The 72,089-nt window shown below is 45.3% G+C and overlaps 2 protein-coding genes across 3 annotated transcripts in view; both read right to left on the bottom strand.

Annotated features, from left to right (window-relative positions):
• Positions 1 to 14,386: 14,386 nt before the first annotated feature.
• On the bottom strand, positions 14,387 to 54,708 carry nckap1l (NCK associated protein 1 like). The gene is made up of 31 exons (XM_079857219.1): positions 54,553 to 54,708; positions 48,413 to 48,523; positions 47,955 to 48,047; positions 47,298 to 47,354; positions 47,070 to 47,212; positions 44,876 to 44,966; positions 44,153 to 44,290; positions 43,951 to 43,999; positions 41,952 to 42,108; positions 33,915 to 33,971; positions 33,408 to 33,504; positions 32,158 to 32,267; positions 31,742 to 31,874; positions 30,520 to 30,601; positions 30,173 to 30,231; positions 29,195 to 29,340; positions 28,972 to 29,104; positions 27,835 to 27,954; positions 27,514 to 27,653; positions 27,289 to 27,420; positions 25,778 to 25,996; positions 23,076 to 23,206; positions 21,609 to 21,706; positions 21,427 to 21,520; positions 20,751 to 20,833; positions 20,537 to 20,617; positions 17,605 to 17,698; positions 17,406 to 17,522; positions 15,551 to 15,660; positions 15,371 to 15,460; positions 14,387 to 15,284 (listed from the first exon to the last, which is right to left on the bottom strand). The coding sequence occupies exons 1-31, from the start codon at positions 54,640 to 54,642 to the stop codon at positions 15,168 to 15,170; spliced, it is 3,372 nt and encodes a 1,123-aa protein (XP_079713345.1). The 5' UTR covers positions 54,643 to 54,708; the 3' UTR covers positions 14,387 to 15,167.
• Positions 54,709 to 70,599: 15,891 nt separating this feature from the next.
• The window catches only part of rpl29 (ribosomal protein L29), a 6,915-nt gene continuing 5,425 nt past the window's right edge, over positions 70,600 to 72,089 (bottom strand). For both annotated transcript variants that reach the window (XM_079858011.1, XM_079858012.1), the window contains exon 4: positions 70,600 to 70,767. In XM_079858011.1, the coding sequence (XP_079714137.1) occupies positions 70,666 to 70,767 (102 nt within the window). In that variant the 3' untranslated portion in view covers positions 70,600 to 70,665. The remainder of the gene's footprint in view (positions 70,768 to 72,089) is intronic.

The raw sequence follows: 72,089 nt of genomic DNA, 5'->3' as shown, positions 1-72,089 counted from the left end.
TCAGAATTGTGTGTTATAAAGTCAGAATTGCGAGATATAAAGTCGCAATTGTGAGATAAAAAGTTGCAATTATCTTTTAAAATGTTTTCTTCTGTGGCGGAAACAAGCTTCCATAGCCTGTGTGTATGCTTGGGCTGTTGGAGAAAATTACACAAATTATATAACAGTCTATAAGTAAACTATAACAGTCAAGTGGTGTGGTTAAATATCATACACTACTGAGTTATGTGGGTAAATTAAGCGTGAGCTGCGTGACGTCACAATCACTGTGCATTGTGGGATATGGATCTACCTGAAGTGAACATATGGACTACGCAGTCCACTTTTAGACACGCACTTGCAAACTTCCCTAAGCACTTCCCTGCCGCCATTTTGAAGAGCGTTCATATGTACACTTCAGGCACCTATATGTCCCACAATGCAGTACGATTGTGACTTCACCACATAGCTCGTCTAATCACCACCACAACAAACAACTCTACGATATATTCATTATAATTTTTTTCATTTAAAACAACCTAAACACACCTATATACATTTGGATGCTGCATTAAACAAATTCTTAAAGGGGGAAAAAATGTAAATAATAAATCAACTCCATAGTGGATTCTAAGTAATCAAGGGCGTAGCACGTTCCAGTTCAGCCCGCCGCAGTTTCCGCAAGTAGTGGGCACTCGTGCAACGTAAGCAATGACGTACATGCGAGTGAACGAGGCGGAGGGAAGTTAGCGAAGTGAACGAGGCAGAGGGAAGTTAGCGAAGTGAACGAGGCAGAGGGAAGTTAGCGAGTGAACGAGGCGGAGGGCAGTTAGCGAGTGAACGAGGCGGAGGGCAGTTAGCGAGTGAACGAGGCGGAGGGCAGTTAGCGAGTGAACGAGGCGGAGGGCAGTTAGCGAGTGAACGAGGCGGAGGGGAGTTAGCGAGTGAACGAGGCGGAGGAGAGTTAGCGAGTGAACGAGGCGGAGGAGAGTTAGCGAGTGAACGAGGCGGAGGGCAGTTAGCGAGTGAACGAGGCGGAGGGCAGTTAGCGAGTGAACGAGGCGGAGGGCAGTTAGCGAGTGAACGAGGCGGAGGGCAGTTAGCGATGTGAACGAGGCGGAGGGAAGTTAGCGAGTGAACGAGGCGGAGGGGAGTTAGCGAGTGAACGAGGCGGAGGGCAGTTAGCGAGTGAACGAGGCGGAGGGAAGTTAGCGAGTGAACGAGGCGGAGGGGAGTTAGCGAGTGAACGAGGCGGAGGAGAGTTAGCGAGTGAACGAGGCGGAGGAGAGTTAGCGAGTGAACGAGGCGGAGGGCAGTTAGCGAGTGAACGAGGCGGAGGGCAGTTAGCGAGTGAACGAGGCGGAGGGCAGTTAGCGAGTGAACGAGGCGGAGGGAAGTTAGCGAGTGAACGAGGCGGAGGGGAGTTAGCGAGTGAACGAGGCGGAGGAGAGTTAGCGAGTGAACGAGGCGGAGGAGAGTTAGCGAGTGAACGAGGCGGAGGAGAGTTAGCGAGTGAACGAGGCGGAGGAGAGTTAGCGAGTGAACGAGGCGGAGGGGAGTTAGCGAGTGAACGAGGCGGAGGGAAGTTAGCGAGTGAACGAGGCGGAGGGCAGTTAGCGAGTGAACGAGGCGGAGGGCAGTTAGCGAGTGAACGAGGCGGAGGGAAGTTAGCGAGTGAACGAGGCGGAGGGGAGTTAGCGAGTGAACGAGGCGGAGGAGAGTTAGCGAGTGAACGAGGCGGAGGAGAGTTAGCGAGTGAACGAGGCGGAGGAGAGTTAGCGAGTGAACGAGGCGGAGGAGAGTTAGCGAGTGAACGAGGCGGAGGGGAGTTAGCGAGTGAACGAGGCGGAGGGCAGTTAGCGAGTGAACGAGGCGGAGGGGAGTTAGCGAGTGAACGAGGCGGAGGAGAGTTAGCGAGTGAACGAGGCGGAGGGAAGTTAGCGAGTGAACGAGGCGGAGGAGAGTTAGCGAGTGAACGAGGCGGAGGGCAGTTAGCGAGTGAACGAGGCGGAGGGAGGGCAGTTAGCGAGTGAACGAGGCGGAGGGCAGTTAGCGAGTGAACGAGGCGGAGGGGAGTTAGCGAGTGAACGAGGCGGAGGGGAGTTAGCGAGTGAACGAGGCGGAGGGAAGTTAGCGAGTGAACGAGGCGGAGGGCAGTTAGCGAGTGAACGAGGCGGAGGAGAGTTAGCGAGTGAACGAGGCGGAGGGCAGTTAGCGAGTGAACGAGGCGGAGGAGAGTTAGCGAGTGAACGAGGCGGAGGAGAGTTAGCGAGTGAACGAGGCGGAGGGGAGTTAGCGAGTGAACGAGGCGGAGGGAAGTTAGCGAGTGAACGAGGCGGAGGGCAGTTAGCGAGTGAACGAGGCGGAGGGCAGTTAGCGAGTGAACGAGGCGGAGGGAAGTTAGCGAGTGAACGAGGCGGAGGGGAGTTAGCGAGTGAACGAGGCGGAGGAGAGTTAGCGAGTGAACGAGGCGGAGGAGAGTTAGCGAGTGAACGAGGCGGAGGAGAGTTAGCGAGTGAACGAGGCGGAGGAGAGTTAGCGAGTGAACGAGGCGGAGGGGAGTTAGCGATGTGAACGAGGCGGAGGGCAGTTAGCGAGTGAACGAGGCGGAGGGGAGTTAGCGAGTGAACGAGGCGGAGGAGAGTTAGCGAGTGAACGAGGCGGAGGGAAGTTAGCGAGTGAACGAGGCGGAGGAGAGTTAGCGAGTGAACGAGGCGGAGGGCAGTTAGCGAGTGAACGAGGCGGAGGGAGGGCAGTTAGCGAGTGAACGAGGCGGAGGGCAGTTAGCGAGTGAACGAGGCGGAGGGGAGTTAGCGAGTGAACGAGGCGGAGGGGAGTTAGCGAGTGAACGAGGCGGAGGGAAGTTAGCGAGTGAACGAGGCGGAGGGCAGTTAGCGAGTGAACGAGGCGGAGGAGAGTTAGCGAGTGAACGAGGCGGAGGGCAGTTAGCGAGTGAACGAGGCGGAGGGAGGGCAGTTAGCGAGTGAACGAGGCGGAGGGCAGTTAGCGAGTGAACGAGGCGGAGGGGAGTTAGCGAGTGAACGAGGCGGAGGGGAGTTAGCGAGTGAACGAGGCGGAGGGAAGTTAGCGAGTGAACGAGGCGGAGGGCAGTTAGCGAGTGAACGAGGCGGAGGGAAGTTAGCGAGTGAACGAGGCGGAGGGGAGTTAGCGAGTGAACGAGGCGGAGGGAAGTTAGCGAGTGAACGAGGCGGAGGGGAGTTAGCGAGTGAACGAGGCGGAGGAGAGTTAGCGAGTGAACGAGGCGGAGGGCAGTTAGCGAGCGAACGAGGCGGAGGAGAGTTAGCGAGCGAACGAGGCGGAGGAGAGTTAGCGAGCGAACGAGGCGGAGGGAAGTTAGCGAGTGGACGAGGCAGAGGGAAGTTAGCGAGCGAACGAGGCGGAGGGAAGTTAGCGAGTGGACGAGGCAGAGGGCAGTTAGCGAGTGAACGAGGGAAGTTAGCGAGTGAACGAGGCGGAGGGAAGTTAGCGAGCGAACGAGGCGGAGGGAAGTTAGCGAGCGAACGAGGCGGAGGGAAGTTAGCGAGCGAACGAGGCGGAGGGAAGTTAGCGAGCGAACGAGGCGGAGGGAAGTTAGCGAGCGAACGAGGCGGAGGGAAGTTAGCGAGCGGACGAGGCGGAGGGAAGTTAGCGAGTGAACGAGGCGGAGGAGAGTTAGCGAGTGAACGAGGCGGAGGAGAGTTAGCGAGTGAGTGAGGCGGAGGAGAGTTAGCGAGTGAACGAGGCGGAGGGAAGTTAGCGAGTGAACGAGGCGGAGGGCAGTTAGCGAGTGAACGAGGCGGAGGAGAGTTAGCGAGTGAACAAGGCGGAGGGTAGTTAGCGAGTGAACGAGGCGGAGGGCAGTTAGCGAGTGAACGAGGCGGAGGAGAGTTAGCGAGTGAACGAGGCGGAGGGCAGTTAGCGAGTGAACGAGGCGGAGGAGAGTTAGCGAGTGAACGAGGCGGAGGGAAGTTAGCGAGTGAACGAGGCGGAGGGCAGTTAGCGAGTGAACGAGGCGGAGGAGAGTTAGCGAGTGAACGAGGCAGAGGGAAGTTAGCGAGTGAACGAGGCGGAGGGCAGTTAGCGAGTGAACGAGGCGGAGGAGAGTTAGCGAGTGAACGAGGCAGAGGGCAGTTAGCGAGTGAACGAGGCGGAGGAGAGTTAGCGAGTGAACGAGGCGGAGGGAAGTTAGCGAGTGAACGAGGCGGAGGGCAGTTAGCGAGTGAACGAGGCGGAGGAGAGTTAGCGAGTGAACGAGGCGGAGGGCAGTTAGCGAGTGAACGAGGCGGAGGAGAGTTAGCGAGTGAACGAGGCGGAGGGAAGTTAGCGAGTGAACGAGGCGGAGGAGAGTTAGCGAGTGAACGAGGCGGAGGAGAGTTAGCGAGTGAACGAGGCGGAGGGAAGTTAGCGAGTGAACGAGGCGGAGGGCAGTTAGCGAGTGAATGAGGCGGAGGAGAGTTAGCGAGTGAACGAGGCGGAGGGCAGTTAGCGAGTGAACGAGGCGGAGGGCAGTTAGCGAGTGAACGAGGCGGAGGAGAGTTAGCGAGTGAACGAGGCGGAGGGAAGTTAGCGAGTGAACGAGGCGGAGGGCAGTTAGCGAGTGAATGAGGCGGAGGAGAGTTAGCGAGTGAACGAGGCGGAGGGCAGTTAGCGAGTGAACGAGGCGGAGGAGAGTTAGCGAGTGAACGAGGCGGAGGGCAGTTAGCGAGTGAACGAGGCGGAGGGCAGTTAGCGAGTGAACGAGGCGGAGGAGAGTTAGCGAGTGAACGAGGCGGAGGAGAGTTAGCGAGTGAACGAGGCAGAGGGAAGTTAGCGAGTGAACGAGGCGGAGGGCAGTTAGCGAGTGAACGAGGCGGAGGAGAGTTAGCGAGTGAACGAGGCGGAGGGCAGTTAGCGAGTGAACGAGGCGGAGGGCAGTTAGCGAGTGAACGAGGCGGAGGGCAGTTAGCGAGTGAACGAGGCGGAGGAGAGTTAGCGAGTGAACGAGGCGGAGGGTAGTTAGCGAGTGAACGAGGCGGAGGGCAGTTAGCGAGTGAACGAGGCGGAGGAGAGTTAGCGAGTGAACGAGGCGGAGGGAAGTTAGCGAGTGAACGAGGCGGAGGGCAGTTAGCGAGTGAACGAGGCGGAGGGCAGTTAGCGAGTGAACGAGGCGGAGGGAAGTTAGCGAGTGAACGAGGCGGAGGGGAGTTAGCGAGTGAACGAGGCGGAGGAGAGTTAGCGAGTGAACGAGGCGGAGGAGAGTTAGCGAGTGAACGAGGCGGAGGGCAGTTAGCGAGTGAACGAGGCGGAGGAGAGTTAGCGAGTGAACGAGGCGGAGGGCAGTTAGCGAGTGAACGAGGCGGAGGGCAGTTAGCGAGTGAACGAGGCGGAGGGAAGTTAGCGAGTGAACGAGGCGGAGGGGAGTTAGCGAGTGAACGAGGCGGAGGAGAGTTAGCGAGTGAACGAGGCGGAGGAGAGTTAGCGAGTGAACGAGGCGGAGGGGAGTTAGCGAGTGAACGAGGCGGAGGGCAGTTAGCGAGTGAACGAGGCGGAGGGGAGTTAGCGAGTGAACGAGGCGGAGGAGAGTTAGCGAGTGAACGAGGCGGAGGGCAGTTAGCGAGTGAACGAGGCGGAGGGAGGGCAGTTAGCGAGTGAACGAGGCGGAGGAGAGTTAGCGAGTGAACGAGGCGGAGGGCAGTTAGCGAGTGAACGAGGCGGAGGGAGGGCAGTTAGCGAGTGAACGAGGCGGAGGGCAGTTAGCGAGTGAACGAGGCGGAGGGGAGTTAGCGAGTGAACGAGGCGGAGGGGAGTTAGCGAGTGAACGAGGCGGAGGGAAGTTAGCGAGTGAACGAGGCGGAGGGCAGTTAGCGAGTGAACGAGGCGGAGGGAAGTTAGCGAGTGAACGAGGCGGAGGGGAGTTAGCGAGTGAACGAGGCGGAGGGAAGTTAGCGAGTGAACGAGGCGGAGGGGAGTTAGCGAGTGAACGAGGCGGAGGGGAGTTAGCGAGTGAACGAGGCGGAGGGCAGTTAGCGAGCGAACGAGGCGGAGGAGAGTTAGCGAGCGAACGAGGCGGAGGAGAGTTAGCGAGCGAACGAGGCGGAGGGAAGTTAGCGAGTGGACGAGGCAGAGGGAAGTTAGCGAGCGAACGAGGCGGAGGGAAGTTAGCGAGTGGACGAGGCAGAGGGCAGTTAGCGAGTGAACGAGGGAAGTTAGCGAGTGAACGAGGCGGAGGGAAGTTAGCGAGCGAACGAGGCGGAGGGAAGTTAGCGAGCGAACGAGGCGGAGGGAAGTTAGCGAGTGAACGAGGCGGAGGGAAGTTAGCGAGCGAACGAGGCGGAGGGAAGTTAGCGAGCGGACGAGGCGGAGGGAAGTTAGCGAGTGAACGAGGCGGAGGAGAGTTAGCGAGTGAACGAGGCGGAGGAGAGTTAGCGAGTGAGTGAGGCGGAGGAGAGTTAGCGAGTGAACGAGGCGGAGGGAAGTTAGCGAGTGAACGAGGCGGAGGGCAGTTAGCGAGTGAACGAGGCGGAGGAGAGTTAGCGAGTGAACAAGGCGGAGGGTAGTTAGCGAGTGAACGAGGCGGAGGGCAGTTAGCGAGTGAACGAGGCGGAGGAGAGTTAGCGAGTGAACGAGGCAGAGGGCAGTTAGCGAGTGAACGAGGCGGAGGAGAGTTAGCGAGTGAACGAGGCGGAGGGAAGTTAGCGAGTGAACGAGGCGGAGGGCAGTTAGCGAGTGAACGAGGCGGAGGAGAGTTAGCGAGTGAACGAGGCGGAGGGCAGTTAGCGAGTGAACGAGGCGGAGGAGAGTTAGCGAGTGAACGAGGCGGAGGGAAGTTAGCGAGTGAACGAGGCGGAGGAGAGTTAGCGAGTGAACGAGGCGGAGGAGAGTTAGCGAGTGAACGAGGCGGAGGGAAGTTAGCGAAGTGAACGAGGCGGAGGGCAGTTAGCGAGTGAATGAGGCGGAGGAGAGTTAGCGAGTGAACGAGGCGGAGGGCAGTTAGCGAGTGAACGAGGCGGAGGGCAGTTAGCGAGTGAACGAGGCGGAGGAGAGTTAGCGAGTGAACGAGGCGGAGGGAAGTTAGCGAGTGAACGAGGCGGAGGGCAGTTAGCGAGTGAATGAGGCGGAGGAGAGTTAGCGAGTGAACGAGGCGGAGGGCAGTTAGCGAGTGAACGAGGCGGAGGAGAGTTAGCGAGTGAACGAGGCGGAGGGCAGTTAGCGAGTGAACGAGGCGGAGGGCAGTTAGCGAGTGAACGAGGCGGAGGAGAGTTAGCGAGTGAACGAGGCGGAGGAGAGTTAGCGAGTGAACGAGGCAGAGGGAAGTTAGCGAGTGAACGAGGCGGAGGGCAGTTAGCGAGTGAACGAGGCGGAGGAGAGTTAGCGAGTGAACGAGGCGGAGGGCAGTTAGCGAGTGAACGAGGCGGAGGGCAGTTAGCGAGTGAACGAGGCGGAGGGCAGTTAGCGAGTGAACGAGGCGGAGGAGAGTTAGCGAGTGAACGAGGCGGAGGGTAGTTAGCGAGTGAACGAGGCGGAGGGCAGTTAGCGAGTGAACGAGGCGGAGGAGAGTTAGCGAGTGAACGAGGCGGAGGGAAGTTAGCGAGTGAACGAGGCGGAGGGCAGTTAGCGAGTGAACGAGGCGGAGGGCAGTTAGCGAGTGAACGAGGCGGAGGGAAGTTAGCGAGTGAACGAGGCGGAGGGGAGTTAGCGAGTGAACGAGGCGGAGGAGAGTTAGCGAGTGAACGAGGCGGAGGAGAGTTAGCGAGTGAACGAGGCGGAGGGCAGTTAGCGAGTGAACGAGGCGGAGGAGAGTTAGCGAGTGAACGAGGCGGAGGGCAGTTAGCGAGTGAACGAGGCGGAGGGCAGTTAGCGAGTGAACGAGGCGGAGGGAAGTTAGCGAGTGAACGAGGCGGAGGGGAGTTAGCGAGTGAACGAGGCGGAGGAGAGTTAGCGAGTGAACGAGGCGGAGGAGAGTTAGCGAGTGAACGAGGCGGAGGGGAGTTAGCGAGTGAACGAGGCGGAGGGCAGTTAGCGATGTGAACGAGGCGGAGGGGAGTTAGCGAGTGAACGAGGCGGAGGAGAGTTAGCGAGTGAACGAGGCGGAGGGCAGTTAGCGAGTGAACGAGGCGGAGGGAGGGCAGTTAGCGAGTGAACGAGGCGGAGGAGAGTTAGCGAGTGAACGAGGCGGAGGGCAGTTAGCGAGTGAACGAGGCGGAGGGAGGGCAGTTAGCGAGTGAACGAGGCGGAGGGCAGTTAGCGAGTGAACGAGGCGGAGGGGAGTTAGCGAGTGAACGAGGCGGAGGGGAGTTAGCGAGTGAACGAGGCGGAGGGAAGTTAGCGAGTGAACGAGGCGGAGGGCAGTTAGCGAGTGAACGAGGCGGAGGGAAGTTAGCGAGTGAACGAGGCGGAGGGGAGTTAGCGAGTGAACGAGGCGGAGGGAAGTTAGCGAGTGAACGAGGCGGAGGGGAGTTAGCGAGTGAACGAGGCGGAGGAGAGTTAGCGAGTGAACGAGGCGGAGGGCAGTTAGCGAGCGAACGAGGCGGAGGAGAGTTAGCGAGCGAACGAGGCGGAGGAGAGTTAGCGAGCGAACGAGGCGGAGGGAAGTTAGCGAGTGGACGAGGCAGAGGGAAGTTAGCGAGCGAACGAGGCGGAGGGAAGTTAGCGAGTGGACGAGGCAGAGGGCAGTTAGCGAGTGAACGAGGGAAGTTAGCGAGTGAACGAGGCGGAGGGAAGTTAGCGAGCGAACGAGGCGGAGGGAAGTTAGCGAGCGAACGAGGCGGAGGGAAGTTAGCGAGTGAACGAGGCGGAGGGAAGTTAGCGAGCGAACGAGGCGGAGGGAAGTTAGCGAGCGGACGAGGCGGAGGGAAGTTAGCGAGTGAACGAGGCGGAGGAGAGTTAGCGAGTGAACGAGGCGGAGGAGAGTTAGCGAGTGAGTGAGGCGGAGGAGAGTTAGCGAGTGAACGAGGCGGAGGGAAGTTAGCGAGTGAACGAGGCGGAGGGCAGTTAGCGAGTGAACGAGGCGGAGGAGAGTTAGCGAGTGAACAAGGCGGAGGGTAGTTAGCGAGTGAACGAGGCGGAGGGCAGTTAGCGAGTGAATGAGGCGGAGGAGAGTTAGCGAGTGAACGAGGCGGAGGGCAGTTAGCGAGTGAACGAGGCGGAGGAGAGTTAGCGAGTGAACGAGGCGGAGGGAAGTTAGCGAGTGAACGAGGCGGAGGGCAGTTAGCGAGTGAACGAGGCGGAGGAGAGTTAGCGAGTGAACGAGGCAGAGGGAAGTTAGCGAGTGAACGAGGCGGAGGGCAGTTAGCGAGTGAACGAGGCGGAGGAGAGTTAGCGAGTGAACGAGGCAGAGGGCAGTTAGCGAGTGAACGAGGCGGAGGAGAGTTAGCGAGTGAACGAGGCGGAGGGAAGTTAGCGAGTGAACGAGGCGGAGGGCAGTTAGCGAGTGAACGAGGCGGAGGAGAGTTAGCGAGTGAACGAGGCGGAGGGCAGTTAGCGAGTGAACGAGGCGGAGGAGAGTTAGCGAGTGAACGAGGCGGAGGGAAGTTAGCGAGTGAACGAGGCGGAGGAGAGTTAGCGAGTGAACGAGGCGGAGGAGAGTTAGCGAGTGAACGAGGCGGAGGGAAGTTAGCGAGTGAACGAGGCGGAGGGCAGTTAGCGAGTGAATGAGGCGGAGGAGAGTTAGCGAGTGAACGAGGCGGAGGGCAGTTAGCGAGTGAACGAGGCGGAGGGCAGTTAGCGAGTGAACGAGGCGGAGGAGAGTTAGCGAGTGAACGAGGCGGAGGGAAGTTAGCGAGTGAACGAGGCGGAGGGCAGTTAGCGAGTGAATGAGGCGGAGGGCAGTTAGCGAGTGAACGAGGCGGAGGGCAGTTAGCGAGTGAACGAGGCGGAGGGCAGTTAGCGAGTGAACGAGGCGGAGGGAAGTTAGCGAGTGAACGAGGCGGAGGGCAGTTAGCGAGTGAATGAGGCGGAGGAGAGTTAGCGAGTGAACGAGGCGGAGGGCAGTTAGCGAGTGAACGAGGCGGAGGGCAGTTAGCGAGTGAACGAGGCGGAGGAGAGTTAGCGAGTGAACGAGGCGGAGGGAAGTTAGCGAGTGAACGAGGCGGAGGGCAGTTAGCGAGTGAATGAGGCGGAGGGCAGTTAGCGAGTGAACGAGGCGGAGGGCAGTTAGCGAGTGAACGAGGCGGAGGAGAGTTAGCGAGTGAATGAGGCGGAGGAGAGTTAGCGAGTGAACGAGGCGGAGGGCAGTTAGCGAGTGAACGAGGCGGAGGAGAGTTAGCGAGTGAACGAGGCGGAGGGCAGTTAGCGAGTGAACGAGGCGGAGGAGAGTTAGCGAGTGAACGAGGCAGAGGGAAGTTAGCGAGTGAACGAGGCGGAGGGCAGTTAGCGAGTGAACGAGGCGGAGGAGAGTTAGCGAGTGAACGAGGCGGAGGGCAGTTAGCGAGTGAACGAGGCGGAGGGCAGTTAGCGAGTGAACGAGGCGGAGGGCAGTTAGCGAGTGAACGAGGCGGAGGAGAGTTAGCGAGTGAACGAGGCGGAGGGTAGTTAGCGAGTGAACGAGGTGGAGGGCAGTTAGCGAGTGAATGAGGCGGAGGAGAGTTAGCGAGTGAACGAGGCGGAGGGCAGTTAGCGAGTGAACGAGGCGGAGGAGAGTTAGCGAGTGAACGAGGCGGAGGGAAGTTAGCGAGTGAACGAGGCGGAGGGCAGTTAGCGAGTGAACGAGGCGGAGGAGAGTTAGCGAGTGAACGAGGCGGAGGGAAGTTAGCGAGTGAACGAGGCGGAGGGCAGTTAGCGAGTGAATGAGGCGGAGGGAAGTTAGCGAGTGAACGAGGCGGAGGAGAGTTAGCGAGTGAACGAGGCGGAGGGCAGTTAGCGAGTGAACGAGGCGGAGGGCAGTTAGCGAGTGAACGAGGCGGAGGAGAGTTAGCGAGTGAACGAGGCGGAGGGCAGTTAGCGAGTGAACGAGGCGGAGGAGAGTTAGCGAGTGAACGAGGCGGAGGGAAGTTAGCGAGTGAACGAGGCGGAGGGCAGTTAGCGAGTGAACGAGGCGGAGGGCAGTTAGCGAGTGAACGAGGCGGAGGAGAGTTAGCGAGTGAACGAGGCGGAGGGCAGTTAGCGAGTGAACGAGGCGGAGGGCAGTTAGCGAGTGAACGAGGCGGAGGAGAGTTAGCGAGTGAACGAGGCGGAGGGCAGTTAGCGAGTGAACGAGGCGGAGGAGAGTTAGCGAGTGAACGAGGCGGAGGGCAGTTAGCGAGTGAACGAGGCGGAGGGCAGTTAGCGAGTGAACGAGGCGGAGGGTAGTTAGCGAGTGAACGAGGCGGAGGAGAGTTAGCGAGTGAACGAGGCGGAGGGAAGTTAGCGAGTGAACGAGGCGGAGGGAAGTTAGCGAGTGAACGAGGCGGAGGAGAGTTAGCGAGTGAACGAGGCGGAGGGAAGTTAGCGAGTGAACGAGGCGGAGGGCAGTTAGCGAGTGAACGAGGCGGAGGAGAGTTAGCGAGTGAACGAGGCGGAGGGCAGTTAGCGAGTGAACGAGGCGGAGGAGAGTTAGCGAGTGAACGAGGCCGAGGGAAGTTAGCGAGTGAACGAGGCGGAGGAGAGTTAGCGAGTGAACGAGGCGGAGGAGAGTTAGCGAGTGAACGAGGCGGAGGGAAGTTAGCGAGTGAACGAGGCGGAGGGCAGTTAGCGAGTGAATGAGGCGGAGGAGAGTTAGCGAGTGAACGAGGCGGAGGGCAGTTAGCAAGTTAACGAGGCGGAGGAGAGTTAGCGAGTGAACGAGGCGGAGGGAAGTTAGCGAGTGAACGAGGCGGAGGGCAGTTAGCGAGTGAACGAGGCGGAGGAGAGTTAGCGAGTGAACGAGGCAGAGGGCAGTTAGCGAGTGAACAAGGCGGAGGGCAGTTAGCGAGTGAACAAGGCGGAGGGCAGTTAGCGAGTGAACGAGGCGGAGGAGAGTTAGCGAGTGAACGAGGCGGAGGGCAGTTAGCGAGTGAACGAGGCGGAGGAGAGTTAGCGAGTGAACGAGGCGGAGGGCAGTTAGCGAGTGAACGAGGCGGAGGAGAGTTAGCGAGTGAACGAGGCAGAGGGAAGTTAGCGAGTGAACGAGGCGGAGGGCAGTTAGCGAGTGAACGAGGCGGAGGAGAGTTAGCGAGTGAACGAGGCGGAGGGCAGTTAGCGAGTGAACGAGGCGGAGGGAAGTTAGCGAGTGAACGAGGCGGAGGGCAGTTAGCGAGTGAACGAGGCGGAGGAGAGTTAGCGAGTGAACGAGGCAGAGGGCAGTTAGCGAGTGAACGAGGCGGAGGAGAGTTAGCGAGTGAACGAGGCGGAGGGAAGTTAGCGAGTGAACGAGGCGGAGGGCAGTTAGCGAGTGAACGAGGCGGAGGGAAGTTAGCGAGTGAACGAGGCGGAGGGGAGTTAGCGAGTGAACGAGGCGGAGGAGAGTTAGCGAGTGAACGAGGCGGAGGGAAGTTAGCGAGTGAACGAGGCGGAGGAGAGTTAGCGAGTGAACGAGGCGGAGGAGAGTTAGCGAGTGAACGAGGCGGAGGAGAGTTAGCGAGTGAACGAGGCGGAGGGAAGTTAGCGAGTGAACGAGGCGGAGGGCAGTTAGCGAGTGAACGAGGCGGAGGGAAGTTAGCGAGTGAACGAGGCGGAGGGGAGTTAGCGAGTGAACGAGGCGGAGGAGAGTTAGCGAGTGAACGAGGCGGAGGGAAGTTAGCGAGTGAACGAGGCGGAGGAGAGTTAGCGAGTGAACGAAGCGGAGGAGAGTTAGCGAGTGAACGAGGCGGAGGGCAGTTAGCGACTGAACGAGGCGGAGGAGAGTTAGCGAGTGAACGAGGCGGAGGAGAGTTAGCGAGTGAACGAGGCGGAGGAGAGTTAGCGAGTGAACGAGGTTTTTTGCGTTTTGTGCAAAAAACCTTTTATGTGTTTTGGCCGTTCATTTACACAACAATGGCATTTTGGGGCCTGAAAACACAAAAACCTTTGAAAACCGTTTTTTTTTTAAAAAGCGATACCGTTATCGTCTCTGTGTAAACTACAAAAACACGAATCTGTGAAAACAGTGAGATCATGTGTGTTACGTGTTCAATCATGTGTGTTACGTGTTCAATCATGTGTATTACGTGTTCAATCATGTGTGTTACGTGTTCAGTCTACAGGTGTGTAGTGTTTCTTCACACAGTGACATCGCCACCTACTGGCCTGACAGCGGTTTCAGCCGTTTTTCACCGATCTGTGTGAACGGGATTGATTTAACAATGTTGTCGTCTGAATGCAACAAACACAAAGGAAAAAATTCTGTTTTTAGTACATCGTTGTTGTGTAAACACCCTGAATATGTGAGCGACTGACAGACCGAAGGACAGGAGGATGAGATTAATGACGCATGACTGGAACAACGTGTTGTTGTGTTACACTACAAATATCCTTTAAAATGTATTCATGTAAACCACTGCACATACAACTGACACAAACTGATGTTATGCTTATGTTGCCTTTTTATTTGACAGCATTTTAATGTTAATTTGAAAACCAGTTTTTTATCATTTCTACATTTTGAGAAAACTAGAATATAAAGGCATTTAAACAAACACAAATATGGAATATACAGCACAATCACAGTCAGTGTTGAGAAACCGTTAACAGTTGCTTCGAGTTTTTCTGTGCAAATAATGGTGAATTTCTGAGAATGATCTACATAAAAATACAACTTTCATTTATTAATCATCATTCATGACAACATTAAAACAGAGAAAAATAAATCCTTTCCAGTGGATCTCAAGTTGTAATTAGACAAGAAACAGCGCAACAGTTACATAATTATTATATGCAGCGGTATTTTCAGCAAATTTCATACGTCCAATAGAATCTAGTTTAAAGTCCCCCTGTGGTGAAGATCCAGCTTGTAATGTTGTTTATGTGTCTATGTGGTGTTTTTAATATGCTTTAAGACAAAGCATGTGTAAGTTCATAAGTCGACAGCATTGCTGAGTATTTCCTCCTTAAAACTGCAGTGAACCAAAGACAGTCTCAAAAACACGCTTTGAAATCGCTGGTGTTTCTGACGTCACAAACTACCTTGTAACCAATCAGATCAACGTGTGATCGTCAACCAGTGGATCTCTGAGCTGAGTGAGTGAGTGGAGGCGGGGCTCATTTGCATATTCATAGAACCGCGCATACTAAATGAGGCAAGAGTGTCGAGTTACAGTCAAGATATTTTAAGGCATGAAGAAACATTTTTCAAGGAAAAAGGTTTTAAGTAATTTTGGTGATCAAAAATTTGTTTTAAAGGATAGAATTATTAACTACAGGGGGACTTTAACACAATCATCCACTATGAAAATCAAACCAGGCGCATATCAGTTGAATCTGTTAAACTACACTACCAGTCAAAAGTTTTAAATCGGTAAGATTTGTTATGTTTTTAAAAGAGTCTCTTCTGCTCACCAAGCCTGCATTTATTTGATTAAAAATACACAAAAAACAGTAATATTGTGAAATATTATTCCAGTGTAAATCATCTGTTCTCTATGTGAATATACAGTAAAGTGTAATTTATTCCTGTGATCAAAGCTGAATGTTCAGCATCATTACTCCAGTCTTCAGTGTCACATGATCCTTCACAAATCACTCTAATATGATCTCAAGAAACATTTATGATTATTATCAGTGTTGAAAACAGTTATTTACATTTTTATTTCAGGATTCTTTGATGAATAGAAAGTTCAAAAGAACAGAATTTATCTGAATCTGAAATACAATATTTTGTAACATTAAAAAGTTTGTGGTCAGTAAGATTTTTTTATTTTATTTTATGGGGGAAATAAATTAAAGAAATCAATAATTTTAACTTTCTATTAGAATCCTGAAAAAAGAATTGTACACAACTGTTTTTTCAACACTGATAATAATCATAAATGTTTCTTGAGCATCAGATCCTCATATTAGAGTGATTTCTGAAGGATCATGTGACACTGAAGACTGGAGTAATGTTGCTGAACATTCAGCTTTGATCACAGGAATAAATTACACTTTACTGTATATTCACATAGAAAACAGATGATTTACACTGGAATAATATTTAACAATATTACTGTTTTTTTGGTGTATTTTTAATCAAATAAATTCTGGTGAGCAGAAGAGACTCTTTTAAAAACATTAAAACTCTGACCGATCCCAAACGTTTGTCGGTAGTGTGTGTGAGATCCAGAGTCAGTCCTGGTTTGAGTTCAGCCCATCGTGTGGACGAAGCTCTTGTGGACTTCTCTGTAAGCGTTTCTCAGGAGAACGTACGGGAAACACATCTCCAGCATGTCTTGACTCAAGAACGGCGACTGATCCACGATCTACAACACACACACATGAGAAAAGACTTCATTCATAAAGCATTTATAGATCCTGAGCTCATAATAATCCTCCAGAGATTCGTTACCATGTGAAGAATGAGATAAACCGAGTCTCTGTTCTTTATTTCCACTCGCTCCACGTTCTGACCAAGCTGGAGTAAGATGGAGGACGCCACCTACACACACACACACACACATTACAGATGAGATGTTCTGAGTGACGTGAAGCAGTGTGAGATGAGTGTGTGTGTGTGTGTGTGTTTCACCTTCAGGAACTCCTGCAGTTGTGTTTGTATGTTCTTCCTCTGGACGGTGAACATGGCGGCCGCCAGATGATTCACTGCAGTCGCCAGACAGTGGATGTTGTTCTGGTGTCCTGGAGAGGAACACGACAAGCTCAAGCTCAACACAGAGCTTTAGGGTCGCTCTACACCGGGTCATTCGTGTGTTTCTGTGATCCGGTGTAAATGCTCTCCGAAACACATTCGACACGGATTTGAATCCGATCTCTCAAACCACATCAGGAGTTCTGGGCCGCTTTCACACCGAACTGGACACGTGTAAATGCCTCTGGTTGTTGAAACCACATGTGTACATTTTACTATAAAAGTAAACGTGTGGGAGCGTGTTATAGGCTATATGTCAGATATGACGACGCTACCGCAGATGAGCATCTCTTCATCAAGCCAACGAGCAAACTATCGCAAATCAAAGTGAAGTCGCAGACACTTAACACACACACATCTTCAGTAAAAGTAAAGAAATGAATGATCTTACAGCGCTGTTGTCGCTCTCTCTCCTATAGCGGTGTCTGATCTTGAGATTAACTGATGATCGATCAAACTCAGCTCATATCTGTTGCTTTCGCGAACGTGAATCCATTAAATCTGCATAGGCTATAGCGCTGGAATTGAAGATCGGATTTAAATCCGTTTTGCGAAAACATTCATGTGAGCAGGAGTAAAGGGAATCGTTTTGATAAATCAGATCACTATCCGATCAGTGAACGCATGAAGTGACCCGGTGTGAACAGGCCTTACAGAGCAACACGATGTATAACTTGTACAAAGTTACATGTATAACTTTGATGAAAGGTTTTGATCCACTTCAAATGTTGACTACTGTATAAATGAACTAAATTAATAACTTTTTTACAACAGAAATGAACCATCACTGAACTTACTGAAGCTGGACTGTGACACTATCTTCTTCTAGAAACAAACTCTGTTGCATTATTCTCCTGTTATCTCTGTAAAGCTGCTCTGAAACTCTGTGTTGTGAAAAGCGCTGTATAAATAAAGGAGACTTGACAACTTTTATTAAGGGTCTGTCGGGTAATCATGATGAAGTTGGAGATCCTCTCTCTAACTTCATCATGATTACCCGACAGACCCTTAATTAAAAGCGCTCATGTTTTTAGTAATACATTTTTCATGTTAACCCTTTCCCCGCCAGCATTTTTGATCATATTCACAAAACTTTCATGGCACCCAGAATTTTTTATTATAAGAATATCTGAACCATTTTATTCTAGCTTCATGCATTCTTTTTTATCAACACTTGTCATCCAGATGGGATTCAAATGGATTTATGATGGATAGATACATTTTTATGATGGACAGATGCACTGTTATGATGGATAGATGCACTTTTATCATGGATAGATGCACTTTTATCATGGATAGATGCACTTTTATGATGGATAGATGCACTTTTATCATGGATAGATGCACTTTTATGATGGATAGATGCACTTTTATCATGGATAGATGCATTTTTATGATGGATAGATGCACTTTTATCATGGATAGATGCATTTTTATCATGGATAGATGCACTTTTATCATGGATAGATGCACTTTTATGATGGATAGATGCACTTTTATCATGGATAGATGCATTTTTATCATGGATAGATGCATTTTTATCATGGATAGATGCACTGTTATCATGGATAGATGCACTTTTATGGACTTCAAAACAGAAACCGGCCATTCACTGCCATTATATATATATGTCCATCAGATTTAAAGCTTTTGCTTCAGCCTGAGATGATCTACATTCTCCCATCATCTACCGCTTGTAGAAAGTGTTTCTGTCGTCTGTGAGACTCAAACTCACCTCCCAGTTCTCGGCTGTAGAACGAGTTGGGATCCAGACACAGGGTGGGCAGAGACACGGCTATATACACCATCAGAAGACAGCTGATCTTAAACTCCTCCTCGAGCGACAAGTTGTCTGGCAAGGAGAATAACAGGTTATACATCGAAACAATCAGATCAGATTATCTTGAGACATTCCTCCTTTATCAGGACTTCACCTGTCTGCATGTTTGCTATCGCCGAAACCAGTGCAGGGTCGATCTCACATCTCAAACCAGCAGCCGAAGACATCTCATACACACCGAGAGTCATCTACACATGATCAGAGACAAGGACAATCAATAAACAAGACATCTCATACACACCGAGAGTCATCTACACATGTGTCTAAGTGGTGTCCGCAAAATAATATTTTTTGATTGAATGATTGAATGATTGAATGACTGAATGACTGAATGATTGAATGACTGAATGACTGAATGATTGAATGACTGAATGATTGAATGACTGAATGACTGAATGATTGAATGATTGAATGGCTGAATGATTGAATGATTGAATGATTGAATGATTGAATGATTGAATGGCTGAATGATTGAATGGCTGAATGATTGAATGGCTGAATGATTGAATGATTGAATGGCTGAATGATTGAATGACTGAATGATTGAATGGCTGAATGATTGAATGATTGAATGGCTGAATGATTGAATGACTGAATGATTGAATGATTGAATTATTGAGTGACTGAATGATTGAATGACTGAATGATTGAATGGCTGAATGATTGAATGACTGAATGATTGAATGATTGAATGATTGAATGGCTGAATGATTGAATGACTGAATGATTGAATGGCTGAATGATTGAATGATTGAATGATTGAATGGCTGAATGATTGAATGATTGAATTATTGAGTGACTGAATGATTGAATGATTGAATGATTGAATGACTGAATGGCTGAATGATTGAATGATTGAATGACTGAATGATTGAATGGCTGAATTATTGAATGACTGAATGATTGAATGATTGAATGATTGAATGATTGAATGACTGAATGATTGAATGGCTGAATGATTGAATGACTGAATGATTGAATGGCTGAATGATTGAATGATTGAATGATTGAATGATTGAATGGCTGAATGATTGAATGGCTGAATGATTGAATGATTGAATGGCTGAATGATTGAATGACTGAATGATTGAATGGCTGAATGATTGAATGATTGAATGGCTGAATGATTGAATGACTGAATGATTGAATGATTGAATTATTGAGTGACTGAATGATTGAATGATTGAATGACTGAATGATTGAATGGCTGAATGATTGAATGACTGAATGATTGAATGATTGAATGGCTGAATGATTGAATGACTGAATGATTGAATGGCTGAATGATTGAATGATTGAATGATTGAATGGCTGAATGATTGAATGATTGAATGATTGAATTATTGAGTGACTGAATGATTGAATGATTGAATGACTGAATGGCTGAATGATTGAATGATTGAATGACTGAATGATTGAATGGCTGAATTATTGAATGACTGAATGATTGAATGATTGAATGATTGAATGATTGAATGACTGAATGATTGAATGATTGAATGACTGAATGATTGAATGGCTGAATTATTGAATGACTGAATGATTGAATGATTGAATGATTGAATGATTGAATGACTGAATGATTGAATGATTGAATGACTGAATGGCTGAATGACTGAATGACTAAATGACTGAATGGCTGAATGATTGAATGACTGAATGATTGAATGACTGAATGATTGAATGACTGAATGGCTGAATGATTGAATGGCTGAATGATTGAATGGCTGAATGATTGAATGACTGAATGGCTGAATGACTGAATGACTAAATGACTGAATGGCTGAATGATTGAATGACTGAATGACTGAATGACTGAATGATTGAATGACTGAATGGCTGAATGATTGAATGACTGAATGACTGAATGGCTGAATGACTAAATGACTGAATGGCTGAATGATTGAATGATTGAATGACTGAATGACTGAATGATTGAATGACTGAATGATTGAATGACTGAATGACTGAATGATTGAATGACTGAATGACTGAATGATTGAATGACTGAATGACTGAATGATTGAATGACTGAATGGCTGAATGATTGAATGACTGAATGGCTGAATGATTGAATGACAATGATTGAATGACTGAATGATTGAATGATTGAATGACTAAATGACTGAATGATTGAATGACTGAATGATTGAATGACTGAATGATTGAATGACTGAATGATTGAATGACTGAATGATTGAATGATTGAATGATTGAATGACTGAATGACTGAATGATTGAATGACTGAATGGCTGAATGACTAAATGACTGAATGGCTGAATGACTAAATGACTGAATGGCTGAATGATTGAATGACTGAATGACTGAATGACTGAATGATTGAATGACTGAATGACTGAATGATTGAATGACTGAATGACTGAATGATTGAATGACTGAATGGCTGAATGATTGAATGACTGAATGGCTGAATGATTGAATGACTGAATGATTGAATGACTAAATGACTGAATGATTGAATGACTGAATGATTGAATGACTGAATGATTGAATGACTGAATGATTGAATGACTGAATGATTGAATGACTGAATGACTGAATGATTGAATGATTGAATGACTAAATGACTGAATGATTGAATGACTGAATGATTGAATGACTGAATGATTGAATGACTGAATGATTGAATGACTGAATGGCTGAATGACTGAATGGCTGAATGATTGAATGACTGAATGATTGAATGACTGAATGACTGAATGATTGAATGATTGAATGACTGAATGACTGAATGATTGAATGACTGAATGATTGAATGACTGAATGATTGAATGACTGAATGATTGAATGACTGAATGACTGAATGATTGAATGATTGAATGACTGAATGATTGAATGATTGAATGACTGAATGATTGAATGACTGAATGACTGAATGATTGAATGATTGAATGGCTGAATGATTGAATGATTGAATGACTGAATGATTGAATGACTGAATGGCTGAATGATTGAATGACTAAATGACTGAATGATTGAATGACTGAATGACTGAATGATTGACCTTGATGTCGAGCTCGGGCTGGATAAAGTCCTTCAGACATTTGATGGGTCTCATGAGAAACGGACAGTGTCTGTCCATGATCTACAGATGGAAATGACCAGTACAGTGATGTTATAGCAGTATATTACAACACATCATGCATTTATTATTATGCATGCACTATAAGATCTGAGAAATACAGATATAATATTAATGAACATGAAGAGCTTCTCACCTCGGCGAGAGCGTCTTGAACCATAGACCGAAACGACAGAATCACCCCAATAATGGTCACTCTCTTCAACACATTCTCACAGCCTGGAGGAACATATGAGATAAATCAGCGTTCAATTACAGAAAGAAGACACAAGAGAAGATTTACGAACGAGTGAAACACTTTAGACCAGGGCTTCCCGAACTTTTGTCCTTGGAGAAGTTGATAGAATTATGCTCTTTTTCTGTTTTATTTTAACTTTTGACATGAAATAGAGATTCATCACATCTATTTTCCAAATGCATGACTGTACTGTGAACAATTCGTTGTTGTTTTTTTGACTCTATACTTTTTAATCAAGAAATCCTAACTGGATCTTCTGGTGAAACGACTTCACCTTGTGTAAACGTGACGCTTATACCTGTTCATACACATGCAAGGCATTTCCCATTAAAATAACACTACAACACAGTTTTAATCAAGGGTAATAATGTAATAACTATAATTCAGAGAAATTGGTGATGTGTGTGATCCTTGCTTTTTAGTTTTATGTGTTTTATGATTTATTTATATGTAACAATAAAGTAGCTATTATGATTGTTTTTGAGAGGAATGATATTGGAAAGTGTCCAAAACTGCAGACAAATATGTGAGTAAACTATGTGATGATTTTATCTTGAGTAATGAAGAACTGTACCTGTCAGCTTCTTCTGAAGGTCAACCATCGCCTCAGGCTTCTCAAAGTTAGCTCTCATTTGCACCAGGACATCCATGTTGTCACTTACAAGTTTCTGAAAATGAAAACATGATTTATTTCAATCGTGTTTACACTGTATGACTGTAAATTAGCCATGTTTGTGCTTTAGAAAGATGTCATGCCTTCAGTTCTCCAATTTGGGATATGATGTGCCACATGAGGTTCTCATTTAAAAACTTCATTCCGTACGGGCCGATCAGTTCAGCCAACGATCGCAAACCTATAGACAAATATGTGTGTATTAATCATCAAACCAGCGTTTAACACCATTTCAGACACCAAGAGTCTTAGTGTATACAATCAGAAACCGGATCAGAAATATTTCCTTGCGTAAAATACTTTTATTATGCGAGTTGAATATATTTGTATTATTTTTCTATCATGACAACTCTCTGAGAGTTTAGTATGGTATTGGATATGACAATATTAATGCATTTGGTTGTGGCGGAATAGATCTGCAACACTTATTGTTGCTGCTGATTATTATCACTACTGATGATGATTATTATTATTGCTGCTGATGCGCCATCTAGACTTTCATGACAAAACACGGTTCTCTGCATAACACACAACAATCTGTCATAAAGTCACATGATTGCCATTTCAAAACACTACCATTTAAAATGACACTCCATGAGCTGATTGGCTGATACATGTGTCACCTGACCAAACACCTCAGTGCTTAACTGTTTACACTTCAATCTTTTTCATTTTCCTGTTTTTTTGTGAGCATATTTTTCAGTCCAGTGTAAATATTTCTGCTGTGCACATGTTGCCCTGACTTAAAAATAATCAATAAAAAAATTGATAAAATAAATGTTTCAACAGCATGTGTGTGTGTCTGCAAATATTTCTGTGCATGTGAACAATCTGAAGAACTTTCTACAATTTGAACTATTTTAGTATTATGGCGAAGCACACTGAAGATGAGAGTGCTCTTCATTACGCCCAACAGTGTGTCGTTGCTTAGACAAAAATCTGCTATATAAATGAAGTGTGTGTCATTTCGAGCAAAAGTTTGATTTTGATAATGCTATATGTAGTTTTGGTTGCAGTGCTTCATTTTGCAGGATATATGAGGTGTTTTGCAGTTTGGGAGTGTGGTTTTGTGAATAGTGTTAAGTATTTTGATAAAACCAGCCTAGTTTGCAAAATTGTGTGTTAACAATTGGAAAAAACTGTATTAACCCTTCACACAATGTAGAGCTACTAGCTAGTGTTTGACTGTTGCAATCATTGTGGTTGCGTTATTTCAATTTCTTCTGCCTCAGGATCTAAATCAGGCTTAAACATCTACGGCTCTCACAGCGCTCGCCATCTTGAGTAGCAAAACACTTGACATGCTTTAAAAGAGGGCGTTTTGAAAATGAGTGTTTGAAAATGAAGATGAAAACAATAATTGTTACAAATATTGGACCTTTTTGGTGCATAAAACTGTAAAAACTTTCATAAACTAACCTTGAAAAATATAATATAATATGTGAAACTGCATTGCATGTCCCCTTTAAGAGTGCATGTATGAAAGTGAAGTTGAGGGGTATACAGATGCAGTGGCTATTGAAAAATGGCTGAAATATCTTTCATCTTACCACCGATGTCAGAGTATTCCTCAGCACGAAAGCTCTGCTCGTTCTCCGTGTTCTGGTTGATGAAGCACTGTATGGTTGGACAGTGGACGATGAGAGCGCTGCTGGCCTGACGCAAGAGACCCTCGAGATACCTGACCACAGCAGACCAGGAACACAGTTAAACCAGAGACCAGGAACCAGTTAAACCAGAGACCAGGAACACAGTTAAACCAGAGACCAGGAACACAGTTAAACCAGAGACCAGGAACCAGTTAAACCAGAGACCAGGAACACAGTTAAACCAACAAACAAACCTTTCACCTGTGATGTCATTTGGGATCACGGCAATAAAAAAATGAAGCACAAATGTGATGTTTATCTAAAGTAATTTTTGCAGTTTAGAATGGTTGAAATCGATCATCGAAGGTCAGCAGCAAAGACATTGGTTAATAAAGTGAGATTAAATACATAAAGTATATTTGTATGATTTAGCATATTTAATTGCAGGTTTGCGTGATATTCAGAATTTTTTGCATTTCACTGTTTTTATTCATTTTGAGGAATACTGAATTTGTGCAAGTGAGATGCTCATATTTTGTCTAGAACTACAATATTCACACACAAAGCCTCTGTACTAATTCACTATCTGAAAAAAATACAATACATTCAATATATATTATAATATGGAATTATCTGTATGTCGCTCACAGTCTGTAGGATAACGCTCAAAAGCTGGAAAAGCTGGAGGAAGTATGATTTTATGAAAAGTGGCACGGCCTGAAAAGCTTGCGAAACCTCATTCTCATCTAGGGTTAGATCAGCCCTGAACTAACAAATTGTTAGTTAATTACTTTCTTAGCCAGCGGCCGTGAACTATGGGATACACAGGTGAATTGCGTGATATAGAGTGATATAAAGTCAGAATTTCTTGATATAAAGTCAGAATTGTGTGCTATAAAGTCAGAATTGTGAGATATAAAGTCAGAATTGTGAGATATAAAGTCAGAATTGCAAGTTATAAAGTCAGAATTGTGAGATATAAAGTCAGAATTGCGAGTTATAAAGTCAGAATTGTGTGTTATAAAGTCAGAATTGTGTTATAAAGTCAGAATTGCGAGTTATAAAGTCAGAATTGGGAGATATAAAGTCAGAATTGTGTGATATAAAGTCAGAATTGCGTGATATAAAGTCACAATTGTGTTATAAAGTCAGAATTTCTTGATATAAAGTCAGAATTGCTAGATATAAAGTCACAATTGTGTTATAAAGTCAGAATTTCTTGATATAAAGTCAGAATTGCGTGATAAAAAGTCAGAATTGCGTGATATAAAGTCAGAATTGCTAGATATAGTCACAATTGTGTTATAAAGTCAGAATTTCTTGATATAAAGTCAGAATTGCGTGATATAAAGTCAGAATTACGTGATATAAAGTCACAATTGTGTTATAAAGTCAGAATTTCTTGATATAAAGTCAGAATTGCTAGATATAAAGTCACAATTGTGTTATAAAGTCAGAATTTCTTGATATAAAGTCAGAATTGCGTGATAAAAAGTCAGAATTGCGTGATATAAAGTCAGAATTGCTAGATATAGTCACAATTGTGTTATAAAGTCAGAATTTCTTGATATAAAGTCAGAATTGCATGATATAAAGTCAGAATTGCGTGATAAAAAGTCAGAACTGCGTAATAAAAAGTCAGAATTTCTTAATATAAAGTCAGAATTGCGTGATATAAAGTCACAATTGTGTTATAAAGTCAGAATTTCTTGATATAAAAAGTCAGAATTGCATGATATAAAGTCAGAATTGCATGATATAAAGTCAGAATTGCGTGATAAAAAGTCAGAATTTCTTAATATAAAGTCAGAATTGCGAGATATAAAGTCAGAATTGCATGATATAAAGTCAGAATTGCGTGATAAAAAGTCAGAATTTCTTAATATAAAGTCAGAATTGCATGATATAAAGTCAGAATTGCATGATATAAAGTCAGAATTGCGTGATAAAAAGTCAGAATTTCTTAATATAAAGTCAGAATTGCGTGATATAAAGTCACAATTGTGTTATAAAGTCAGAATTTCTTGATATAAAGTCAGAATTTCTTGATATAAAGTCAGAATTGCGTGATATAAAGTCAGAATTGTGTTATAAAGTCAGAATTGCGAGTTATAAAGTCAGAATTGCGAGTTAAGTCACAATTGTGAGATATAAATTCAGAATTGCGTGATATAAAATCAGAATTGTGAGATATTAAGTCACAATTGTGAGATATAAAGTCAGAATTGTGAGATATTAAGTCACAATTGTGAGATATAAAGTCAGAATTGCGTGATATAAAGTCACAATTGTGTTATAAAGTCAGAATTTCTTGATATAAAGTCAGAATTTCTTGATATAAAGTCAGAATTGCGTGATATAAAGTCAGAATTGTGAGATATAAAGTCAGAATTGCTTGATATAAAGTCAGAATTGCGTGATATAAAGTCTGTAAGATTACGCTAAAAAGCTGGAAAAGCTGGAGGAAATATGATTTTATGAAAGGTGGCACGGCCAGAAAAGTTTGTGAAACCTCATTCTCATCTAGGGTTAGATCAGTCCTGGTCTAAATGGTTAGTGAACCAGCGGATGTGAACTACGGGATACACAGGTGACATTATACATCACAGTCTGAGCCTTGAGGAAACGGCCCTGGAAGCGGATGAATCTTCATGAGGTCTCACCAGGTAGTATAGAGAGTCGTGATGGTCTGAGCCCCGTACGAGTCGAGAGGTTGAGTCTGCTGTAACAGGACACTCTTCACGAGCCGAGCCACGTCGATGTTGATGTAACAGTTGAGGCACTGAAGACTCGACACGTACGCCTGAATCCCGGCCAGCAGGTCCGATGGACGGGCGATCTCGTGAGTGCTCTGGTTGTAGCCCGCCATCTGCACGATCACCCTGCAAACCTCCATGTGTTAGGTTGAAGCAAACAGTGCTCTACGCTGAGATTAATGATTTACTACACTCAGGGGTTTTTTACTCAATGCTTTTTCATCTATATTTTACAGTTGTGAACACTCTCAAACAAGCCTTTGAAGGAATATTCCGGTTTGAGAACTTTACTTGTGCCGTAAAGTTGATAACCACAAAAATTTATAAAATAAAAAAAACGTCCAAAAGTCCGGATTACAATGATGTACAATGTGTGAATGAATGTTGAAGCTGTAAACGTTAAAAATATTAACCACAAGACATAAAAAATATTCCAGCGAACAAAAATATGTTCTAAGCACGTTATAGAAAAAATATAAGTTATAAAAAAATTATTTCTAAACACTCAAAAATTTTAATTCTTGGATATCATTTTTCAACCATTATGGGAACGTTACTTTTGAATACTTTGAATACTTGTTACTTTTCCCCAAATTCAACTGAAAAAGCAACTTTTAATGACTTCTGCAGTCTCAAAATTATTCACCCCCTTCATGACAAGCATCTTTAGCACTGAGCAGAGCCTTTCGCTGAAGCGAGATGTATAACAGCGTCTGTGTCTGAGGGATCTGAGCACGTTCCTCATGAGCAACGGCCTCCAGTTCAGGGATATTATTGGAGGTATATTGTCTCGAGCAACATTTAGTGCCTTCACTATCTTTTTATATCCTGTGCCTTTGTTTGTGAAGGGCGATGAAATCTTCTCTTTTTTGACCATTCTTTTGCCATATTTCTAACATTCAGTGAAACGTGACGCTCATCAAACCTCACCAGTTCAGATATTTCATGTGTTCTAGCTCAAGCACACCTAGTGCAGCTAATGAAGCCCTTGATTAGTGAGACAACTCCTGTTCTGCAGATCTGTGCTGTTCTGAGGGGTTGTATTCAGGGCGCTGAATCATTTTGAGACAGCAGAAGTCATTAAAAGTTGGAAAAATAATCGCTTCCTAACCTTTTCTGTTTAACGTCTAATTTTACTACCTTACAGCCATGATGCCTAAAACCCTAAAACAGCTATACAGATTAAACAACACACAATTTTACATAATTTAACATGAAAATTAGTAAACATTTTTTTTAAATACAATTATAAGCCTCACATGTCTGGATTCATTGTTTGCGCTTCATGATACTCTTGTTTTTTGTTTTGTTTAAATAAAGCGACGTAACCTGGGATATTCCTTTAAGACACAATGTGTGATTGAGAGGATGTTGTGATCTGAACAGTGCAGTAGTGAACACTACAGAAGTGCGTGTACTTGTTGAGTCTCATCTCCAGCTGTGTGAGCAGGAACTCGGCCGGCACAACGATGTGTTTGAAGACTGTGAAGTCAGCGCAGACGCTGTAGGAAGCGCACAGTTCTGTCAGCGCCATGTGCATCTTATCCAGACTACAACAGAAGAGAGCAGTCAGCTGGCATATCTATATGAAAGATAAAGATAGTTTTTCCATTCCTATACTGAATCTGTCGGATGATGCATACTTTGTGACGAAGGCTCTGTCCTTCCTGAGGCTCTCCGTCCCTGGTTTCTCTTTAGGCACGTCTCCTCTCTTTGGCACCGGTTTCTTCAGTTTCTTATTGCGCGCTGTGCTGATGGTCTCAGCGCTGTGCTTGGGCAATAACTAAAACACAGCAAACACTAAAACAGTTGTGGTTCTTACTGGCTTTTTTGATTTATGGGCATTCATGTCCATTTTTTTAAACTACATTATATATATATATTCTTCAACCTAAAACCAGACCACTTTAACTGTAGTTTTGATAAGGTTGATCTTCATACTGAGTTCAGTAGATCTTCTGTACCTTCTCGTTCAGGTTACACTGTTCGGCACAGATCTCCAGCACAACCGAACACGTCTGACGGGAGATCTCCTCCAGAAAGGCCACGCACAGCTTCAAGCTTTGCTTCTCCATCTCTTCAGTCTAGCCCGCGCACACACACACGAGAAATATGACAGAACATCATTTAGTAGCAGATTTCCTTTTGTGAAAATGATCTATTGAAGGGATAGTCTACAAATTCTGTCGTCATTTACTCACCCTCAAGTTGTTTCTAACCTGTATTCATTTCTTTGTTCTGCTGAACACAAATGAACATATTTTGAAGAAAGTTTGAAACCAAACCATTTTGGGGGAAAAATAGTCAATGGTGCCCCAGACCTGTTCTGTTCCCACATTCTTCAAAATATCTTCCTTTGTGTTCAACAGAACAAAGAAATTTATAGAGGTTTGGAACAACTTGAGGGTGGGTAAATAATTTTTTCGGTGTAATATCCCTTTAATTTTCCTTAAAATGTCATATTATGCTGTTTTATACAGGTTTGATGTTGTTTCCGGCTCTACTAGAACAGGTTTTCCTGCTTGAATGTTGATTATTTTCCTCATATTCTCCACTGTTGCGGCTCCTCTCTTCCCAGTCTGTCAGTAACGCTCTGTTTACTTCCTGTCTCTATGAAGCCCCTCCTTCTGAAAAGCACACTGTGCTCTGATTGGTCGGCTGGAGCAGTGTGTTGTGATTGGTCGAGCGCTTCGAGTGTGTTTGGGAAATGTCCCGCCCCTTACCATAACCGCCAGTTTAACACACTACTAACTAACTCAACCAGGCCCCGCCCCTTTATTCTGCGCATGAATTATTATAATGAGGAAGAAACTCAAGACTACACTGGAGGCGTTTCAGGCGTTCAGAAACACTGACACTGATATAGAGGAGAACTGGAGCTTTCATGATCACACAGTAACATTGAAAAAGCAGAATATGTGCTGTTTAAACAGATAGCAGTGAATTAGTGGTGCAACGGATCACAAAACTCACGGTTCGTATCATTTTTCGTATCAGAAAAAAAAAATATATATATATGGGGGGGGGGGGGTTAATGTAACTTTGCTTTTCATTAATAATTTAAAGCTCAGTTGAAGTACGCTGATATAGGGAGCACTGACCTCCTCGGGACAGAGCGAATGGAGACTCTGGCTGAAGTGTGAGCAGACGAGAGGGAACGCCATCAGGTATCGCTGCATAGACACGTCCTCGCCGCTCTGAGAGAACATCTTCTCAAACACACGCGAGTGGAAACTGAACATCACAGGAAACAGAAATCAAGCAGAGTCCGTTTACTTTTATTAAAGCTCAGCGGATTCACAGAACATCTCAGAAGAGACTCACCAGAGGATGGAGAGATCGGCCGTCTCGTAGAGGAGCTCGTTCACAGTGTCCATCATCCTGGTGTGAAACTGGGCCATGTTCATGATCTTGGCGAGTTCAGGATAATCCTTCAGAGCCAGAGACGCTTTACCCACACTGGTGTACACCTGAACAACACACACACACACACACACACACACACATCGGTGATGACACTGGTGTACGCCTAAACAACACACACACACACACACACACACACACACACACACACACACACACACACACACACACACACACACACACACACCGGTGATGACACTGGTGTACGCCTAAACAACACATACACACACACAACACATCGGTGATGACACTGGTGTACGCCTGAACAACACACACACACACACACACACACACACACACACACACACACACACACCGGTGATGACACTGGTGTACGCCTAAACAACACATACACACACACAACACATCGGTGATGACACTGGTGTACGCCTGAACAACACACACACACACACACACACACACACACACATCGGTGATGACACTGGTGTACGCCTAAACAACACACACACACACACATCGGTGATGACACTGGTGTATGCCTGAACAACACACACACACACAACACATCAGTGATGACACTGGTGTACGCCTGAAGAACACACACACACACACACACACACACACACACACACACACACACACATCGGTGATGACACTGGTGTACGCCTGAACAACACACACACACACACACACACACACACACACACACACACACACACACAACACATCAGTGATGACACTGGTGTACGCCTGAAGAACACACACACACACACACACACACACACACACACACACACACACACACACACACACACACACACACACACACACACAATCACCAATGTATAAAAGTCATGATTCCCGCTCTGATCAGTATTATTGGCCTATGGATGTGTAACTGATCAGTGCGAGCCGTACCTGCAGTCTCAGCCAGTCCAGTCTGAACGGTCTCAGGTCGAACTCTTCTCCTGCATCCACTGCGGAAACACCAAAGAATATTCAGAAAGCCAATAAATGTGTGTGTAACAATTGGATCTGAATTCCTGCTACACATTTGATCTAATTTGCTGTAAGATGGCAGAAGAAAGAAAGGGACTTTCATCTCATCTCATATCTGTCTATCGATAGATTAGTGACTAATTCCCTAAACAGTTTATCATCAAGACACTGATCCTGGAAAGCAGGGCAAGAAATGTGGTTATTAGACAGGCATGAAAACAGGAATATGACACGATTATACAGTATATGTGTTCAGAAAGACTCACAGTGCTTGAGACTCATTGAAGAAAGAGTTGAGACGAATGACGACATGAGAACCGATTCTTCCTCCGGACACACGTACATGCCCTGAAACCAGGAGATACGCCACATAAACCTCTGTGTGTGTGTTTGCCAAGAGGACGGAGACAGTGCTGTACCTGTCACACACACACACAGTGCTGTACCTGTCACACACACACACACACACACACACACACACACACACACACACACACACACACACACACACACTCACACAGAGGACGGAGACTGTGCTGTACCTATCACACACACACTCAGTGCTGTACCTATCACACACACACACACACACACACACACACACACACACACACACTCACACAGAGGACGGAGACTGTGCTGTACCTATCACACACACACTCAGTGCTGTACCTATCACACACACACACACACACACACACACACACACACAGACACACACACACACAGAGGACGGAGACTGTGCTGTACCTATCACACACACACTCAGTGCTGTACCTGTATGGTGTCATTGAGCACGAGCGCGTCATACTGGGACAGGTACTGGACACACACACACACACACTCACACACACACACACACACACACACACACACACACACACACACACACACACACACACACACACACACACACACTCAGTGCTGTACCTGTATGGTGTCGTTGAGCACGAGCGCGTCGTACTGGGACAGGTACTGGACACACACACACACACACACACACACACACACACACACACACACACACACACACACACACACACACACACACACACACACACACACACACTCAGTGCTGTACCTGTATGGTGTCGTTGAGCACGAGCGCGTCGTACTGGGACAGGTACTGGACACACACACACACACACACACACACACACACACACACACACACACACACACACACACACACACTCAGTGCTGTACCTGTATGGTGTCGTTGAGCACGAGCGCGTCATACTGGGACAGGTACTGGACACACACACACACACACACACACACACACACACACACACACACACACACACACACACACACACACACACTCAGTGCTGTACCTGTATGGTGTCGTTGAGCATGAGCGCGTCATACTGGGACAGGTACTGGACACACACACACACACTCACACACACACACACACACACACACACACACACGCACGCACACACACACACACACACACACACACACACACACTCAGTGCTGTACCTGTATGGTGTCGTTGAGCACGAGCGCGTCGTACTGGGACAGGTACTGGAGATGGTAGCGCTGGAGGATGTATCTGTGCTGGACCAGAAGAACTCGCAGACGCTCCATGTAGAACAGCAGCTCTGCCATCTGTCTGCATCACACACACACACACACACACACACACACACACACACACACACACACGCACACACACACACACACACACACACACACACACACACACACACACACACATCACACACACATTCATATCCCAACTTATGATGGGCTTTTCCCACAGGGAAATGAGCCATTCTTCAGTTAGAGGCAATTATTACTGACTATGTTAAATCTAACTATGTTATAAAATATGAAAATATGATGTTTTTTGGTAAAGTGTGCACAGTTTGAGTTGTGTTGAGGATGAAACTCACGAGTCTGCGTAATCCTCCGGTGTCTTGGTTTTCGGGATGTTCTCGGCGTGACGCACGAGCCAGAGCACTTCATCCCGGGAGAACGACAGCGCCATGAACACGAATAAAGCCTGGAACAAGCACAGGGTTCACAGATCTGTAGAAGCTTGTTTACGCCACAGAACAAAACATTAAAGATTTAGTTTTGACTTATTGGGCCCTATCTTGCACCCAATTGACTTTGTACACTGCATGTGTCATTCCTATTTTGCTCCTGACGCACAGCGGACTTTTCCCTCCACAGACGCACGTCGGTAAATTAGGGAATGAACTTGCGCTCCCGGGGGCGGTTCAGGGAAAAGAGGAGGCGTGTTCCGGCGCAAACGTTCCCTGGTGCTATTTTGCAGTTTCAGAAAGCAATTCCTCCACTGACCAGGAGAAACCTTGTCTAAAGTCAGTGGCGTGTTATTCAGAGGCTATTTTAAGGATTCATGCTTGGCCATAATGTAGCGTGTGCACAACACACACACACTTTGCTTCTCTCATCTACACAGATGCAGCAGTTCACAGTTTTTGAAAATCATACATTATTACAAGGAAAAATATTCCACATGAGGGAAATCATTGTTGTGTCCATGAAGATGTGAAAAATAGGCATAAATCTAGCTTACACATTTACCCAAATTATTATACGCCTGTTTAAGCGAAGCTAATTTGGGTGTGTTTCTCCATCCCCAATGTCACTTCTCTGTGTTTTACGGCCCTGACGAGAACGTCGGTCTCCTCGGCTGTGAACCGCTCCTGGCAAATCCGCCGTTATAATAGCAATCCGCCATGGAACAAGCGCGCCTGCTCTTAAAGGGAATGTGAGATGAGCTCTGATTGGTTTATTTCACGTTACGCCCAAACCACACCTATGAGTAATGAAGCGACTTCAGACCAACACATTTTAGATTTGCGTCGGGTGCAAGAGTCATTTATCCCGCCGGTATAATAGCAACAGCGCCGAGACCCGCCCACAAAGTAACTTGCGTTTCGCGCTTGCATTTCAGATCGTTAAAATAGGGCCCTTTATCTCACAATTGTGTTTTATAAAGTCAGAATTGCTAAATATAAAGTCGCATATGCGAGTGATAAAGTCAGAATTGCATGATATAAAGTCACATTTTATCTTCTAAAATGTTTTATTCTGTGGTGGAAACAAGCTTCAGTAGAGATCTGGGTTAATATATATGAAAAAAATATATAAAAATGAAAAGCATGATTGAAACCTTGGGTCCGAGCAGAGCCGGTTCATCCTCCAACACTTTGATCAGTTCCTTGAGAGCGTTTCTCAGAAAGCCTCGCTTCTCTCTCCGCACGGCTCCGCTGGAGAACAGCGAGACGTTTGGTTATGTGAACGTTAAGAGAACATTCCGTCTTATCATTTTTCAAACATTATGGAAACGTTACTTTTAAAATGTTCTCTGAACGTTCTGAAACAAGTAGTAACGTGAAAAACCTTAGACAATCGTCTAAACACACAACACGATAAAAACAATAAATAATGCTTTTGTGCTAACGCTTTGAGAACATTATTAAAGACCAGATAACTTTGAACGAATGTTCTATTAATGTTACTGGAAGAACATTTGTTGTTAAGGTTCAAAACCTTGACAGAACGTTCCTTGTTTGCGTTTTTTTTTTTTTTTTTTAAATGTCAAGGGCAATAACTGATAATGATTTTTTTCTTTCATCCCTGTATTTGAAGTTATCAAGTTGATACTTTAGATGCTCACCAGTTAGCGATGACATACTCTTTACATTCCTTGATGTCGGGAATACGCTTACTGTACCTGGAAAAGAATATGATCAGAGTGAAACATGATAAGGAACAGTGGAGTGAACACACGAGAACAGTGGAGAGAACACACGAGAACAGTGGAGAGAACACATGAGAACACACGAGAACAGTGGAGAGAACACACGAGAACAGTGGAGAGAACACGCGAGAACAATGGAGAGAACACACGAGAACAGTGGAGAGAACACATGAGAACACACGAGAACAGTGGAGAGAACACACGAGAACAGTGGAGAGAACACACGAGAACAGTGGAGAGAACACACGAGAACAGTGGAGAGAACACACGAGAACAGTGGAGAGAACACACGAGAACAGTGGAGTGAACACACGAGAACAGTGGAGAGAACACACGAGAACAGTGGAGAGAACACATGAGAACACACGAGAACAGTGGAGAGAACACACGAGAACAGTGGAGAGAACACGCGAGAACAATGGAGAGAACACACGAGAACAGTGGAGAGAACACATGAGAACACACGAGAACAGTGGAGAGAACACACGAGAACAGTGGAGAGAACACACGAGAACAGTGGAGAGAACACACGAGAACAGTGGAGAGAACACACGAGAACAGTGGAGAGAACACACGAGAACAGTGGAGAGAACACGCGAGAACAGTGGAGAGAACACATGAGAACACACGAGAACAGTGGAGAGAACACACGAGAACAGTGGAGAGAACACACGAGAACAGTGGAGAGAACACACGAGAACAGTGGAGTGAACACACGAGAACAGTGGAGAGAACACGCGAGTACAGTGGAGTGAACACACGAGAACAGTGGAGAGAACACACGAGAACAGTGGAGAGAACACACGAGAACAGTGGAGAGAACACAAGAGAACAGTGGAGTGAACACGCGAGAACAGTGGAGAGAACACACGAGAACAGTGGAGAGAACACATGAGAACACACGAGAACAGTGGAGAGAACACATGAGAACACACGAGAACAGTGGAGAGAACACATGAGAACAGTGGAGTGAACACGCGAGAACAGTGGAGAGAACACACGAGAACAGTGGAGAGAACACATGAGAACACACGAGAACAGTGGAGAGAACACATGAGAACAGTGGAGTGAACACACGAGAACAGTGGAGAGAACACACGAGAACAGTGGAGTGAACACATGAGAACACACGAGAACAGTGGAGAGAACACATGAGAACAGTGGAGTGAACACACGAGAACAGTGGAGAGAACACATGAGAACACACGAGAACAGTGGAGAGAACACACGAGAACAGTGGAGAGAACACACGAGAACAGTGGAGAGAACACATGAGAACACACGAGAACAGTGGAGAGAACACATGAGAACAGTGGAGTGAACACGCGAGAACAGTGGAGAGAACACACGAGAACAGTGGAGAGAACACATGAGAACAGTGGAGAGAACACACGAGAACAGTGGAGAGAACACATGAGAACACACGAGAACAGTGGAGAGAACACATGAGAACAGTGGAGTGAACACGCGAGAACAGTGGAGAGAACACACGAGAACAGTGGAGAGAACACATGAGAACACACGAGAACAGTGGAGTGAACACGCGAGAACAGTGGAGAGAACACACGAGAACAGTGGAGAGAACACATGAGAACACACGAGAACAGTGGAGAGAACACATGAGAACAGTGGAGAGAACACACGAGAACAGTGGAGAGAACACATGAGAACAGTGGAGTGAACACGCGAGAACAGTGGAGAGAACACACGAGAACAGTGGAGAGAACACATGAGAACACGCGAGAACAGTGGAGTGAACACGCGAGAACAGTGGAGAGAACACACGAGAACAGTGGAGAGAACACATGAGAACACACGAGAACAGTGGAGAGAACACATGAGAACAGTGGAGAGAACACACGAGAACAGTGGAGAGAACACACGAGAACAGTGGAGTGAACACACGAGAACAGTGGAGAGAACACGCGAGTACAGTGGAGTGAACACGCGAGAACAGTGGAGAGAACACACGAGAACAGTGGAGAGAACACGCGAGAACAGTGGAGAGAACACAGGAGAACACATGAGAACAGTGGAGAGAACACGTGAGAACAGTGGAGAGAACACATGAGAACACACGAGAACAGTGGAGTGAACACACGAGAACAGTGGAGTGAACACACGAGAACAGTGGAGTGAACACGCGAGAACAGTGGAGAGAACACGGGAGAACAGTGGAGAGAACACATGAGAACACACGAGAACAGTGGAGTGAACACACGAGAACAGTGGAGAGAACACGCGAGAACAGTGGAGTGAACACACGAGAACAGTGGAGAGAACACATGAGAACACACGAGAACAGTGGAGTGAACACACGAGAACAGTGGAGTGAACACACGAGAACAGTGGAGTGAACACATGAGAACAGTGGAGAGAACACGCGAGAACAGTGGAGAGAACACATGAGAACACACGAGAACAGTGGAGTGAACACACGAGAACAGTGGAGTGAACACACGAGAACAGTGGAGAGAACACGCGAGAACAGTGGAGTGAACACATGAGAACAGTGGACTGAACACGCGAGAACAGTGGAGTGAACACGCGAGAACAGTGGAGAGAACACACGAGAACAGTGGAGAGAACACGCGAGTACAGTGGAGTGAACACACGAGAACAATGGAGAGAACAGTGGAGTGAACACGCGAGAACAGTGGAGTGAACACGCGAGAACAGTGGAGTGAACACACGAGAACAGTGGAGAGAACACATGAGAACACACGAGAACAGTGGAGTGAACACACGAGAACAGTGGAGTGAACACACGAGAACAGTGGAGAGAACACGCGAGAACAGTGGAGTGAACACATGAGAACAGTGGACTGAACACGCGAGAACAGTGGAGTGAACACGCGAGAACAGTGGAGAGAACACACGAGAACAGTGGAGAGAACACGCGAGAACAGTGGAGTGAACACACGAGAACAGTGGAGAGAACACACGAGAACAGTGGAGTGAACACACGAGAACAGTGGAGTGAACACACGAGAACAGTGGAGAGAACACATGAGAACACACGAGAACAGTGGAGTGAACACACGAGAACAGTGGAGAGAACACGCGAGTACAGTGGAGTGAACACGCGAGAACAGTGGAGTGAACACACGAGAACAGTGGAGAGAACACATGAGAACACACGAGAACACGTGAGAACAGTGGAGAGAACACATGAGAACACACGAGAACAGTGGAGTGAACACACGAGAACAGTGGAGAGAACACACGAGAACAGTGGAGAGAACACGCGAGAACAGTGGAGTGAACACGCGAGAACAGTGGAGTGAACACATGAGAACAGTGGAGAGAACACGCGAGAACAGTGGAGAGAACACATGAGAACACACGAGAACAGTGGAGTGAACACACGAGAACAGTGGAGTGAACACACGAGAACAGTGGAGAGAACACATGAGAACACATGAGAACAGTGGAGAGAACACGCGAGAACAGTGGAGTGAACACGCGAGAACAGTGGAGTGAACACACGAGAACAGTGGAGAGAACACATGAGAACACACGAGAACAGTGGACTGAACACGCGAGAACAGTGGAGTGAACACGCGAGAACAGTGGAGAGAACACACGAGAACAGTGGAGTGAACACGCGAGAACAGTGGAGTGAACACGCGAGAACAGTGGAGTGAACACACGAGAACAGTGGAGAGAACACATGAGAACACACGAGAACAGTGGAGTGAACACACGAGAACAGTGGAGTGAACACACGAGAACAGTGGAGAGAACACGCGAGAACAGTGGAGTGAACACATGAGAACAGTGGACTGAACACGCGAGAACAGTGGAGTGAACACGCGAGAACAGTGGAGAGAACACACGAGAACAGTGGAGAGAACACGCGAGAACAGTGGAGTGAACACACGAGAACAGTGGAGAGAACACACGAGAACAGTGGAGTGAACACACGAGAACAGTGGAGTGAACACACGAGAACAGTGGAGAGAACACATGAGAACACACGAGAACAGTGGAGTGAACACACGAGAACAGTGGAGAGAACACGCGAGTACAGTGGAGTGAACACGCGAGAACAGTGGAGTGAACACACGAGAACAGTGGAGAGAACACATGAGAACACACGAGAACACGTGAGAACAGTGGAGAGAACACATGAGAACACACGAGAACAGTGGAGTGAACACACGAGAACAGTGGAGAGAACAGTGGAGAGAACACACGAGAACAGTGGAGAGAACACGCGAGAACAGTGGAGTGAACACGCGAGAACAGTGGAGTGAACACATGAGAACAGTGGAGAGAACACGCGAGAACAGTGGAGAGAACACATGAGAACACACGAGAACAGTGGAGTGAACACACGAGAACAGTGGAGTGAACACACGAGAACAGTGGAGAGAACACATGAGAACACATGAGAACAGTGGAGAGAACACGCGAGAACAGTGGAGTGAACACGCGAGAACAGTGGAGTGAACACACGAGAACAGTGGAGAGAACACATGAGAACACACGAGAACAGTGGAGTGAACACACGAGAACAGTGGAGAGAACACGCGAGTACAGTGGAGTGAACACGCGAGAACAGTGGAGTGAACACACGAGAACAGTGGAGAGAACACATGAGAACACACGAGAACACGTGAGAACAGTGGAGAGAACACATGAGAACACACGAGAACAGTGGAGTGAACACACGAGAACAGTGGAGAGAACACACGAGAACAGTGGAGAGAACACGCGAGAACAGTGGAGTGAACACGTGAGAACAGTGGAGTGAACACATGAGAACAGTGGAGAGAACACGCGAGAACAGTGGAGAGAACACATGAGAACACACGAGAACAGTGGAGTGAACACACGAGAACAGTGGAGTGAACACACGAGAACAGTGGAGAGAACACATGAGAACACATGAGAACAGTGGAGAGAACACACGAGAACAGTGGAGAGAACACATGAGAACACATGAGAACAGTGGAGAGAACACGTGAGAACAGTGGAGAGAACACATGAGAACACACGAGAACAGTGGAGTGAACACACGAGAACAGTGGAGAGAACACACGAGAACAGTGGAGAGAACACGCGAGAACAGTGGAGTGAACACGCGAGAACAGTGGAGTGAACACATGAGAACAGTGGACTGAACACGCGAGAACAGTGGAGAGAACACATGAGAACACACGAGAACAGTGGAGTGAACACACGAGAACAGTGGAGTGAACACACGAGAACAGTGGAGAGAACACATGAGAACACGCGAGAACAGTGGAGTGAACACGCGAGAACAGTGGAGTGAACACACGAGAACAGTGGAGAGAACACATGAGAACACACGAGAACAGTGGAGTGAACACACGAGAACAGTGGAGTGAACACACGAGAACAGTGGAGAGAACACGCGAGAACAGTGGAGTGAACACATGAGAACAGTGGACTGAACACGCGAGAACAGTGGAGTGAACACGCGAGAACAGTGGAGAGAACACACGAGAACAGTGGAGAGAACACGAGGACACGCGAGAACAGTGGAGTGAACACGCGAGAACAGTGGAGTGAACACACGAGAACAGTGGAGAGAACACATGAGAACACACGAGAACAGTGGAGTGAACACACGAGAACAGTGGAGAGAACACGCGAGTACAGTGGAGTGAACACGCGAGAACAGTGGAGTGAACACACGAGAACAGTGGAGAGAACACATGAGAACACACGAGAACACGTGAGAACAGTGGAGAGAACACATGAGAACACACGAGAACAGTGGAGTGAACACACGAGAACAGTGGAGAGAACACACGAGAACAGTGGAGAGAACACGCGAGAACAGTGGAGTGAACACGCGAGAACAGTGGAGTGAACACATGAGAACAGTGGAGAGAACACGCGAGAACAGTGGAGAGAACACATGAGAACACACGAGAACAGTGGAGTGAACACACGAGAACAGTGGAGTGAACACACGAGAACAGTGGAGTGAACACGTGAGAACAGTGGAGAGAACACGCGAGAACAGTGGAGAGAATACATGAGAACACACGAGAACAGTGGAGTGAACACACGAGAACAGTGGAGAGAACACGCGAGAACAGTGGAGTGAACACATGAGAACAGTGGACTGAACACGCGAGAACAGTGGAGTGAACACGCGAGAACAGTGGAGAGAACACACGAGAACAGTGGAGAGAACAAGCGAGTACAGTGGAGTGAACACGCGAGAACAGTGGAGTGAACACACGAGAACAGTGGAGAGAACACATGAGAACACGCGAGAACAGTGGAGTGAACACGCGAGAACAGTGGAGTGAACACACGAGAACAGTGGAGAGAACACATGAGAACACATGAGAACAGTGGAGTGAACACACGAGAACAGTGGAGTGAACACGCGAGAACAGTGGAGAGAACACACGAGAACAGTGGAGAGAACACGCGAGTACAGTGGAGTGAACACGTGAGAACAGTGGAGTGAACACACGAGAACACTGGAGAGAACACATGAGAACACACGAGAACAGTGGAGTGAACACACGAGAACAGTGGAGTGAACACACGAGAACAGTGGAGAGAACACGCGAGAACAGTGGAGTGAACACACGAGAACAGTGGAGAGAACACATGAGAACACATGAGAACACACGAGAACAGTGGAGTGAACACACGAGAACAGTGGAGAGAACACGCGAGAACAGTGGAGTGAACACACGAGAACAGTGGAGTGAACACACGAGAACAGTGGAGTGAACACACGAGAACAGTGGAGTGAACACACGAGAACAGTGGACTGAACACGCAAGAACAGTGGAGTGAACACACGAGAACACATGAGAACAGTGGAGTGAACACACGAGAACAGTGGAGAGAACACATGAGAACACATGAGAACAGTGGAGAGAACACATGAGAACAGTGGAGAGAACACATGAGAACACATGAGAACAGTGGAGTGAACACACGAGAACAGTGGAGAGAACACATGAGAACACATGAGAACAGTGGAGTGAACACACGAGAACAGTGGAGTGAACACATGAGAACAGTGGAGTGAACACACTAGAACAGTGGAGTGAACACATGAGAACAGTGGACTGAACACGCGAGAACAGTGGAGTGAACACACGAGAACAGTGGAGTGAACACACGAGAACAGTGGAGAGAACACATGAGAACACATGAGAACAGTGGAGAGAACACATGAGAACAGTGGAGAGAACACATGAGAACAGTGGAGTGAACACACGAGAACAGTGGAGTGAACACACGAGAACACATGAGAACAGTGGAGTGAACACACGAGAACAGTGGAGAGAACACATGAGAACACATTAGAACAGTGGAGAGAACACATGAGAACAGTGGAGAGAACACATGAGAACACATGAGAACACATGAGAACAGTGGAGTGAACACACGAGAACAGTGGAGTGAACACATGAGAACAGTGGAGTGAACACACTAGAACAGTGGAGTGAACACATGAGAACAGTGGAGTGAACACACGAGAACAGTGGAGAGAACACATGAGAACACATGAGAACAGTGGAGAGAACACATGAGAACAGTGGAGAGAACACATGAGAACAGTGGAGTGAACACACGAGAACAGTGGAGAGAACACATGAGAACAGTGGAGAGAACAGTGGAGTGAACACATGAGAACAGTGGAGTGAACACATGAGAACAGTGGAGTGAACACACGAGAACAGTGGAGTGAACACACGAGAACAGTGGAGAGAACACATGAGAACAGTGGAGAGAACAGTGGAGTGAACACACGAGAACAGTGGAGTGAACACACGAGAACAGTGGAGTGAACACACGAGAACAGTGGAGAGAACAGTGGAGTGAACACACGAGAACAGTGGAGTGAACACACGAGAACAGTGGAGTGAACACACGAGAACAGTGGAGTGAACACATGAGAACAGTGGAGTGAACACACGAGAACAGTGCAGCATCATGCGTTACCCTTTGAGACTGTCGAAGAACTCCTCGGAGAGCTTGTGTATGTTAAGCACCTCGTCTCTGATGACTGTGATGTACAGGCCGCTGCGAAGAGCCAACTTCCACAAGCTCTGAGAACCAGCGTTACTGTTCAGACTCCCGTGACACAGCAGGAACCCGACTGAACAACACAACACATCAACACATCAACACAACAACTCATCAACACAACAACACAACCCCCGACTGAACAACACAACAGCACATCAACACAACAACACAACAACTCATCAACACAACAACACAACACCCGACTGAACAACAATATAACAACACATCAACACAACAACACAACACCCGACTGAACAACAATATAACAACACATCAACACAACAACACAACAACACATCAACACAACAACACATCAACACATCAACACAACAACACATCAACACAACACAACACATCAACACATCAACACAACAACACATCAACACAACAACACATCAACACAACAACACAACAACACATCAACACAACAACACATCAACACAACAACACAACAACACATCAACACAACAACACATCAACACAACCCCTGACTAAACAACAACACAACAACACATCAGCACAACAACACATCAACACATCCACCGACTGAACAACACAACACAACAACACAACAACACATCAACACAACAACTCATCAACACAACAACACAACACCCGACTGAACAACAATATAACAACACATCAACACAACAACACAACAACACATCAACACATCAACACAACAACACATCAACACAACACATCAACACATCAACACAACAACACATCAACACAACAACACATCAACACAACAACACAACAACACATCAACACAACAACACATCAACACAACAACACAACAACACATCAACACATCAACACAACAACACATCAACACAACCCCTGACTAAACAACAACACAACAACACATCAGCACAACAATACATCAACACATCCCCCGACTGAACAACACAACACAACAACACATCAACACAACAACTCATCAACACAACAACTCATCAACACAACAACACAACCCCCGACTGAACAACAACACAACAACACATCAACACAACAACACAACAACACCACAACAACACATCAACACAACACATCAACACAACAACACAACAACATATCAACACAACAACACAACAACACATCAACACAACAACACATCAACACATCCCCTGACTGAACAACACAACAACACATCAACACAACCCCGACTGAACAACACAACACATCAACACAACAACATAACAACACAACAACTCATCAACACAACAACACATCAACACAACCCCCGACTGAACAACACAACAACACATCAACACACAACACATCACACATCAACACACAACACATCACACAACTAATTGCGTTACTTATTTACTTTTTATTTCTTACACTATAAAAAATGCTTGGTTGTTTAAACTCATGTTTGGGTCAAATATGGACAAACCCTAGTGTTGGTTTACATTTTTAATCACATTTTAAACCCAATTGTTGGGTTTGTCCATATTTGATCAAAACATGGGTTTAAACAATCCAGCATTTTTTAGAGTGTATAACAAAAAGAATCCTAATTCTAGCACATGTAAAGGCCCTTTCACAGCAGAAGTGAAGTGAATAAGCCCAGCACTATTCTGCTGCTTTTCATTCCAGCTAAAATACAAAAAAAAACAAAGTTGATACACAACCACTGACATAGAGCACAAATCTTGGGTTATTAACTGCAAATATTACATTAGGATTATTTACTGTATCTAGTGATGTTGATGTGTGCATTTATCCACTGATCTAAGAAATCCTGGAGCCACAGTGGCCGGTGAAGGGATAACGTTTTCAAAAAGAATAACACACAAGGTCATCTGAGCACTGACAGAAATGCTCCCTCAAATAAAGAGTTGTGTTTGGAAAAAGAGTGTAAGATGGTATTGAGAGAGTGTGAGAAGTGTGTGTCACTCACTGAGGATCCAGCGCTCCATCACCTCCATGGACAGATACTCACAAGCCATCTATAAACAATGTTCAGTGTCAGTCTTTTATTCACACTGTTGCATGTGTGTACTGATGATGATGATGATGATGGGCAGATGTGTACAGATGTGAAGCTGATGATGTGAAGCTGATGATGATGGGCAGATGTGTACAGATGTGTATATACATACGGTGTCGCAGCAGACGGGGCTCAGCATGGCGGCGGGTGAGGCCAGCAGAGACAGGAGCTGAGCGCCTCGACACTGGTCAGCGGTCAGATTCCTCCGCGGATACACCAGGTGCAGCGAGAGAAGAGCCTCCGTCACAGACTGACAACAACACACACACGCCTTATACATCCAACAGTCAATCACTTATTTCTATACAGGATTCTTACAGTTACTTACAGTTAGTAGAATGCGTAAAGTGAACAATCGAAGTAAAACCTAACCCTTATTTGCCAAGGCATTATGGGTGTAACGATACCCTCATGTCATGATTCGGTACATATCACGATACTGAACTCACGATACAATATTATTGAGATACTCCAAGATATATGATAAAAGGTAAAAAAATGTTTTACTGTTGATTAAAATGCTAAATTTGGTATTACATTGTTTGTGTAAATGAATAGTCTTGGACTTGGTGCTGAAACCCAAAGCACAGGACAATAGAGACACCAGAATAACAATATTCATGATTCTGAGGTTGAAAATACTGATTTATTTTAGATGAATATGCTTTCACTGTCACTGACTAGATATATTTATAATAATGTGGGACACTTTTACTGGTAACATCAGACAGTAAGTCTCAATGATACTAAAATAACAAATCAAGAATATTATTTTGTACCATAATAAACTGTTGTTTCCAGTACCTGTGCTATGATGGAAGTGAATGTGACTGACCTTGGTGTGAGGGCCGAACTCCTCCGCCAGTTTTTTCCAGGGATGATCGTACTCGAGGAACATCTGGCCAAGGCGAGGGTACGAGGGATCGCTGTGTAATCATACTCCAGATTATTATATATTTCTAATATAACCCACACATAAACCTTTTTGCATTTGCACTGTCAGTTGTGGGAAGCAGCCATCCGTCCTCATGAGGAAAACTATGGAAGCTTGTTTCGCCACAGAATAAAAAATAAAAAAGGTAATTGCGACTTTTTAATCTCACAAGTGCATGTTTAATATCTTGCATACCTGACTTTATAACACGCAATTGGGGGTTATAAAGTCAAAACTGCATGATATAATTGCTTGTTATAAAGTATAAACATGCAATTCTGACTTTTCTTCTCGCAATTAATTTTTATTAAGTGGTGAAAACAAGCTTCCATATGAATCTGATCAGTAAAACTGTGAAAATAAACAAAACAATGTCTTGGGTTTGATAACTACGAGACACTGAAAACAAGTCAAATGTAACGGCCGGCGTAACGTGAAATAAACCAATCAGAGCGTCATCTCACATTCCCTTTAAGAGCAGGCGCGCTTGTTCCATGGCGGATTGCTATTATAACGGCGGATTTGCCAGGAGCGGTTCACAGCCGAGGAGACCGGCGTTCTCGTCAGGGCCGTAAAACACAGAGAAGTGACATTGGGGATGGAGAAACACACCCAGATTAGCTTCGGTTAAACAGGCGTATGATAATTTGGGTAAATGTGTAAGCTAGATTTATGCCTATTTTTTCACATCTTCATGGACACAACAATGATTTCCCTCGTGTGTAATATTTTTCCTTGTAATAATGTATGGTTTGCAAAATGGAACTGCTGCGTCTGTGTAGATAAGAGAAGCAAAGTGTGTGTGTGTTGTGCACACGCTACATTATGGCCAAGCATGCGCCCTTAAAATAGCCTCTGAATAACGCACCGCTGACTTTAGACGAGGTTTCTCCTGGTCAGTGGCGGAATTGTTTTCTGGAACTGCAAAATAGCACCAGGGAACATTTGCGCCGGAACACGCCTCCTCTTTTCGCTGAACCGCCCCCGGGAGCGCAAGTTCATTCCCTAATTTACCGACGTGCGTCTGTGGAGGGAAGAGTCCGCTGTGTGCGGGTGAGAAATAGGAATGATACATGCAGTGTACAAAGTCAATTGCATTGGGTGCAAGATAGGGCCCAAAGAGTCCTTTAGTCATAAAGAGACAATCATATACATAAAGACACCAGGAAAAGCTATATTTACTACTTTTGGAAATGATAAAATGGGCAAATGTTTTGTAATTTTTTTTTTACATCATCTGAAAGAAAAGCCATTTACAAAATCAAAATGAAACTGATTTCAGACCAGATTTAAAGATTACGTATATGTAAATCATGTCTAATTGTACATACTTTTTTACATTATATGTGCAATACATTCAAGTCGATCTCATGAGAATTCGTATTGCACAAATTGGCAATTTTAAATAAAAACATACAAGTCTGCCACCAATTCACAAAACTGTAAAATTCTTAGGAATATTTACGAGAGTGTGTTGGTGTATGTAACTGCATAAAAGCAGGAGTGGAGGCTCACAACTGATTTACTGTAAAACACTGTAAAGATAATACTGGAGCATGAAGAGAACTATACTGAGGGCTTAAACACACAGAGGAAAACAAACTGAACAAGAAACAGGTGCAAAAAGCAATCAGTAACCATAGCAACAAACAAGGGCATATTCAGTAACCTAGGAAACGGAAAAGAAGAAAATGGGGAACAAAGGAAAGCAGGAACAGAACACAGGGAATAATGAAATATAAATGAAAAGTCCATAACACAGAACATGATCGTTATTATGTTACATACTCTCTTGAGTAGGCATTACTTGAGTAAGTCATTACGTATGAATGTAATCTTACTACGTACTACATTCGCCATGCTGTCATTATCATGTGATTTACCAGTGTCAGTTGCTGGTTCATAAATCCTCTCCTGTGGCCTCATGGGATAGTAAAGTGTCCATCATATGCACACTTTTTCCTACTCTTTTATGAGTACTGTGAATTCAGACATACTTGTTTTGAACATACTGTTCTTGCCTCCTACATAGTAGGGAAGCATGTGATTTCGACCGCAGCCGTAGTGTCTAAACGTGGTCACATGATCAAATTACCTGTTTCCATTGGACAGCTCATATGCACTGTTATACATTCCCACAATCAGCTTCTTGTCATCGATGCGGGACAACATGAAAATGACTGAGGCGTAGGTGACGATGAGATCCAGGTAGTTCTTGGTGAAGTCAGTATTTATGGTCTGAAAGCATTTATGAGCACAGATGAATATAAAACAGATGAACATCTGCCTTATGAATTCTACTCTCTTCAAGAGTCATACTTACAATGTTAAAGAAGCACTGGCAGGCATCTATTGTGTTGAGCAACTCATAAACATGATCCTAAAGACAAAACATGAATAAATTAATTAAAAATACTGACATTAAAACAGGAATAATAGAATATCAGTTTTATTACAAAATACTACTGGAAGATTTACTGAATGACTCCTGATTCCAACACTTAATTGATGTTTGTCATATTCCAATATTTCATAAAAATGATGACTCCATACACATTTACTAATTTAGTAGACATTTGGTCATTGCTACATATCTTTAGTGTCTATCTAGTGGTTTGCACCAGTGTTGGGGAAAGTTACTTTTAAAATGAATGTTACTTTTTCTCCGCTGGCTGAGGCTCGATCTCTTCCAGACCTTGCAGGTGTTTTTTTTTTTTTTTTTTTTACTGAGAAGTTATTTTTTGAAAAAAAAAAAACTAAACTTAATTGACTGTGTTTATCCAATTGATGTGTCCAATGTATTTAAAGTAACTAAACTCAATCAAAAAGGTATCTCAATTTTTGGGAGTAAGTCAAATTTAAAAAAGCCGGTGCAAAAATGAAACCACATACAAGAGTTGATTATAGTGTATTGATTAAATTGCTACCCAGCCAGTAATATGACCAAGATGAACACTACATGATCAGCTGACACTCTTACCCTGAACTCCATGATGTCGATGAAGGACTCATAGAAACTGTGCAGGCCCTCCAGAACGACCGACTTCTGCTTCTGTATGCTGCTCAGATGTTGCTGCAGAAACACGGTGTGATGGAGGAAGAAAATAAGTGCTAACACTTTACTTCAATAGTCCAATTTAGACATTCTATTATAGCAACTACATGCCAAATAACTTTCATTAGAGTGTTAGAAGACTGTCTAATATCTGCTAACTCTTTGTTGTGATGCTCCTCACTATCAGTAACTTTATAACTAATGTCAACATATTCTAACCTGAACCTGACTAATACTCTACTAATACTCAAATGACAGTTAGTTGACAAAGTTACTTATAATGTAGCTAGTTGAATGTATAAAGTGGACTATCAAAATAGTGTAACCAAATAATTATTTAACATCTGAGCAATGAATCACAGCTGTTGTCTGTCAATACTCACACTGCCACCCCTGAAGTCAATGTTGGGGAATTTTCTGTTGATGTATTTGGTGGCAGACTCCATGCTTTTATCAGTAAAGTATGATGGTCTTCGCTTTGGGTCTGTGCATACCTGGAAAAACATATACATTAGCCAAAACACAGAATCCAAAATCACATTACAGAGATACACCACCACCACAAAAAAAGGAGACATTTCTCCATTCTTGTCCATGATATATGATCGGCCCCAAACTCTCAGCCTGCTACAGTAGCCACTCCCCAAACTCTCAGCCTGCTACAGTAGCCACTCCCCAAACTCTCAGCCTGCTACTGTAGCCACTCCCCAAACTCTCAGCCTGCCACAGTAGCCACTCCCCAAACTCTCAGTCTGCTACTGTAGCCACTCCCCAAACTCTCAGCCTGCTACAGTAGCCACTCCCCAAACTCTCAGTCTGCTACTGTAGCCACTCCCCAAACTCTGTCTGCTACAGTAGCCACTCCCCAAACTCTCCGCCTGCTACAGTAGCCACTCCCCAAACTCTCAGCCTGCTACAGTAGCCATGCCCCAAACTCTCAGTCTGCTACAGTAGCCACGCCCCAAACTCTCAGCCTGCTACTGTAGCCACTCCCCAAACTCTCAGCCTGCTACAGTAGCCACGCCCCAAACTCTCAGCCTGCTACTGTAGCCACGCCCCAAACTCTCTGCCTGCTACAGTAGCCACGCCCCAAACTCTCAGCCTGCTACTGTAGCCACTCCCCAAACTCTCAGCCTGCTACTGTAGCCACGCCCCAAACTCTCAGCCTGCTACAGTAGCCACGCCCCAAACTCTCAGTCTGCTACTGTAGCCACTCCCCAAACTCTGTCTGCTACAATAGCCACTCCCCAAACTCTCAGCCTGCTACTGTAGCCACGCCCCAAACTCGGCGCCTGCTACAGTAGCCACTCCCCAAACTCTCAGCCTGCTACTGTAGCCACTCCCCAAATTCTCAGCCTGCTACTGTAGCCACTCCCCAAACTCTCAGCCTGCTACAGTAGCCACTCCCCAAACTCTCAGCCTGCTACTGTAGCCACGCCCCAAACTCTCAGCCTGCTACAGTAGCCACGCCCCAAACTCTCAGTCTGCTACTGTAGCCACTCCCCAAACTCTGTCTGCTACAATAGCCACTCCCCAAACTCTCAGTCTGCTACTGTAGCCACTCCCCAAACTCTGTCTGCTACAATAGCCACTCCCCAAACTCTCAGTCTGCTACTATAGCCACTCCCCAAACTCTGTCTGCTACAGTAGCCACTCCCCAAACTCTCCGCCTGCTACAGTAGCACACACCACAAACTCTCAGCCTGCTACTGTAGCCACGCCCCAAACTCTCAGCCTGCCACAGTAGCCACTCCCCAAACTCTCAGTCTGCTACTATAGCCACTCCCCAAACTCTGTCTGCTACAGTAGCACACACCACAAACTCTCAGTCTGCTACAGTAGCCACTCCCCAAACTCTCAGCCTGCTACAGTAGCCATGCCCCAAACTCTCAGTCTGCTACAGTAGCCACGCCCCAAACTCTCAGCCTGCTACTGTAGCCACTCCCCAAACTCTCAGCCTGCTACAGTAGCCACGCCCCAAACTCTCAGCCTGCTACTGTAGCCACGCCCCAAACTCTCTGCCTGCTACAGTAGCCACGCCCCAAACTCTCAGCCTGCTACTGTAGCCACTCCCCAAACTCTCAGCCTGCTACTGTAGCCACGCCCCAAACTCTCAGCCTGCTACAGTAGCCATGCCCCAAACTCTCAGTCTGCTACTGTAGCCACTCCCCAAACTCTGTCTGCTACAATAGCCACTCCCCAAACTCTCAGCCTGCTACTGTAGCCACGCCCCAAACTCGGCGCCTGCTACAGTAGCCACTCCCCAAACTCTCAGCCTGCTACTGTAGCCACTCCCCAAATTCTCAGCCTGCTACTGTAGCCACTCCCCAAACTCTCAGCCTGCTACAGTAGCCACTCCCCAAACTCTCAGCCTGCTACTGTAGCCACACCCCAAATTCTCAGCCTGCTACTGTAGCCACGCCCCATACTCTCAGCCTGCTACAGTAGCCACTCCCCAAACTCTCAGCCTGCTACAGTAGCCACTCCCCAAACTCTCAGCCTGCTACTGTAGCCACGCCCCAAACTACAGTAGCCACAGCGCCTGCTACAGTAGCCACTCCCCAAACTCTCAGCCTGCTACAGTAGCCACTCCCCAAACTCTCAGCCTGCTACTGTAGCCACACCCCAAACTCTCAGCCTGCTACTGTAGCCACTCCCCAAACTCTCAGCCTGCTACTGTAGGCACTCCCCAAATTCTCAGCCTGCTACTGTAGCCACGCCCCAAACTCTCAGCTTGCTACAGTAGCCACTCCCCAAACTCTCAGCCTGCTACTGTAGCCACTCCCCAAACTCTCAGCCTGCTACTGTAGGCACTCCCCAAATTCTCAGCCTGCTACTGTAGCCACGCCCCAAACTCTCAGCTTGCTACAGTAGCCACTCCCCAAACTCTCAGCCTGCTACTGTAGCCACACCCCAAACTCTCAGCCTGCTACTGTAGCCACTCCCCAAACTCTCAGCCTGCTACTGTAGCCACTCCCCAAACTCTCAGCCTGCTACAGTAGCCACTCCCCAAACTCTCCGCCTGCTACAGTAGCCACTCCCCAAACTCTCAGTCTGCTACAGTAGCCACTCCCCAAACTCTCAGCCTGCTACAGTAGCCACGCCCCAAACTCTCGCTATAGGTTGAGCTAAGATATTGAAGGATCTGGGGCCCGTTCTTCGTACATTGCTTAAAACATCCGAGATCAAATTACATATCCAAGATGATATCATCGTGCTAATAATGATCTGGCTAATTAGGTTCTTCGATAGCTGGATTGAGTTATCTGAGATAATTGCGCGTTCATGTGCTGATTTAAAAGGAGATATGTATCGATAGTAGAAACATTGATCAGCAACGCTGCTATTGGCTGTTCAGCGTGGCCAAAGAGCACGCTCAGTTTTTCTCCTCAGCAGAGCAAGAACTAATAGTCGAAGTTTATTCGGAATTTTAATGTTTAATCAAAACGCCAGGGAACACCTCAAAGTCTGCAAAAGCCAGGAGAGAGGGCTGGCAAAAAGTAGCAGACAATTTAAATCCGTTAGAAGTGGCCATGTTAGATGTTTTTATCACTTATTAGCCTATATTTTTGTATTTTAATAATTGCATAATTACTTTGTGCATTGTAATGTCAGAGTCACCACACTAGAACATGGGAACAAATAAAAGTGAAGTACAAAAATATTCTACATAATGGTAATTTTTAGTTATATTATAGTCTCTTTTATAAATGGCACTGTTAAATAAATGGCTGTCTGATTACAAAAGCAACCAAGAAAAAGGCTGAGGAAAATAGAAAAGATCTTAGTAGCCTACACTGTAAAATAATTTTGCTGCATTAAATTAATGCCGTATAGTCATTTCAACTGTTAAATCTTGAGTAATGATGAATTGCTTTGACTTGTGAAAGTGAAAACTGATAAACTTATGTTAATGTAAAAATATTTTGCCATGAGTTATTGATCACATTTTTTCCCCAGTGTAGTTCATTGTAATGACATTGTGTTTTCCTCTTTTGTGCACTTTTACATAATACACCAACACTTGTATCTGTTCCCAAGAAAGTGGAGGCTGAAATATGTGCAGTAAGTGGACATTTTCTAACTTTCCAAAGGAAAGAAAGTACAAGACTTTGTAATGTCCATTTGTTTCCATTGCACTGGACAGTGAATAAACCCTCTCAGATAACTGTCATATGGAGGAACTAGCCTACCTGCAAGTGCATAAATAACTTTACTTAATTTATACTTGTGTGCTTTATGGCTGCAATATAAGTTGCAGGATTCCACATCTACAGAAAGGCCTACAGAAGAGTCTGCGCAGACAGAGGAGACATAGGTCTACAGGTGGGCAGTGTATAGACAACTCTTCCTTTTTATTTGTTGCATGAGGCATGTGTCTAATATCTCTTGTTGCAGGCACTTGACCACTGGCTTTTCTTTACAAAGAACAATTGAAATAAAACTCAAGGAACTAAGCATATTTGTCTTTTATTAAACATTTAATGAAAAGTGTTTTTTTTTTTTTTTGGCAATGTTGTGTAATATGGCACATGCAACAATGTCCCAGGCCCTGTCAGGTGTGCAATCCTCAGACTTTTCAGACACTGAAATCCTCCCTTTAGTTAGCCAAAGTTCATATCATTGTGTGCCCTTGTCCTGGCTAGAGCTGCACTGTAACTGGTTTGGGTCAGGGAATGGGTCATAAAATACCTGTCTGCAGGAACATGTCATAATCACCTATGAACAAATGCAGTTCTGTTAGGATCAGCATAAGTGTATGTAATACAGTGAGCTTGATATTTAATTGTGGAACTTTCCTTACCACTTTCAAATAATGTGCATAAATGTAAATCTCTGAAAATTCTTAAGTCATGCACAGATCCTGGCCATTTTGCTTTCACATTTGTGATATGGAAGATTTTAGTCAACTGCCTTTTTTTAATTTGATATAATATTACTAATCTGGAATATTAAGAATCACAATAGTAACTGGGCTGCACATTTACATTGTGAACCCCCTTTCTGTTCACATAATCCCCTTCATTGAGGCCTTGATGGCAGTCTATGGTCTATGGTACCAATCACGTTAGTGAAGCCTGAGTGACATATACTGTAATCGGCATGGTCATGATTGCATGATCTTCATAAAAAATTATGATAGCCTAAAAAAAAAACTGCTTTAAAAAAACTGCTTTACAACATTGGGTCTTAAGTGGCTTGGAAATACCACAAAAAAACCTAAAACTGTTTTTTAAACCTAAAAGCGCCAGGTAAACTCCGAATGGCACGACAGACAGCACTTTCCATCAAGTTCTCCGCATCTCCAATAGTGTAAAGGAAAGAGCCACTCGCAAATAATCTTAGGGCAATGCAAACAGTTTGTGCTGTAGTTAAAGCCCGACTCCGACAAGTCGAAAATAAATGTGCGTTTCCAACAAGTTAATAATGTAAACGACAATCTCACGAGTCACGAGAAAATATTTATATCTCAGAAAGTGCACTATCACTGCGCTGGACTTCCCGTATCAGCTCCGCTTATGAAGCTGCGGTCTAATCCTGTTAACATGAAATAAGCTGCTCGCAAGCAGGTTTAAGCTTACGGACCTGTTGCTATGACAGCAAGTCCAGGATGAGCGTCGAAGAACCAAACAATCCAAGATCATGCCAAATCGCCAACAATCAAATCCAGCTAAGTGAGTTAGCGACGTACGAAGAACGGGCCCATGAGTGGATGCTCTCAGTGTTTTGGTTTCTGTCTGGGAGGCTCAATGTTTACTCTTTTGGGGGAGATAAACCTGTGAATGGCACACTAACTGTAGTCATGAACAATAAACAATTGGATGGATTTAACATAAATCAAATATTTCAAGTTTCATTCAAGCCTTTCTGTCAGACATTCTACAGATTCTGAAGTGCACATTTCACTGTGGATGTCAGAGATACATACTGTGTTTCACCTCACCTAGAGGTCTGATTAACCTTTGACCTTTACAGCCTGACTCACTGAGGAGGCAAAGGAGTTGTTCAGAGGATTTATTCATTTATTTATTTATTTATTTATTTGCACTAAAGCTTGGCATTAGTTTTGACAGTAACATTTGTATAACTGCTTTCTGCGACAGACAGGAAATGCAGTGTGTGTGAGAGAGATGTGGTTTACAGAGAGGCCTGACAAGTCCTCTTTACTTCCTGTGTGCACTTCCTCTTTCTCTACAAAACTGAGACAGAACATACTTTCTTTGGAAAACATGTCAAAAAATAATATATATACTTTTAAAAGCCCTCTGAATAAAATTAATACAAAGTACTTTTAAATCCCATCTGAATGATAAACACAGACCCAAAACTGGATGATTAAAAAACATGTGAGATTTGAGCATCGTTTGGTTCTACAAACAATTCAACAAGCAAAGCAGTTCATCCAGTCCAGTCTGATGTGAATCAATCACATAAATTCACTGCAAGTTCACACAAACAAAATTCAGCCCTGCCCGAATTCATCTTTCTCACAGGTTTGTGAATATTGCTATTTTCCTCTCACCTTTTTAATATGGTTCATCCTGACTAGAACTCCTTGACCCCGTTCATTGAGAATAATAAGTTTCTCAGCCAGTTTGAATTGGTAGGCCATGATCCCAGTCCAGATGAGATGATCCTCAGTGAAACGAACACTGGTCTCCAGAGAACAAGGAGAAGTGAAATCAACATTAGAGAGGGCGGAGCTTACACAGCTTCCGCTGCGCACCAACCAAGACACCATGAAATCAAGTTCTTGTTTTTTTTTTAATGGAATATTGGTTTATTGTAAATTATTTATCGTGCACATCATTATTGTATTTAATTCATGTTCCTGGTCATCTTGAATCAGAATACCTTTCCCTCCCTTCTCTCTTCTCTCTTCTCTTCTCTGATGACGACCTGTCACTCACATGAGATCAGCCAATAGCAAACCACAATCATCAAGTCAAGTCAAGTCACCTTTATTTATACAGCGCTTTTTACAGTACAGAGTGTTTCAAAGCAGCTTTACAGAGATAACAGGAAAATAATGCAACAGAGTTTGTTTCTGCTGTACAGTAGATCTAGAAGAAAATAGTGTCATAGTCCAGTTTAAGTAAGGTCAGTGATGGTTCATTTTTGTTGTAAAAAAGTTCTTCATTTAGTTGATTTATATATATAGCCGCTCTGGAGGAAAAAGTGATGTCATTGTCCATCTCAGTTCTGTTCTACCAGAAAGACTCGGGAGATAGAATGATGTAACAAAGCATTAATTTATTGACAGCCCAGCAAGCAATTATTTATAAAGTTCTTTGGCTTAGGCCCCGTCCGTAGTGCATAATCCGAGGGTAGCGGATCTGCATGTCCCGCCTGAAGACGAAGGCCGACCCCCGGGAGGAATGGACAGGACCATCCTGGTGCTGGTGGGGAAGGTGGAGGTAATTGTTTGCGTCAGCATCTGCGAACTCAAACATGTGTAAGTACCGATCTTTTATACAGCAAGTATTAGGACATGATTGGATAGATGTGAAGGTAATGAGTGACGTAGTAATTAAGTCTTCCTGGCAAAACTTATGCTAAAGCTTTCATTTCTCATATAATGGTGTCAATGCAGACAGATCAATAATATTTTTGAATATTAAGTATCCCCAACTAAGCAGCCAAAAGCCAAAGGCGACAGTGGCAATGAACCAGAACTCCATCAGAGACAGAATGGAGAGTGTGGCAAGGAGGCTGTGGTTTAGTGAGGTCTGCAACGAGAGAGAGAGCCGGAGGACGAGCGGCACGTAAGCAGGTCAAGATCAAATGATAAACACCTGTCTCTTGCTTCAGTAATTGAGGTGGAGAGACAGGATAAATACCCACAAGGAAATGAGGAACGGGAGAGAGACAAACTGCGACTCGCAAGCACGTCTGGAGCAGAGAGGAACTGCTGACGAACTGTTAAACTGACGAACACTGAGAAGATTATTGATTTAATTAATGTAATTTTATGTAATGGACCTGAGAACAAAACTCCACACTTTGGGGCGGCTCTCCATGGAGAATTTGTTACAGGCCCAGGACAGTAGGGATGGGGAAATGAAGCCTCATGAAGCACTGAGGCTTTCCCCTGACTGTTCCGAGAAAAGATTCAAAAGCTTCGAGAGTGTCGAGAACAGCACCATCTGGTGCTTATTTTAAATAAAGCAGCCAGAAGCCTGTGTTAGAAGCTCTGGCAGATGAAGCAACCACAACACACTCCATAAGCTGTGTCCCAATGTGAAGGTTGCAGGATGCCGAAGGCCGCATTTGAAGGCCGATTGCGTCACCGCGGCACGATGAAGGCTGTCCCAATTCAATTCTGCATCCTTCGAAGGCCGTATTCGAAGGCCGGTTGCGTCATTGCAGCGCGACGAAGGCTTCCCTGATTCAAAAGCGACGCCAAATGCACCCTTCGTTTCCCCGTGAAAGGAAGGATACATATGCTGCGTTCCAGTCCAGAATTGTCATGCCCTTCACTCGCTAACTTCCCTTCGTCTCGTTCACTAGGATGTACATCATTGCGAGTGCCCACTACTGGCGGAAACTGCGGCGGGCTGAATTGGAACGTCCGCAGCCCTTGATCACTTGGAATCAGCTGTGGAGTTGATTTATCATTTACATTTTTTTTCCTTTAAGAATTTGTTTAATGCAGCATTCAAATGTTTTTAGGTGTGTTTGGGTTGTTTTAAATAAAAAAATATATAATTAATATATCATAGAGTTGTCTGTTGTGGTGGTGATTAGACGAGATATGTGGTGATGTCACAATCGTACTGCATTGTGGGACATATAGGTGCCTGAAGTGTACATTTGAAGTAGACTCGCTCCCTCGGTCAAAATCGAGGGAACAAGGGTCTGTCCATATAAACTTCCCTCATTCACTTCACGAAGTGGAACGCACTTCAAATGGCGGCAGGGATTCCCCCTAGGGGAAGTGCTTAGGGAAGTTCGCAAGTGCGTGTCTAAAAGTGGACTGGAACGCAGCCATAAATGGATCCTTAGCGGCCTATCCTACCCCATAAGTCACTGCGCGCCGGTGATGACAGCATTTTCATTTAAAAAAGATTGCGGCCAAGAGTTCGATGGTGGACGGCAAATTCACATTTAAATGTAAGTATTATGTTTTCATTTACTCAAATAGCTAGCGAAACCACAGTTAGAAGCCACAAGTTTTTCTTTGTTATAAACTTCATCTTAACTCCTTCGTCACCATTGTGTGGCTTCATTTATCAGGTGGTTTGAGGCAGAACTTGTGCTAATATTAGTTTAATAATTGTTTCAGGGAGCAAGGAGCAGACACCTCAACTTATGAAAATGCGGTCTGAAAATGACCATTTCTTTACGGGGGGGGGGGGGGGGGGGGGGACTGGAGGCAAGACAACAACCTATTTGTAATATTTGCACTAGTCTGTCTCACTTGTGTATTATAAAAAATATCACTCACTCAATAAAGCCCACAACAATAAGAAAAGCAGTAGATAAGGCAATGGGGTTTTACTTTTACGTGTTTTTGTAGTGCTGTCATGCAAGCTATGTCTACAAAGATTTTAACCAAATTTGAGTTTCCAGAAATATGTTTTCTGAAGTATTTTGTATGCATGTCCTGATGTGTCATATTTTGCAGTGTTAACAATGCACTAATGTTAAGATTGCACCCCTGTGTTAATATTTTTCATAAGTACCCTTTTCTGCTTTTTTAGAGCAATTCTGGAGAAAATTGGTCTGCTGAGGAGGGTAACTCCCATACAGGCAAAAAAAAAAAAAAAAAAAAAAAAAAACTATTACAAAGTAAGAAACTTTATACACACGTCTTTGCTTAAATGTATTGTGCTGTTGCTGTTAACAAGCCATGGTTAATTTGCTCTGCCTTAGGATTGAACGTGTCCTGGTACATGTGAAGGTGTGAGTGGGAAACCCACTGCTGAAACTTGGCCCTGGTTTGTCCTCATGGATGAGGTGTTGGGATAGAGGCATTCCACCAACACCCTATCCTCATTGCCTCAATCCCTGAGGACACACCAGGGCCGAGTTCAGCAGTGGGTGCCCACGGTGAGGAGGAGCCAGCAGCAGCAGCAGCATGAAGGCAGCGAGACAGAGAGGACATGCAACTACAGAGAGAGGCAGAGGCGAGGAGAGTAGGAAGAGGATGGACAGGCTGTTTTCTCTTCTTGAGAAAATTATTGAAAAATATATATTTTTTTCTATATATTCTTGTTTAACTTTTTTTCTCTTATTTTTTAAAAGGAAAGAAAAATTCTGTACATTATTTTTATGCAACTTTAAATGTGTAAATAAAATAATTAATTGTTCTGGACATTGTTTATTTTTGTAATGACGGTCATAATTTCTACATGAAACAAATTCTTCTATACCTTTTTTTTTTTTTCAAATAAATTTGTTAAATGAAAATCATTTGTTCTATTGGCTACGTAAAAGTACCTTTTCCAACTATTTACAACATACGTTACACATATCAAAATCAACATAAACATTTAAATTTACAGTACATAAAATAAGAAAAAATGATGTAGACTTGTATTGAGCTGAGCAGAGAGACCCTGGTGGAGCCGCTGGACCGGGATGGGCTGGTAAGACCCTGGTAAGGCCTCCTGCTGGTGGGACATCATCTGGGATGGTCTCCAGAGTGTTTGACTGCATATTTCCACTATCCACTAAGTTGTCTACCAACAGGTTTGCTGGGCTGACTCAATCGACGGCTGCCATATCACTGAGTTTATCAAAAGTTTAATTTTAATAACTATTAATACCGCATTGGGGAAAAAATATCGCTGCGTCCCAAATGAAGGGCGCATCTGAAGCGCTCGGACCGGTCTAGCCTACGGAGGAATTATTCTTGTCGCCTGGCAACTGTGACAGCTGCCGATGACGAGCGGGAGTAATATTCAATATTCGGTTTTATATTCAAACAGGGTTGAAAACCTGTATGTTCACCATGGTCCATTTGTGTACATAAAAAAAAAAAAAAAAATGTATGTACACAAATAGCCTTGTGAGTGGCCGGGCTGACGGCCAACCCGAAGAAGTGTGCAATTGGGCGCGTAGAGGTCAGGTATCTGGGCTTCCACTTGGGTCACGGACAGGTGCGTCCCCAAATTGACAAGACAGCAGTGGTTGCAACCTTGAAGATCGAAGTATTTATTGATTTATTTGATAGGGACCATGCATATTCATGAACATTGTTATATAAAAATACACCATGTAAATATGCCAGAATTAGTAAAGAAAACTTCTTTTCATCTGCAGTCCCTAGGCCGGTAACATAAAAGCAGCCAACAATCATAGTCAAGTCAAGTCAAGTCAAGTCATCTTCATTTATATAGCGCTTTTAACAATGTAGATTGTTTCAAAGCAGCTTTACAGAGATAAGCGTATAATTTAAGGTAACAGATATTGTTTTGGCTTTATAGCGGTTCTTTAGTAAAGTTATTTCCCAGCTAAAGTTAGTTTTGATTGATTCGCTTCCGTCGCAACGATCATTTGTTATTAAATTAGGGGCCGCTAAGACGACACCATTCTCTCTACACAGACTTTAAACGTGAACCTGTGAGAAACGCTGATGGCGTTCACATGCGCATTAAGAATTGGTTCTATAGTTATGTGTATTTGAATATATGTGCGCAGGTTTGGTATTCCCTACAAGCCAAGCCTAAACAAAGTACTGGTCTTTCCTTACAAATTTTGATACAGAATTTTATTTTATTTTGTCACTTTGGGGTAGTTCCCGTGGGCTCACCACCTGCAGGAGGGACCCGTAAGGGGCCGGTGCTGAGAGGATCGGGCGGCAGTCGAAGGCAAGGACCTCGGGAACCTGATCCCTGGACACGGAAGCTAGCTCTAGGGACGTGGAACGTCACCTCGCTGGCGGGGAAGGAGCCTGAGATTGTGCGTGAGGTTGAGAGGTTCCGACTAGAGATAGTTGGGATCACCTCTACGCACGGCTTGGGCTCTGGAACCACACTCCTCGAGAGAGGATGGACTCTTCACTACTCTGGAGTTGCCCATGGTGAGAGGCGGCGGGCTGGTGTGGGTTTGCTTATAGCCCCCCAGCTCAGCCGCCATGTGTTGGAGTTCACCCCGGTGAACGAGAGGGTCGTTTCCCTGCGCCTACGGGTCTGGGATAGGTCTCTCACTGTCGTGTGTGCCTACGGGCCAAACGGCAGTGCAGAGTACCCGGCCTTCTTGGGGTCTCTGGGAGGGGTGCTGGAAAGTGCTCCAACTGGGGACTCCGTCGTTCTACTGGGGGACTTCAATGCCCACGTGGGCAACGACAGTGACATCTGGAGGGGCGTGATTGGGAGGAACGGCCCCCCTGATCTGAACCCGAGCGGTGTTCTGTTATTGGACTTCTGTGCTAGTTACAGCTTGTCCATAACGAACACCATGTTCAAGCATAAGGGTGTCCATCAGTGCACGTGGCACCAGGACACTCTAGGCCGTAGGTCGATGATCGACTTTGTGGTCGTTTCATCTGACCTCCGGCCGTATGTCTTGGACACTCGGGTGAAGAGAGGGGCGGAGCTGTCAACTGATCACCACCTGGTGGTGAGTTGGATCCGATGGCGGGGGAGGAAGCTGGACAGACTCGGCAGACCCAAGCGTACTGTGAGGGTCTTCTGGGAACGTTTGGCCGAGTCTCCTGTCAGAGAGATCTTCAACTCCCACCTCCGGCAGAGCTTCGACCAGATCCCGAGGGAGGCTGGAGATATTAAGTCCGAGTGGACCATGTTCTCCACCTCCATTGTCGAAGCGGCCGCTCTGAGCTGTGGCCATAAGGTCTCCAGTGCCTGTCGAGGCAGCAATCCCCGAACCCGGTGGTGGACACCGGAAGTAAGGGATGCCGTCAAGGTGAAGAAGGAGTCCTATCGGGCCTGGCTGGCTTGCGGGACTCCTGAGGCAACTGACGGGTACCGGCAGGCCAAGCGAACTGCAGCCCGGGTGGTTGTGGAGGCAAAAACTCGGGCCTGGGAGGAGTTCGGTGAGGCCATGGAGAAGGACTATCGGCTGGCCTCGAAGAGATTCTGGCAAACCGTCCGGCGCCTCAGGAGAGGGAAGCAGTGCCCTACCAATGCTGTTTACAGTAGAAGTGGGCAGCTGTTGACCTCGACTGGGGATGTCGTTGGACGGTGGAAGGAATACTTCGAGGATCTCCTCAATCCCGCCGACACGTCTTCCATTGAGGAAGCAGAGGCTGAGGGCTCAGAGGTGGACTCGTCCATCACCCGGGCTGAAGTCACCGAGGTAGTCAAGAAACTCCTCGGTGGCAAGGCACCGGGGGTGGATGAGATCCGCCCTGAGTACCTCAAGTCTCTGGATGTTGTGGGGCTGTCTTGGCTGACACGCCTCTGCAGCATCGCGTGGCGGTCGGGGACAGTACCTTTGGGCTGGCAGACCGGGCTGGTGGTCCCTCTTTTTAAGAAGGGCGACCGGAGGGTGTGTTCCAACTATAGGGGGATCACACTTCTCAGACTCCCTGGGAAAGTCTATGCCAGGGTACTGGAGAGGAGAATACGGCCGATAGTAGAACCTCGGATTCAGGAGGAACAGGAGGATCAGTCTCATCATTGGTCTGTGCACTGATCTATAGGCCCCCTAAACCAGACAAAGAGTTTATAACAGAATTCTCTGATTTTCTATCCCATTTTGTGTCACTGTATGATCGTCTCCTTATACTTGGTGACTTCAATATTCATGTCTGCTGTCCAGATAGACCTATGGTTAGCGAATTCTGTGATCTAATAGATGCCTTTGGCCTTACGCAACATATAGATAAAGCTACTCACAAGCTGGGACATACTCTTGATCTAATTTTATCTTATGGTTTTACTGTTGATAATATTATGATTGAGGAGGCCACTTTCTCTGATCATAAGCCCATTATATTTGACATTACCCTTTTTAGTCCTCTGCAAACTGTCAGAGTTCAGGACTGTTACTCTCGCCAGATACATCCTCTCACTGCAGTTCAGTTTTCTGATAGTTTTTTGAGTGAAAATGTTGCTTCTACTATTGCAACAGCGGCATTGTTCTCCTCTAGCACGGATGAATTATTTACCCTTTTTCACTCATCTTGCTCTTCCATACTTGACTCTGTAGCACCTTTTATATACACTCGCCCCAAATTAAAATCTCATTACTGGTTAGATGAGGATACGCGCTCTCTTAGGCGGGCTTGCCGTATAGCTGAACGGAAATGGAAAAAGGATCATCTTAATGTTTCATTTCAAACTTTTACATCTGCATTAGCTTCTTTTCAGGCAGGTGCAAAAATAGCCAGAGCAAAGCATCTTTCTGATTTGATCAGTAAACACACAAACAGACCAAAAATTTTATTCAGTACTATAAACTCTGTGATCAACCCCTCAAATTCCCCAGTTGCTGATGCATCCACTGATGCTTGTGAGAAATTTCTTAAGTTTTTTACTAATAAAATTGAGAACTTTAGATCAGTGTTTACCCTCACCTCATCTGTTACTCCGCCTGGTTGCTCTGGTGCATTAGCTATTTTTAACCAATTTCAGCCCATCTCTCTCACTGAATTGAGGAATTTAGTTTCACATATGAAACTTACTACTTCATCTTGTGATTCTATTCCATCTTTTATTATAAAGGATGTTTTCGATGTAGTTGGCCCGTCCATTCAGGTCATTTTAAATTCATGTCTCGCATCTGGCTCTGTCCCTACATGTTTTAAGCATGCGATTGTCCAACCCCTGCTTAAAAAACACAATCTTGATGGTAAATGTCTAAATAACTACCGTCCCATTTCTAAGCTTCCTTTTATTTCTAAAATTTTGGAAAAAGCTGTTTTGTCACAGCTGCTTCCCTTTTTGACCACCCATAACATACTAGAACCTTTCCAGTCAGGTTTTAGATCATTTCATAGCACTGAATCAGCTTTACTCAAAGTAACTAATGATTTGTTTCTCACACTAGATTCAGGTGATAATGCCATCTTGATATTACTGGATCTTAGTGCTGCTTTCGACACCGTTGATCACAACATCCTCCTTACTCGCCTTGATCAGCAGGTGGGCATTAGGGAGACCGCATTACTTTGGTTCAGTTCCTATCTCAAGGATAGGACTTTTTCAGTATCGATTGGCAAGTTCTCTTCATCCTCTGCTTCCGTTTCATACGGTGTCCCTCAGGGGTCCATCTTGGGTCCTATGCTTTTTAACCTGTATATGCTCCCACTGGGTGATATCATAAGGAAGCACAACATCTCTTTTCACCTCTATGCGGATGACACACAGCTGTACCTGCCTTTAAAATCTCGGGATTCCATACATTCTCTCCTAGTCTGTCTTGATGACATTAAAAATTGGATGGCTAACAACTTTCTCCAGCTAAATGATGATAAGACAGAAGTCATCATTTTTGGTTCTCGCAAGGCAAGATGCACTGTGGAGCAAAATTTAGGCCACCTCACTCCATTCATCAAACCTTATGTCAGAAACTTGGGTGTCATCCTTGACTCAGAACTCTGCCTTAACAAACAGATTAGTTCAGTTGTCAAAAATAGTTTTTATCAGCTTAGAATGATTTCACGGATAAAGTCTTTTCTATCTTATAATGACCTTGAGAAAGTTATCCATGCCTTTATAACATCACGGCTGGATTATTGTAATTCTCTCTACCTCGGCCTCCCACAGTCATCTCTTAGACGCTTGCAGCTGGTGCAAAACGCAGCAGCGCGCCTTTTAACTGGCACTAGGAAGCGTGAGCACATCACCCCAGTTCTGGCCTCCTTGCATTGGCTACCAGTTCACTTTAGGATTCAGTTTAAAGTTTTATTGTTTGTTTTTAAGGCACTTAATGGGCTCGCACCAACTTATATCACTAACCTTGTACAGCCACATTCAGTACAAAGGTCATTACGATCGTCAAATAAAGGGCTCCTGTTTGTGCCGCGCTCACGGCTTAAACAGAAGGGTGATAGAGCTTTTGCAGTCGCTGCTCCGCGTTTGTGGAACCAGCTCCCCCAGGATATTAGATCTGCCACCTCCATTGTTGCATTTAAATCTAAGTTAAAAACTCATTTTTATTCCCTGGCCTTTCTTGCTCCTTAAATTTGGCACTCCTGTTTGTTATCTGTATTTTCTGTGTTGTGTGCTTTTTTACTTTTTTATTTTTATGTTTCATACAATTGTGATTATTGGTGCTATGTGTTTTTATTCTAACTGTGCTTTTCTGGTCACTGATTGTACAGCACTTTGGTCAGCTTGCGCTGTGTGTAAATGTGCTTTATAAATTAAAATTACTTACTTACTTACTTACTAACAGTGTGGTTTTCGTCCGGGCCGTGGAACACTGGACCAGCTCTATACCCTCTCCAGGGTGCTGGAGGGTTCATGGGAGTTTGCCCAACCAGTCCATATGTGCTTTGTGGATTTGGAGAAGGCATTCGACTGTGTCCCTCGCGGCGGCCTGTGGAGGGTGCTCCGGGAGTATGGGGTCCGGGGTCCTTTGCTAAGGGCTGTCCGGTCCCTGTACGACCGAAGCAGGAGCTTGGTTCGCATTGCCGGCAGTAAGTCAGATTTCTTCCCGGTGCATGTTGGACTCCGGCAGGGCTTCCCTTTGTCGCCGGTTCTGTTCATGATTTTTATGGACAGAATTTCTAGGCGCAGCCAGGGGCCGGAGGGTGTCAGGTTTGGGGACCACACGATTTCATCTCTGCTCTTTGCGGATGATGTTGTCGTGTTGGTCTCATCAAATCAGGACCTTCAGCATGCACTGGGATGGTTTGCAGCCGAGTGTGAAGCGGCTGGGATGAGAATCAGCACCTCCAAATCCGAGGCCATGGTCCTCAGTCGGAAAAGGGTGGCTTGCTCACTTCAGGTTGGTGGAGAGTTCCTGCCTCAAGTGGAGGAGTTCAAGTATCTTGGGGTTTTGTTCACGAGTGAGGGAAGGATGGAACGGGAGATTGACAGACGGATCGGTGCAGCTTCTGCAGTAATGCGGTCGATGTACCGGTCTGTCGTGTTGAAGAAAGAGCTGAGCCGCAAGGCGAAGCTCTCGATTTACCGGTCAATCTACGTTCCTACTCTCACCTATGGTCATGAGCTGTGGGTCATGACCGAAAGGACAAGATCCCGGATACAGGCGGCCGAAATGAGCTTTCTCCGCAGGGTGGCTGGGCGATAGGGTGAGAAGCTCGGTCACTCGGGAGGAGCTCAGAGTAGAGCCGCTGCTCCTCCACATCGAGAGGGGTCAGCTGAGGTGGCTCGGGCATCTGTTTCGGATGCCTCCTGGACGCCTTCCCGGGAAGGTGTTCCGGGCGCGTCCCACTGGGAGGAGACCCCGGGGAAGACCTAGGTCACGCTGGAGAGACTATGTCTCCCGGCTGGCCTGGGAACGCCTCGGTGTCCCCCCGGAAGAGCTGGAGGAAGTGTCCGGGGAGAGGGAAGTCTGGGCATCTCTGCTTGGACTGCTGCCCCCGCGACCCGGCCCCGGATAAGCGGAGGAAGATGGATGGATGGATGGACTTTGGGGTAGGTAAGCGAAACGAATTTTCCCGACGACGCTTTATCTGTAGAGTGGTAAAGGGATCCTCCATAGGGAGAGACTAGTTGGCACTTCAGCACTGCGTTGTCATCGGGTCCAGGCGAAGGTCCCTCGTCAGATCTGGATCCGGCAGGCTGCGGGAAAATCTCGGGATAAACAAAGACACTAAAATTAGCGTAGATTCCATTCTTCTTATGATGTAACAAGTACATCAGGATTTATGGGAAGTGTTCCCGGTTCCGGCTGACCTGATCTATGCAGCCTAACACTGAATTATAGAAGTCTATAATGTGTTATGTGAATGCAAGGTCAAAGAGATGTGTCTTTAGTCTAGCTTTGAACTGACAGAGTGTGTCTGCTTCCCGGACAATGTTAGGAAGACTGTTTCAGAGTTTTGGTGCTAAATAGGAGAAGGATCTACCGCCAGCAGTCGATTTTGATATTCTAGGTATTATCAACTGGCCGGAATTTTGAGATCGCAATAGACGTGAAGGACTATAATGCGTTAAGAGCTCGCTCAAGTACTGCGGAGCTAAACCATTTAGTGCTTTGTAAGTAATCAGCAATATTTAAAATGTATACGATGTTTAATAGGGAGCCAGTGCAGTTTTGACAGAACCGAGCTAATATGGTCATACTTCCTGGTTCTGGTAAGAACTCGAGCTGCTGCGTTTTGGACCAGCTGTAGTTTGTTTATTAAGCGTGCAGGGCAACCACCCAGTAGAGCATTACAATAATCTAGCCTTGAGATCATGAACGCATGAACTAATTGTTCCGCATTTGTCAATGAGAGCATATGGCGTAATTTAGATATATTTTTAAGATGGAAAAATGCGGCTTTACAGATACTAGACACATGACTTTCAAATGAAAGATTGGTATCAAAGAGCTCACACACACACACACACACACACACACACACACACACACACACACACACCCAGGTTCCTAACCGACGACGAAGACTTAACAGAGCAGCCATCAAGTGTTAGACAGTATTCTAGGTTATTACATGAGGAAGTTTTTTGTCCAATAATTAGAATCTCTGTTTTTTCAGAATTAAGAAGTAGGAAATTACGAGTCATCCAGTTTTTTATATCAGCTGTGCATTCCGTTAATTTTGTGAATTGGTAAGTTTCGTCTGGGCGTGAAGAAATATAGAGCTGAGTATCGTCGGCAAAACAGTGATGATACTCAGCACTCAATCATACAGCACTCATTCACTATAACAAAACAATATTGTATACATTGACAAAACAAACAAACAAAAATGCATGATGACAAAGACATTGCTCACCCACCTCTATACTGCATTTAATTTAACAGTGAAAGTGTATTGGGTGATAAATGTGTGACAGTTAACAGTGAGTAGATCTCTGGTTCTCTAAGAGCCACTGTTTTAAGCGAGTTTTAAAGGTGTTGAATGTAGGACACTCTCTTATTGGAAGGGGCAAGCTCTTCCACAGTTTACCGCCTATTATTGACAATACGTCTTGTCCAAAAGTGGTGCGTATAAATGGTATCACACAGTCCCCTTTTACAGAGACCTGTGTACTATTTGGAAAAAGCCATGCAGCGGAGGAGGGGCAAGATTATGTAACACTTTATATACCAAACAAGCATACTTGAAACATTTGAAATTGTCAAAGCTTAAAAATGTATGTCTCTCTAAAACATCGCAATGGTGAAATGACAATGCCTTTTTATCAAAAGTTTTTATGGCTTTCTTAAATAGATATTCAATGCTTTTAAAAGTAGATATGCTAGTTAATGACAAATTTATAAAACAATACTCAATGTGTGAAAAAACCATAGTATGTAAGAACAACTTGGCAGCTTTGGTGTCAAGAAATGGCATTACTTGTTTAAAATTCTGCAGATTGAATTTAGCTTTATTTTCCACCTTTTTTCCATGACGTTTGAATGTTAGGGTGGAGTCATATATGTAAATACTAAATACTAGAATTCATCAACAATATCAAGCTCCTGTCCTCTAAGGAACACATTAGAATGTGACACCTTCATATTTTGTTTGGTAAACACCATACAGACTGTTTTTTTTAATCACTTAAAATAATGGTCAGATAAGTATGATTTAAAGCATGCTAATTCAATTCCACTAATGCCAACATAATTTTGGAGTCTATTCAAAAGAATGCTGTGGTCAATAGTGTCAAATGCACAAATAGTTGTGAGGATACTGCCTTTTCTAGTATCTTTGACAGAAAAGGTAGCTTCGAGATCGGCTTGTAATTGACTAATTCTGAAGGATCAAGTTGCGTTTTTTTTACAAGCGGTTTAATCATAGCCAGCTTAAAGGTTTTTGGTACGTATCCTAGAGACAAAGATGAATTAACGATATTAAGAAGAGGATCTAGGACCTCTGGAAGCATCTCTTTCAGTAGCTTAGTCGGTATAGGGCAAGGTTTCTCAAACTCGGTCCTGGAGGGCCACTGTCCTGCACAGTTTAGCTCCAACCCTGATCAAACATACCTGAGCAAGCTAATCAATGTCTTCAGGATCACTAGAAACTCACAGCTAGGTGTGTTTGATCAGGGTTGGAGCTAAACTGTGCAGGACAGTGGCCCTCCAGAACCGAGTTTGGGAAACCCTGGTATAGGGTCTAACACACGTTGTTGATTTTGATGATTTAACGAGTTTAACGAATTCTTCCTCTCCCATAGCCATGAATCAATCAATTCTTTTCTTCTTTTTTCCACTCCCTGATGCGATACTGTAGTAGACGGTTGCATAGTTATAATTTTCTCCCTAATATTATCAATCTTGCAAGTGAAGAAGTTCATAAAGTCATTACTGCTGTGTTGCTTGGAAACTTCAGAAGTTGAAGCTTTATTTTTCGTTAGTTTAGCCACTGTTTCAAATAAATACCTAGAGTTTTGTTTATTTTCTTCTAATAGGGTTGAAAAATAAGCAGATCTAGCAGTTTTTAAGGCCTGCAATCGAGCTCTCTTTCCATGAGATGCGAAATACCTCTAGTTGTGTTTTCTTCCAGTTGCGCTCCATTCCTCTGGCTGCTCTCTTAAGGGCCCGAGTGTGCTCGTTGTACCACGGCGTTGGACTATTTTCTTTAATCTTCTTTAAGCGCAAAGGAGCAACTGTGTCTAAAGTGCTGGAAAAGAGAGAGTTAAAAGTTTCTGTTGCAATATCGAGTTCTTCTAAGCTATCCGGGATGCTAAAATGATGAAACTGATCAGGAAGATTATTAATAAAGCAATCTTTAGTGGCAGAAGTGATAGGTCTAACATATTTGAAACACGGAGTCGGCTTTGCAGCCTTGGCTAAATGAAGTTTACACGAGACTAGATAATGATCTGAGATGTCATCGCTCTGCTGCAGAATTTCAACGGCATCAACATCTATTCCGTGTGATAATATTAGATCTAGAGTATGATTACGATGATGAGTAGGTCCTGACACGTGTTGTCTAACTCCAGTAGAGTTTACAATGTCTTTAAATGCCAAACCCAATGCGTCTTTTTCATTATCGATGTGAATATTAAAATCACCAACAATTAGGGCTTTATCTGCAGCCAATACTAACTCTGATAGAAACTCAGCAAATTCGGTGATAAAGTCTGTATGGTGCCCTGGTGGCCTGTATACAGTAGCCAGCACACATCTCAAACCTGATTTATCATTTACACTAGATAGTGTTACAAAAATCACCAATACTTCAAAAGAATTATATTTGATTCTAAATTGATTCGAGGGTTTGGCTCGAGGTCATGGTGCAAAGGACCCTAGGCTGATTTTACTCCGAACTATCCCTTTAAGTGCACATGAGCCCATTATAGTACAGCTACTCCTTTAAATAAAATCCTAATTTTAAGCAGTTTTTACTGTGGAATTATTTTTTTATGAAGCTTTGAACTTGACATTACACTGTGCACAAAGAGCCGCCTAATGCATTTCTGTCCATTTCGCGGCGCTGTTTCACGGCAGCCTCAGAGGGTGCGTTAAAGTGGACATGAGCCCATTATAGTAGTGCTGCTTCTCTAATTACATCCAAATTTTAAACGAGCCAGATCCCGGATACCCAATCAAAGAGCTGACGAGGGGTTTTTACTGTGCTCACTTCTATTCCCTTCTCCAGCTGGGCCTGTGATCTGGAGTAGACTCTTCAGAGACTGTTACAAGTTTCCAGTTACTAACATTGCAAATCTATCTATTTATCTATCTGTCTGTCTGTCTATCTTATCTATCTATACACATTTTCAAATTTCATAAACATCTATAAAATTATCCCTGCAAACAGGGAACGTTCTGTCAAGGTTCTCTCAAAGATTTTAACCAGTAACATTAAAGAACAGTTAATTGAAGGGATGTTCTATTAATGTTCTCTAAAGATTTACACAAAAACATTTATACCAACCCTCTTTAACTGAAACATTCTTTAAAAATGGTTGCTACCGGTTTCAGAACGTGCAAAAATAACGTTCCCATGTTTGAAGATTGATACAATTTCACGAGTTCACACTTACATATTCGGCCTGAACCCAGAGTCCCCCGTGTGTGTTACGACTGAAGTGTGGAGTGGAGGGAGGGGGTAAACTGTCAATGGACTGAGGTGAGACTGCTGAATATACACACACCTCTCATCGGTGATTGCTGAGTGCTCTCCACTCGTGTTAATTATCTGCACGTGCTCCTCCCGAACTCTAATAAAACCTCATGTAATGTTCCCTTAACCTTCACATAACCAAGAAAACATTTTTAAAAAGGTTTTGGAAAATGAGAGGGAGTGACTGCAAATTTGACATCTCTTTCTTTAGACCAACATAATCAGTCTCTCAGTATGTTTTGTAAGAATATTGTAGTTTATTATAAATGATTAATCCATGTACATCATTTTTTGCTAATTCTTGTGCCTCGTTATCTCGAATCAAACACTTAATCTTCTACGAGGCTCCATGAGAACAGCAGACTATCAACATGAGAAAGATCCAGATACAGGAGAGAGACGAGTGTGTGTTCATACAGAGACGAGTGTGTGTTCATACACAGAGACAGAGACGCTGCGTTCTCAAAGCATGGCTTTATTGTGTCTGGTGTAAAGTCTTCATGAGAACATCTGCACTCCTCGACTCTATTTCGCCGCCGCCGCCGCCGCCTTGCGTGCGATAGTCTTCGCCCCCTTCTTGTTGTGTTTCTTGGCAAAGCGCATGTTCCTCAGAAACTTCTGATCCACCTGTGACAGAAACATGCATTAAAGCTCCTGAACACAGACGAACACACACACACAGATGCACAAACACACACACAGATGCACAAACACACACACAGATGCACAAACACACGCGCACAGTGTTAAAGTGTAACTGTCGACAAAATGCAACCTAGTGTCTTTTTGTTAATCTACTCGAGGCAAACTTTCCTTTAAAAACATGATTAGAATGGAAACGCCACTTAAGTTTGACTGTATTTTCGTTTTCCCTTGTGAATGGGAGTTAGGGTTAACCCTTGTGAATGGGAGTTGGGGTTAACCCTTGTGAATGGGGGTTAGGGTTAACCAAGGCCGCCTTAATGCACGGGCTTACCTGGGCTGAAGCCCAGGGGCCTCCCAAGTTCAGGGGCCTCCCATGTTCAGGTTTATGATGAGCTGAAAAGGTCATATTGTTTTAACTTGTCAGATTTTGTCGTTGTATGTCGCTAGTGGACGTTGGTAGTGCTGTCGCTCTAATGTTATTGTTATGGTGCGTTCACACCAAACGCGAAAAGAGCGTCTGGCGCGAGTGATTTCAATGTTAAGTCTATGCAAAGACAAGTTTACGCGCGTCTAGAGGTCCCGCGGCGCGAATGAGGCGTTGCGGTTCGTGTCCGCTCAGTGCCACTAACGTCTCCGCTTTGGGGTGTCTGTTGCGAGTGTTTAATCGACGTTTTTTTTCAACACACAGTAGCCTATAATCATCAGCGATGCACGCGATTACATTTAGAAATAGACAAGCTTTGTTTCCAAATGCACCAAGCAATGATCCTTTCAATTTTATAAACTTTTATAAACCCAGCCAATATAATCACAATGAACACATCCAAAATAAAATCTTTAACATGTAGGCTATATAACAACTGCAAAGCATCTCATTTGTAAACAAAATGATTTACGCACTAAATCCAGAATAAACTCACTGACTGTCGACAGTTTCTTTTCCATACATCATTTTATTATATCCATGTTTGTGGTTAGTTACTGTCAAATCATATAAAACAGTGAAATCGCCCTCGAACTCTTCTGTCTCTCCTGCACTCGAGACGGTGACGGGAGCTGAGCTCCACTTAAGGCTTCTTTCCTATTGGTTGTCGCTCGCGAAAATCGCTTCTCATTTGCATAAAGTTGAAATTTAGTTGCTGTGTGTGGTTGTTAAATAAAGTTTCTTGTGTTTATTTGCTCAGTGATATGTTAATAACAATATTAAAATTGAAAACAATATAAAAAAAAAAAAAAAAAACTCACTGTTGTCTTGAAAGAAACTAATGCATTATGTGATGTAGATTACCTAGATATTACACTTT

This window comes from Squalius cephalus, assembly GCF_949319135.1.
Source record: "Squalius cephalus genome assembly, chromosome: 22".
NCBI lineage: Eukaryota > Metazoa > Chordata > Actinopteri > Cypriniformes > Leuciscidae > Squalius > Squalius cephalus.
This window is presented reverse-complemented; position numbering and strand designations above follow the sequence as displayed.

Coding starts and splice junctions, on each gene's coding strand:
- nckap1l (XM_079857219.1), bottom strand. CDS start 54,642: ATGGCCTACCAATTCAAACTGGCTGAGAAACTTATTATTCTCAATGAA. Junction 47,355..47,954: donor TCGACATCATGGAGTTCAGG/GTAAGAGTGTCA, acceptor TTTTGTCTTTAG/GATCATGTTTATGAGTTGCT. Junction 27,421..27,513: donor GACAGAGCCTTCGTCACAAA/GTATGCATCATC, acceptor CTTCTGTTGTAG/TCTGGATAAGATGCACATGG.